General features: G+C 51.6%; 2 protein-coding genes and 1 long non-coding RNA gene across 12 annotated transcripts; 2 read left to right on the plus strand and 1 right to left on the minus strand.

Annotated features, from left to right (window-relative positions):
• The first annotated feature begins 302 nt into the window (after positions 1-302).
• Positions 303-3,002, plus strand: SELENOM (selenoprotein M). Its single transcript, XM_067700226.1, has 5 exons — positions 303-667; positions 1,860-1,895; positions 2,101-2,135; positions 2,497-2,575; positions 2,659-3,002. Exons 1-5 carry the CDS (start codon positions 548-550, stop codon positions 2,815-2,817), a joined length of 429 nt encoding a protein of 142 aa, XP_067556327.1. The 5' UTR covers positions 303-547; the 3' UTR covers positions 2,818-3,002.
• Positions 3,003-3,172: 170 nt separating this feature from the next.
• Positions 3,173-25,271, minus strand: SMTN (smoothelin). 10 transcript variants are annotated; one of them, XM_067700219.1, is made up of 21 exons: positions 25,125-25,271; positions 23,286-23,416; positions 18,502-18,650; positions 18,035-18,128; positions 17,870-17,948; positions 17,665-17,762; positions 16,434-16,754; positions 16,273-16,345; positions 15,590-15,661; positions 14,988-15,509; positions 14,630-14,802; positions 11,372-11,524; positions 11,210-11,285; positions 9,969-10,133; positions 9,807-9,869; positions 9,536-9,602; positions 8,461-8,634; positions 8,148-8,265; positions 7,318-7,469; positions 6,195-6,358; positions 3,338-3,477 (listed from the first exon to the last, which is right to left on the minus strand). In XM_067700219.1, the coding sequence occupies exons 2-20, from the start codon at positions 23,334-23,336 to the stop codon at positions 6,214-6,216; spliced, it is 2,745 nt and encodes a 914-aa protein (XP_067556320.1). In that variant the 5' UTR covers positions 23,337-23,416; positions 25,125-25,271; the 3' UTR covers positions 3,338-3,477; positions 6,195-6,213. The 10 variants fall into 10 exon arrangements, with proteins under 10 accessions (XP_067556319.1, XP_067556326.1, XP_067556320.1 ...); XM_067700218.1 differs by lacking the exon at positions 6,195-6,358 and having other exon boundaries at positions 3,173-3,477; XM_067700225.1 differs by lacking the exons at positions 6,195-6,358; positions 25,125-25,271 and adding an exon at positions 12,614-12,706 and having other exon boundaries at positions 3,173-3,477.
• Positions 25,272-25,400: 129 nt separating this feature from the next.
• LOC137203647 (uncharacterized) lies at positions 25,401-35,908 on the plus strand. The gene is made up of 3 exons (XR_010933220.1): positions 25,401-25,538; positions 26,840-27,017; positions 32,731-35,908. It is a non-coding gene; the product is annotated as an uncharacterized lncRNA (long non-coding RNA).
• The last annotated feature ends 33,982 nt before the right edge of the window (positions 35,909-69,890 follow it).

Consider the following 69,890-nt stretch of genomic DNA (forward strand, 5'->3'; position numbering starts at 1 on the left):
ACCGTGCCAGGTACTGTTCTAAAGAGCTTTCTAATGTGTATTAACCCTTTTATCCTCCCAGCACTGACGTAATATTCCCATCGCCACACGTGTGCTCAGGAAATTGAAATCCAGATCGGAATTTCATCCAGAGAAATAAAAAACACAAAAAAGGATTCCCCAGGCCTCAGTTTCCCCATCTTCAAATCGGGTGTCTGACCCAGAAACTCGCGTGTCCGTCCGCATCCCGCCCGCGCCCCCTGCCGGCATGAGGGGGCACTGCCTGGCCGCATCCTGTCGGAGCGTCCATGCTCTCTGTCAGCAGAGGGAGGGTGGACACTCTCGGGGCTGGGAAAGTAAAGGGCTGAGGGCCAGAGAGGAGCCCAAACCCCGCCGGGAGAGCGCGGGCGGCCCCCACGCAGGCCCTGGGCGGAGACCGAGAGCTGGGGGCGTGGTCCCTAGCGGGGTGGGACCTCAAGCAGGGACCTGGCCAGCTCGCGGGCCCAGACGTGGCGCAGTGGCCGGACGGTTCACCTCTAGCTTGCGGATCATCTTCGGCCGGGTTTCAATGCGCCTCCCGCTGCTTTCGCCGCCTCTGCTGCTGCTCCTCGCGGCAGTCGCGGCCGCCACCACCGCCTTCCGGCCCGACTGGAACCGTCTACACGGCCTGGCCCGAGGCCGGGTAGAGGTGAGTGCGGCGGCCCCCAGGCTAGGCACCACCGACCCCTAACCCCGTGGCCCCTTGGCTTTGGAATCACCGCCCGTTCTGACCCAGGACCCTCCCGACTCCCATGTCCCCCTCGGCACCAGGACTGTCCCTCCCACTCCCCAGCCCCAGAACGCCCCAGCACCCACCGTGGAAGCCCGAGACCACCGATCTTGAGGCCTGGAAATCTGAAACCCTCCCCAGTTCCCCATCCGGCCAGACATTGGGCCCCAGACACATTGGCCCTGTCCCCTAACTTCTTCCGGCCTATGACTTTCCCAAATCTGTCCTCTGGAGTCCAACCTCCCATCCCCCCATCACTTCTCTTTTTCCTGGAATTCCTCCCCACCCCAGTTCCGGTTGGTCTCACTCCCTTTGCCTGGGAGACAGGAGACTTTCTGGGAGCCTCCCTGCCACCTGGCTGGGAACTGCCTTACCACTCTTACTCCTCAGCAATCCCCCCACCCTCCCCTGCCATGAAATGCCCCACCAAAGTCCCTGTGTAACTTGGATCATCACAGACCCTCTCTGGGCCTTGGTTTTCTGCCTGAAAAAAGCTAGGGGGGTGGCGAGGGCGGGGAGGAGGGAGGACTAGAATGGTAATTCTGGGGTCTGGACTCCCCTTCAGGGAGTACAGGGAGGGGCCCTCCCAGCCTCCTTTGTTGGGGAAGCAACCAGATGGTCTGTAGGGCTAGGCTGCAGGTGGCAGGGAGAGCCAGCTCTGCACCGGATGAGGTAGGGACCAGATGGTAGGTGTCTCTAATAGGGCCTCTCAGGGAAGTTCTGAGCTGTTTCCTTCTGGTCTGCCTCCACCCTGAGGTTCTAGGGGCCAAAGACCAGGTCCAGGTCTCTATGGCCTGAGGGGGTAGGGTGATCATTTCTCTTGGGCATTGGGCATGGGTCAAGAGTCAGTAAGTTGTGCAGGCAAGAGCCCCAAGGCTGGTAAGTTTCCTTTGGGTTTCTGGTCTTGCTCCTCTTTTCCTCTGGTGTGGGTGGGCCTCGGCTTTCCCATCTGTACAGAGTTCCTCCTTCTACCCACAAGGGGCCTCCACTTCCACATCTTAGGAACTGCTGTTCCAGGGAGTAATTCACAGCTCAATCCAATGCCCAGCTGGGGAATGAGGGTGAGGGTAGATGTGTTACTCCTGACCTATGCCATTTTGTTCCCCTCCAGACATGTGGGGGATGACAGCTTAATCGCCTGAAGGAGGTGAGTTTGAAGGAAGGGATCCCCAGTTCTGTCCCCCCTGAGCCTCTTTGGGGGTGGGCAACATGGTCCCAATGACCGGGTGGGGAAGGTTCCCTGGGCTGGGAGTCAGGAGCCTACACCTTGCTTGCTGTGTGACCTCACTGGGCTTCAGTTTCCTGTTGGTACCTGGAGATGGTTGGGGTCTGATGTTCTGGTTCCTCCCCAGGTGAAGGCCTTCGTCACCCAGGACATCCCACTCTAGTATCCTCCTTCTGTTCTTGGGGAGGGAGAAAGGGGAGGGTATCTGCAAGAATCTCCTTCCACTTAACTTCACAGATAGGGATGACAAATGGTCTTCAACTAACAAGTGGGATTGATTGATAGTGGCTGCCCAGCGAATTCTGAGGTGGTCTTGGATTGGCAAGAGAAATTGACTAGTGATGACTGCCACAGACACCGGCACAGAGAGGAGACCCCCTTACTTCTTCGAACCCTAATTTCCTCACGTGTAAATGGGTATCCCTGCCCTGCTTGGGCAGACGAGGTAGTGTTCACATCGGCAAGTCCCCAGGAGACCCCACCTGCCTCCGCCCACCACTACCCACCTTAACACCATCTCCAGCCACAACCTGGTAATGAAACACCTCCCGGGGGCCGACCCGGAGCTCGTGCTGCTGGGCCAACGCTTTGAGGAACTGGAGGTGAGGCCTGGGTAGGTGGACAGTGGGGAGGAGGGGCGAGAGGCGGGGCCCGGCGCGCTGACCCCGCCCCTCTTCTGCTTCAGCGAATCCCACTCAGCGACATGACTCGCGAGGAGATCAACGCGCTGGTGCAGGAGCTCGGCTTCTACCGCAAGGCGTCGCCCGACGAGGCTGTGCCCCCAGAGTACCTGCGGTCGCCCGCTAGGCCCGCCGAAGGCGCTCCTGACCGCGCTGACCTGTAGGTCTGGGGACGCGGCACCACCCTGCCTGAGCCCTGGGGACAGAATGAAGCGCTCAGCGGCCCGGGAGCACCACCCTCGCTGAGGGCCGACGCCCAGTCCCCGAGCCAGCAGGGATGGAGTTGCGGGGGTCCCTCCTAACCCTCTTTCTTCCCTTCCCAGCTCCACTAAATCCCCTTCCGCCTTCAGCGAGACTCGACTCCTTCTTTGATGCGGGCGGGTGAGGAATAAGAGCTCCCCGAATACCCATAGGAGACCGCGCATCCCCAGCTGCCTGGCTGCCAGAGTGGGGACGTGGGCACACCTTACCCAGCTGCCCTCCATTCAGCCCCCCAAGGGAGGCAGAGAGGAATCAGGGTCGTTGAAAACCAATAATTTATCAAAACGCTGTGTGTGTATGCGTGGAAAGGTGTCGCGACAGACAGGGCAGCGGTGGGCAGGCGCACAGGGAGGGGACGGTGCCTGGATGGTGGGGGCAGCTTGCCGCTGCGGCCTTGCGGGCGGTGGGGAAGCTAGACATTCTTGCCGCGCAGGCGCAGCTCGTGGCGCCGCAGGTGGTTGTAGAGCGACTGCACGTAGGTGAAAACGCACTTGGGGTCGGGCTTCTTGCCCATGATCATCATGTCCTCCACCTCCACGAGGGGTACGCAGTCCACCAGCATCCTGCGGGGAGGGGGGCACGGGGGTGGTTGTCAGTGCCGGCCCCGACTCTTGCGGCGACCCTCTACCCAGAGGTCTTTACAACGCCGCAGCCCGCTGGTCTTCCATAAACTCGACTCCTGATCGACTGAATGGGGGAAAAGCCTTCTAGGAAGGCAGAAGCCCCAGGCCCCAGCCACCCAAGCCTGGAGGCACCTCTGTGGGGAGCAAGGCCAAGGCATGTGGAGATTAAGGAGGAGATCCTTGCCCCATCCCTGCGCCCAGGCGCAGCAGACCCAGCGCAGGGTTGGGGTCTCAACCCCTAGCCCGGGGGAGGTCCTCACTCCAGACCCCACCCACTTCTCTCTGGAGGGCCGCCTCCTTCTCACCCTCAATGGCACACTCCAGCTGGCACAAGCCTCTCAGTGGGGCCGTTGTACCCAAGAGGCCTCAAATCTTTCCCTGCACCCAGGACCCACTCCAGTGACCCTCTGGGCCCAGGATTATCTGCCAGCTCCCTGGCTTGGTACCTCCTGCAGAGCAGCCTGAGAACCCCCATCTGCCTCAAGGGACATCCCTGCTGTGTGAGATGGTGGCCAGGGAGGTGTGTGTGTATGTCTGAGAGACAGTTCTTTAACTCTTATTACCCACTTGGGTAGAGCAGGGGAAGCAGATGAGTGTCCCAATCAATACGAACTGGACCAACTACATCACATTCAGGGGCAGGACTTGCTCCCTCCCATGTGCCATGCCTGGCATATATATGACAGTTAGCACTGTCAATGTTGTTAAGTGAGTTTCCTTTGGCAAGGAAGGCATGAGGGCAGGAATTGCTCCTGTTCCCAAGACACCCAAGGGCCCAGGACTACCTTCCATCTTGTGCCTTCAAGGTCAGACCTTCAATGTCAAACAATGTAAGGGCTGGGGCCTACTCTCAGCTCACCAGGACTCCTTTGGGGAAGAAGCCTGGGAAACAGGAGACCTGTTTCTGTCAAGGCTCTACTCCTGGCCAGCTGTGGAAGCTAGAGAAAACCCTGCCCCGTGACTCAGTTTCCCCATTTTTCTGCAATAGTATAGTCATTCTTTGCTTCATTTGAGTCCTTGGAAGCACCTAGGATGAGTGAGAGGTTTCTGGCTCTCTTGTTGAGGTGCTATGTGCCCTTGAGGTTGTCTCTGCCCCAGCTTGTTTCAGTTGTACTATGGTGAAGAGGCGGCTTCTCTTTGCAGCTTCTTCCAGCTGTGGCTATCTCCCCAGGGATCCTGGCCTCTCCCAAAGTGGAGCTCCCTCCCATCTCTGGTGTCTTCCCTGGAGACCTTATAAAGCCATTGTTTACACCGGGGCTCACGGCTCAGGGCTCCTGCTGCCCCAGTGACAGGCCAAACACCAGGCAATTCGAGCAACAGCACGGCTGAGTCACACTTTCCAACTGGAACAGGGCCGGACTGAGCCCCATTCCCTCCAGGCTGGCCTGCTGGGCAGCAGCTCCTAAGTCCATATATGACCTGGAGACAGCACCAAGCCCATCTTTCCCTCACCTGCACAGCTTCTCTGAGTATATGTGTGCACGTGTGGGCTGCCCCCCACAATGGCTCCAGGCCCCAAGGGGCATCTGAGTGCACTGCTAGCTCTGTCCCTGATTCACATTACTTTAGGCAATCCCCTTTCTCCCTCTGGGCCTTCGTCTTTTCTTCTCCCTACAAAATGGGTGGGAAAAGTGATGGGGCAAGGAAAACAGCCACAAGGTGGGGAGTCTGGAGTTCCAGTTTTTGGCCCTAGCTCTGACCTAACAACCCCTGGCACGCTCTGAGCCCACCTCTCTCCTCTGAGCTCCTGGTCTGTAATGGGCAGTTAGTGCAGGATCTGAATCTCTACTGTGGCCCTGAGGTGAGATGACCAGACAGGAAATGCCACAGCTGGCTTGGGGATCCAGGACTCCCACCAGAAATAACTTCCTGTTAAACTGGCCTCACGCCTGAGCTCCTCAACTTGGAGCATGGCACCCCCAACTTCCCAGTGCACAAACTGGAGGCCTGGGAGGCTTCCCTGACCCTCATTCTCCCTCCCCAGTGGGTCCATCAAAAACCCCACCCCTCCGCTTAAGCTTCTCTAACTGTCTAGTCCATCCCCTCCCCTCCCCATCCCTCATCCAGGCCTCACTCAAGGATTGTTCTTCAATGCTACCAGACCACATATATCCCTTCTCTGTTTGAAAACCTTTTATAACTCTTGTTGTCCTCAGAAGGAAGTTCAGACTCCTGACTGTGACCCCTTCCTCCCCCTCACATCCAGACTAAATAAACTTCCTTCCCTTCCTGGGTGTGCCATGCCCTCCACCTCCCTCGACCCCACCCTTGTGCACTGGCTGATCCCTCTGCCTGGGACTCCCTCTCCTTAAGCCTGAACTTGTCATTCAGATGCCAGCTTAGTTTGCACTTTTTTGAGAGCTGTCCTGGACCTGCCAGCTGGGTCGGGTGTCTCCCCGGGGATCCCATGGCCTCCTGGGCTTCCTCCATCTCAGTCCTGCCCACCTGGCTCATCACTGCCCATTGAGGAGAATAGCCTTGCCTGTGAGGTCCTGAACAGAAGATAAGGCCGTGCCTGGCTCCTTCTGGCTCTTCTCAGGGTCCCCCTGCTTCCCCACCCCCACTCCTGCCATTTCCCTGGCTTTTCTTTGTGCCCCACTGAGCAGATTCCAGCGGGGCAGCGTAATGGGACAGGGGAGCAAGGCGGCATTCCTCACCGTGGGACCCCAGCAGGGGTTAGGACTTTTTGGTTTTTACCAGCCCCTTCTGGACCAGACAGCGGTAGAACTCCTGGATGTACGTGTACACGCACTTCCAGTCAGGCTCTCGAAGCCGCACCATGTCCTCTGTGTCCAGGAGCTGCGGGCAGTCCGCATGGGTCCTGGGGAGGGTAGGGGGCCGGGAAGGGGCAGGGGGGCGGGGCCCGAGCGGGGCAGCAGGGGAAGAGGCAGAAAAGAGAGAGGGGAGGAGAACAGAGAGACACACACATACACACACAGAGACATGAGTTCAGTTACGTTCTCAGTGCTGCAGTCTGCCAGCCCCCCGCATGCCCCCTCCCCTTTGTGGACGTGCCGCTCACTACCCATCACTAATGGTGTGCAATGCAGACAGGGGTGGGGGGCCAGATCAGTCACAGGTGCAGAGAACTCTCGGGGCAAGCGGGAGGGAACAAGGGGTGGGGGCGATGGCGTTGGCGCTGAGGTTGGAGAGGAGGGCCGTGCCCCAGGGAGGGGGGGTGAGGGAGGCGTGAGAGGAGGTGGAGGGAGGAGAAAGAGGAAGAAATCCGGGGGGAAATCAGAAAGAGAAAGATAGAGAAAGACAGATGGAGGAGGGTGATGAGGGTGAGGTGAGCAGATGGGGCAACGATTCCAAAGTGGAGGGCTTGCTGATGTCCTATATAAGCCTCTGGCAACACCTATATAGGCTGGGCGGGCACGGTGCCCGGGCCAGGATCCTCCTTTTGGAATCTCCAGCCGGGATCCCGTGGGAGCAGGAAGCTCTGGTGATAGTGGGAGGAGAGCAAGACAGAGAAAGGGAGAGATAGAGGGAGAAGGGGGCAGAGGGAGAATGGAGGGGATATGGACAGGGCCACCTGATGGGCCTTGGCCTGGGCTGGTAGGCGGGCCTCTGGCTCCTTCGTTCCGGTGGGCACCTGGCACATTCAGCAACAGGTGGGTGGGGTGGAAGAGGATGGGGGCTTTCTGGGGAAGGGGGTCTCAGCCACTGAATGACAGTGCAGCTGACCAGCTCCAGGGGGCCTCAGGGCAGCTGGGCCCGGCCCAGATGCCCAGCCCCAGACGCCCAGCTGACACCAGCAGGGCTGGGACCCACACTTACTCAGCGGATGAGAAGGCCACCTCGAAGTTCTGGCGCCGGTTCTGTGGGCTGAGCTGCCCATAATCGAAGGCTTCAGGGAAGAAGTTGTGCACCAGGGCACAGAAGGCCATCCCGTCACTCCAACTCGAGGAGAAGTTCTGGATGTCCACATGCTATGGGTAGTGGGAAGACTGGTCAGCTCTCTATGTCCTCCACCTTCCAGTATTTTGTTTGTTTTGTTTTTTAACCACACCATGAGGCATGCATGCAGAACTTCCCCAATCAGGGATCAAACCCATGCCCCCTGCAGTGGAAGTCTTAACCAGAGTCTTAACCACTGGACCACTGGGGAAGTCCTCATCCTCCAGTGTTTTGGTAATCCAGATCTAGGGAAACTGAGCTCAGAGAGGCCCTGTAGCTTGCTCAAGGTTGCACAGTAGGTAGCCTCCTCCAACTCAGTTTGTTAACTCCCGTGTCTGTTGCTTAGGGGGACAGAGTGACCAAGAGGCGCAGCACCACCCAGCTAAGGCCATGGTCATGCCCTCATCACTCCTTCCCTTATGTACAGAAATTTACCCAGTGCCTCTGACAGAACAATGAGGAGGGGACTCTAAGGGTGGGGTCTGGCCCTGAACTGTGCCCACCATCAAAGGGCCCTCATTAGGCCCTGCCCCTTAATCACTTATCCTGGAATGTAGGGCATGTTATGTGTCCTTTGAGCCTGTTTCATCCCAGAAGAGGAATTCCCATCTTCTCTGCCAGACATGGTGGCTGTGAAGGGTACAGCTGCAGTTGGGGCCTTGTGAGGGTGAGGAGGCCCTCGCCTGGCCACCTGGTCTCACAGAGCTCACCTCGTAGCCACGTGTCTTGGCTCGGCACCAGTCCAGCAACATCTGCTTGATGCTGTTGGCATTGGGGACACCGAAGCTGGTGGAGCGCTGCACAGCTGCGCGGGGTCCGCCAGAGCTGCTGTGGGGGTGGTGTCGGGAGCGGGGTTACAAGGGGCGCCTCTTCCATCGGCCCACCGAGTAGGCCCCAGCCCCGCCTTCTTTACCTTCAGGCCCCGCCCCCCACAGCTCCAGCCGCTCCCTTCTCGTCTCTGGCCCCGCCCACCACAGCCCAGACCCCGCCCCGTGCGGCCCCGCCCCGCCAACTGCTGCTCACCAAGCGGTGCCTTCCTTCTCCAGCTTCTCAATCATGGCCTTACGCGCCTGGGAGGCCGAGGTCTTGGGCAGGCTCTGCGCCTTCATCAGCTCTTTCTTCTTCTCTGCCTGGAGTTTCTCCAGCGCCGCTAGGCTGCCGGGCCGCGGGCTGGCTTCATCCTCTCGGTCGAAGATACTGAGGGGTGGGTATGCCACTGTTAGGGCCGGGGAGGGCCGCTCCTGAGCCTCGATCCCCACGGGTCAAGGGAGGGGCCTTGTCACACTCCAGATCCTACTCTCTTGCGGTATCTTCACCACTGGCAACGCCGGCCAGCAAGGGAGGTGCTCTCATCACATCCATTTTACAGAAGAGTAGACTGAGGCTCAAACGACAAGAAAATGGGAGCCAAGCTCTTTTCAACAGACTTGGACCCTGGGGAGTTTTCTGCGAAGGCTCATTGTATCGTCAGGTTACAGGTGAGCTTAGATTCTGAGCCCTATCAACTAATAATGACAACCAATGTGATAACAGTAATGGTAATAATAATAATAGCTAGTGTCTATTGAGCCTTTTCTATGTGTCATTTTAAACTTCACAAGAGTATGGAGGGGCTCTTACCACTTCCACTGAAGATGAGGAAACAGAGGCCTTTGGCCTTAGATTTCAGAGAGCATGGGGGGCAGCGCAAGGACTTGAATATAAGTCTCTGACTCAGAGTTCCTGGACCCCTCTGGTTCCCAGCCTGAATTCTGATCCTACCTGCCCCAAAATGCTCTATAACATCGGGTGTATCCCACCTTCATGGGGCTAAGATGTAAAGATGCTCTGTGACATGGGACATGGTCTGTAGACACTGGGAAGTGGCAGTGCCACCAGCAGCTCAGTGTGGTGGGGAGGCTTCTCTAAGACCCCGAGCAAATCTCTGGCCTCCCCCATGGTGCGGTTGAGAATTAGGTGAGATGGCAAGGCAAGCAGGAGTGGTTTGACTCCCACTCTGCCCCCCCCTGGTTGTGTCCCCTCTTGTAGAATGGGTGTGCAGTGAGGTCCCCTGAGACACTGACTCCTCCATGGTCTGGGAGTGGGTACCTGTGCTCACCTGCCCATCTTCTTGGATGATGAAGAGGAAAAGGTCTTAGTTTGCATCATGGTGCTGCCACCACCATCTGCAAGAAAGGGGAAGGGGAGCAGGGTGAGGTCCTGGGCTGGATGTGGGAGATGGGGCGGGAGGTTGGTAGAGGGATGGAGGTAGCCACAGGCAGAGAAGAGAAAGTGACGGCTGGACAGAGAGACACACAGATGGAAGTTCGGAGAGAGTTTGAGGAAGGTGGGCTGGCAGGCAGGCATGAGAAGACGCCAGGCGGCCTTACTCTCTGAGCGCCTCACAAAACTCGACTCCACCGTGGTGGTGCGGGCCGTCCGTCTGCCATCATCTGCAGGGGCAGGGATGAGAGGAAGGGTGTGAGGGGCACAGGGTCCAGCAAGGTAGACATGTTCCCACCCTGAGCCCTGATCTCTGCTCAGCCCCTTACTGGAGTGGACGAGCTGCTCGGTCTTGGTGACAGTGCTGACAGCTGAGCCATCGGCTGTCTGTTGGCTGTGTCGCGTGGTGGTCTTGGTGGCCGTGTTGCCACGGCCCTCCCCTGGGCGGGCCCGTGTCTCTTGCAGCCGCCGTTCCCGTTCCTTGTCCCGCTGGTCTGGGCGGGGAATGCCCCACGCATGCCCAGAAGGCCGCCATCGCCCACAAAGCACATATGCACAGGCACACGGGGCACACAGATGGGGTGGAGGGCAACTTGTTAGCAATACTGAAGACACAGGGGACAACGGTCCTCTCTAGGAGTAGCTGGGGGTGAGGGGGTAGCTATAACTTGGGAGGGAATGGCGGGGTGTGGTGCACTCAGAAACAAGGGGACATGGAATAGTTGAACTCAAAGGGAAAGTATTTGGGTCCAAGAAGGGAGTTTCTGTGGGAATGAGAAGCTGAGTCCGGAGGGAGTATCTCCATCTAGGGAGGAAGCAGCAGAGGCCAGGGAAGGAGAAGCTGAGTGAGGGCAGTAGCTGAGCAGGCCTTCAAATAGGTCTTAGCAGGGAGAAGAGCAGCTAGAGGAAGAAATATCTAAATCCACGGATGGAGTGATTGTAGGTATCTGAGAAGCAATTCGATCCAGGGAAAGGGTAGTTGGGAGAGAAGCTGACAAAGGGGGTAACTGGGCCTAAAGAAGAAGCAGGTGGGTGGGCATAGAGGCTGGGTGGCCATCCGTGGGCCCTGCAGGAAGCAGCTAGATCCAGAGAGGGAGTAATTGAGAGTATCTGGAGAAGCAAATGAATCTAGAATCTGGAAGAAGGAATAGCTGGGTCTGGGGAGGAAGTAGCTGTGTTCAGGGAAGGGGAAGCAGGGAGGAAGCAGAGGCTAAGGTGGTCATCGGTGGACCTTGAGGAGAGAGAAGCAGCTGGGAGAAGGAGTATCTGGATTCAGGGAAGGAGTACTTGACAGAACTTGGAGAAGCAAGGAGGAGTAGCTGGGGGAGAGAGTAACTGGGCCTAGGAAGGAGAAGAGAAGCTGGTTCTCGGTCTAGGAAGCGGGAGAGAAGCAGCTAGGGAACGGAGCAGCTGGATCTGGGGAAAGGAGGCAAGGGAAGAGCTGGGTCTAGAAAAGGAGAAGCTGAGTCTAGAGAAGAAGGTGGGGAGGGCGTTACTGAGCTGGAGTGTCCACAAATATACCCCAATGAGGGGAGCCGCTGGATCTAGGGGGAGGCATGGGGCTCTCTACCTCTCTTCCTTTGTCGGAGCTCACGTAGCGCAGCCCGGATGAGCTTCCGCTCCTCAAAGTCCGTAGTTTGATCCAGCTGCAGACAGAGTCCCTGTCATTGCCTATCTGGTGCCTGCTGGCCCTGGCCCCTGCCAACCCCCAGTCCACCAGATCTGGCCATACCATCTTGTCCAGGACACTCTCATCCTCAATGGTCATCAGCTCCTCGGTGCTCAGAGGGCTCCGCCTCTCTGGTGCTTTGTCCACGCGGGTCTGCTCGGCGCCATTGGCCACCTCCACTGCTGCAGAGGGGGGCTCTGCTGGTTCTGGCTCCATCTGTGTGGTGCGGAGAGGGCAGGGACTTTAAGCAGGGGTGTAAATGAAACCAACCATGCCCCAAAGTACAGGGGGCCAGGCCCTGGGGCTTCTGGCACAGCCTTTGAAATACCGCTAGCCAGCTGGACTGCCTGCCCAAGGATGACCATGTTGATGTCAGGCTCACAGAAGAGGTACTGAGAACCTTGTTGTAGGGCTTCCCATGTACCCAGAACTGTCTTAATAAATTAAGGGAGGCAATAATGGTGATTTCCATTCAGTGGTGAGCACTGTATAAACACTAGGTATTTTACTGTCCCTATTTAACAGAAGGGAAAACTGAGGCTCAGGGTAGCTGCATGACTTGCCCACAGTCCTTCTATAAGTGTGATGCAGACTGGGATCTGAGCTGAAGCTAGCCTAACTCCTGAATCTGAGTTCCTTCCGCGGCTTCATTCCCACCCCCCTCCCAGGCAGGCTGTGCTCTGTCCTGCCTGCTCCCAAAGCCTGGGTCCTCCTGGGCCAGTGCCCAGGCAGCAAGCACATGCCCGCCCTCAACACACCAAGGGAGCTGGACCAGGGCCCATAGGCTCCTGACCAGGTGTCTGACCGGGGCTGCCCAGAGCCAAGTCCTCTCTGAAGCTCGCCCCTGCTCCCCACACCCCCTAGCATGAATCACCCCCTAAGGGGCCTCCAACCCCAATCTAGCCCCCCACCCCTCCCAGGGCATCTTCCCAGCCCCTTGCAGACAAGCCCCCAGCCCAACTATCAGAGCCCCTCCCCTCCTGGCAGGGCCTCTCTGTTTGCTGTAAGAGTAAGGAGAGCCGAGGTGGCAGCTGCTTCAGGGAGGCTCGGCCTGGCAGGGGCAGGGAGTGGGGGTGGGGCTGGAGGCTGGGCCCCGGCCAGGGGCTGCCAGGGCAGCCGCCACGTGTGCCTCAGGGCCAGGAGCCTGGCACCATCTCGCCTCAGTCTTGGAGCGCTAGTGCCCCAGTCCCCTGTACAGATAGGTAAACTGAGGCTCAGAGAAGGTGGTAGGCCACCTAGGGTCACTGAGCAGAGGCAGAGCCTGGCTCAAAACCACCCGCCTCCCTGCAGCCCGTAAGGACTTACGAGACTGCCGCTGTGGGCAGGGCTTGCAGAGGAGCGGCGGCGGGTGCTGAAGGCAGGCGGGTGGGCCACAGGGGTCCCAGCATCCTCGGCCGCCTGGAAGAGGGCCTCAGGGTCCGCAGCGGCCAGGAGCAGCTCACTGGGCTCCAGCTCGGGCTCAAGGTCAGGCACAAGTGGGACCCCCAACCGCAGGCTCAGCACCTCCACCTGCCTGCCCAGCGCATCCAGCCGCCGGCTCAGCGCTGCTGTCTCCGCCCGCAGCTCTTCAGCTGCCCGGGCCACCGGCTCCACGGCCGAGGCAGCTGCCTCAGCTGCCTGGGTCACTGCCGCCCGGCCTGCCTCCGCCACTGCCCGCAGCTCCTCCAACGCCCGGCCCAATCTCTCCTCGAGGGCTGCGGCCAGCTCAGACCTGGGCCCCGGTACCCCCGGCATGGTGATGGTGGGGGCTCTATGGTGGGGTGACGAAGGGGGCAGTGGTAGGGACTGCTGCTTCTGTCTGGCAGAGTCAGTCTTTGCAGCTGGCCTGAGGGCGAAGGCAAGGGCAGTGGGCCTGCCCCGCCCCTGCTGGCCTCCCAGCCCGCCACCTGCCAGCTGGGGCTGTAGCCCAAATAGAAACCTATTCTGGGCTCCCTCTGGAGGGGCAGTGGGGGAGGGGTGGCCTGCCCAAGCAGGCGGACCGCCAGGCCTGGCCCTGGCCCTGCAGAGATCACAGACTGGCAGTACAGCAAGTCTGCACAGGTTCTGAAGGACTGCCGAGGCCGGGGCCCCATGCCCCATAGGTGGGGAAACTGAGGCAGGGAGTAAGGCATGGGCCTGTCTGGGCCACCACGTGCATTAGCCTTGAGGACCCAGTCTGCCAGACTCCAGAGCCTGCGTCCTCTGCCCTCATGCCATGCTGTTTTAGAAAGCTTTGAACTGATGGGGGCAATGGAGGCACAGAGAGGCGGGACTTCAAGCAATCTGTAGTAGCAAGTGCCTTATCCCTGAGATAAATGTCCTCTGCCTGCCTCTGGTGCTCAGATCCAACCACAGACTCTGAGCAAGTGCATTACAGGCACGCGATTTGCCTCCCCTTGGTTCTGGCTGGGGAAACTGAGGCAAGTAGGTGGTCATACCTGGCGCTCCCTGTGGCACCTCCCATCCACCCCAAGGGCCTCAGCCACCCTCTCCTCACTCCCTTGGCAGAGAGCAGTTAGGTCCTGCTCTGTGAGGTGAAGGGTGCTTTCCTGCCCCCACCCTCTCCCTATCACCCTTGAGAAAGCCCAAAGCTGGCTCTAGCCATTTCACCTCAAAGTCCCATTCAGCCCCTGGAACAGCACAGAGGCCATTACCTGGGCAGCTGGGCAGCCCACTGGGGAACCCTTCCCAGGCTGAGCTCCCAGCCAGCTGATCCCGGGCTCCAGAATGAATAATGGAAGGGTGCAGCAGATTCAGTTCCCGTGGCACCTGCTAGGCTGCTGCCTCACCTGACTGGCACCCCCTTGCCTGTCCCCCCTCAGTGCTTCTGCCCAGGCCCCCCCCCCCACCCCGAGTTGTTGACGCAGATGGTAATCACTAATATCCAATCTCCTAACGGGCCAGGCTGATCTTGGATGAGCAGATGAACGGCTCTGCACCTTGGGGCTGAGGTTCAGTATAGGCTGGGAGCAGGGCCACTGGGGCTGCTACAGGAAGAGGGGGGCAAGCCCTTATTACCCTTCTCTGAGCCTCAGTTGTCCCATCTGTTCACGAGGAATGAACCGACCAATTCTGGAGTAAGGACCAGAGATCATCATGTGGGAAGCTTAAGGCCAGTACAGAGTGAGCTTCTGACATGTCTAGTGGCTGATAGGTGGGGGTCTGGCCTTAGCTCTGCCACCAACTGTCTGTGGACTGTGGTCACCTTCTCTCTGTGGGCCTCAGTTTCCTGTGTGTGCTGTAGGGGAAGAGCAGAGCAGAGGAGCCCTGAGAGCCCTGCACCCTGAAGCAGTCTACATGAGCAGGCTGACGGTGAGGCTGGTGGGGTGAGGAAGGGCTCACCTTAATGCTGCAGCCTCCTCGGCTACCAGGGGAGGCATGGCTGAAGCTGGTGACGTGAGTGACACTGCCCAGCCGAGCCAGGTTCCCAGGGCTGCTGATATGCGTGATGGTGCTCTTGCCCCCACTGCTGGTGCTAAGGAGGGTGGGGGGCGCCCGCAGCCCCAGCATCAGTTCTGGATAGGGAGAAGGACTATGGTCAGGATCAGGTGGGGTGAGGGTAATTCCAGTCCAGGTTGATGGCGCCCAGTGCACCCTCTGGAGACACCCTGAGCCCTGACCACAGCATCTGTCCTATGTGCAGAGCTGGGTGGCTGCAGGCAGTCATCCCCAGCAGTGGGGAGGCAGCGGGGAGGCCTACCTGCCCTCTGGTTGCCTGTGGGCAGCAGCACCCGGCCCGTGGAGGCCTGGCCCCGGCCATCCTTGATCTCGATGGTGAATGTGGTCTTCATACTGGCCCCTGGCTCAGCAGTGCCCACGGCCACGGCTAGCGGGGCACTGGGCGCCTCTGAGCGGGCCATGGGCCCCCCTGCTCTGTTTTCAAGGGGCCTGACAGCCAAGCCCCGCCCCCTGGGGCCCTCCTCCCTGGGGCAGCTCTGAAGTTGGGCCAGGGGCCGGGCTGTTCCTCGCTGATCCTTGTTGAACTGGGAGGAGGTGTCACTGGGGCCCCGTGAGGAGGGGCCCCTGGAGGAGGAGACAGGGGTGGTGCTGATGTGGGAGGAGCCTGGGAGCCTTGCAGGGGTCGAGGGACCTAGGGCTGCCCGGAGTGGGCCTTCCTGGAGCCCAGCAGCCATAGGAGAATCGGATGTGAACTTGCGCACACGGTCCCGTACGGAGCCAGCCCGCTGGAACAGGGAAGGTCCGCTGGCAAGGGGGGTGGGCTCTAGAAGGGACAGGAGGGCTGTCAGTGGTGGGATGGGACAGGGACTGCCCAGAGCCCGGGGTTGTGGGAACTGGCAGTACCTCGGTTCTGGACTGGCTGGCGGGGGCTCAGCACAGACAGGGAGCGTTGGCAGGGGCGAGGGCCAGCCAGGTCTGGCAGCATGGGAAGGCGGTGGCAGCCATGTGGGCACAGAGAGAGGAGAGTGGATGGTGGGGTCCACCTCTCATAGTCCTCTCTTCCACACCTCCTCAGCCTCCCAACCCCTTCCTGCACCTCAACCTCCCCAGCCTCCCCAGACCATCCTGCACCTCCCACAGCTCCTAGCCTCCCCACTCAGCTGCGTCTCTCTTACAGGCCCCTCCTTCCCTGACCCCGGGATAACTTGGACACTCCTGGGGGCTGGGGCTAGGCTTGGGCTGGAGGAAGGGTGCCCAGATTCTCCCTGCTGATGGGGATGGTGGACACCCCCCTGGCCAGCACTGCCCACGGCTCCAGCTGGGAGATGGGCGCACTCCCTTATTGGGGAAAAGAATGTGCCTGAGGCCTGTTGCCTTTCAAGGCTGCAGGGAGGCCTCTGGCCATGGGTGCGTGAGTGGGGGGGTGGGGAGGGGTGGGGACACCTCAGGAGCAGTGGGAGGAGTGTCAGAGCCTGCCTGGACCTGAGGGGCACTGGAGCCATCTAGGCACAAGAACCCATTTTCCAGGCAGGGAAGGGGAGGCCCAGGGAGGCAGATGCCCCTAGCTATCTCTGCTGGAACCCTACCTGCTCTCTTTGTGTCGGAGGGACATTTGGTAGGGCCATCAGCAGCAGGGGGCTCTGTGGGGCCAGGCAGGAGCTGCAGGGGAGACACGGCATGGGCAGGGCCTGACTCCCAGACTGGGGAGCTCACCTGCCTAGCATCCCTGTCCCTCATCTAGACTCACCTTGTTGACCACCTGCCCCTCCGTGCTGGGGGTGGCTGGAGGCTCCTGGGGCTCAGGGCTGGCAGCCCTGGGCGGGCTGGGAGGTGGCTTGGGGCCACCCAGAGCCTCAGTGGCAGGGCGTGGGGCCTCGGCAGGCTCCAGTGGAGGCTCAGGAGAGGTAGTGGGGGGTGAACTGTCGGCTGAGGCAGGTGAGCTGGGTGTGCCCCCAGGTGGGGCCCGAAGCAGTAGTGTCACTGTCGTCACGTCATGGCTGGTGCCATTGGGGGTTGGAGTTGGCTCTGGGACCTCTGCCTGCTGCTCCTGTTCCTCTGGCTTTGGCACCTGCGGGAGACCCGTGGGAGACCCACAGGATGTGGCCAAGGCTCTCCAGGCTGGCAGGCACCCAGGGCAGGGCATGCAAAGCAGAGGGGCTGGACACGGTTTCCTGCAGGCACATCTGCCCAAGCACGGTCACTGGCACACCATGGGCCGTCTTTGATCCCCACTTCCCAACCTCTTGGCACTGCCTAGTCAAGGGCAGTTCAGAGATGACCAGATCCTAATGGCAGGGGTTGGGGACAGCAGGAGACCTGCTGGGGACTCCCAGACTTAATCAATTTCTGGCGTGGAGGCCCCTGACCCCTGGCCTCTGCCTGGTTAATTATGGGGTTAGTGGGTAGTCCTGCCAGGACCAGGGACCCAGCGGCCTCTGCTGGCCACTTAGGGAACCTGCACGACCCGACCTCTCACCCACACTCCCTGGAGAACAGAGCCGAAACTGGCCCCTGACAGCAGGACCTGATAAGCCAAGGTAAGGAACTGGGCTGTACGGAGGGGGAGGGGCAGCCTCAGATGGTTTAAGCTGGGCAAGTACCAGGATCTGATTTTCATTTTAGGGAGATCCCTCTGTCTGCTGAGTGGAGGCTGGATGGCCAGTGTGGGGATGGAAGGTAGGTGTGGAAGCGGGGAGGCCAGCAGGGAGGTCAACAGGGTGGTAATGAGTGACAGTCAGGAACCTGGGAGCAGTGTAGACAAGCTGGTTTTGCGGGGGAGGCCTGGGTAGAGACAAACTCTGGAGTGGAGACATGTGACTAGAAATTGCCTGGGAGAGTGGGCAGAGGCCTGACAGAGTCCCACTGTCCCCCAAACACAAGCTGGGGGCCCCCTCAGTTAAGTACCAATCTAGCAAAGACACATAGGCGCTCTGTGCTGCTGGCGTCCATGGGCACAGGACCTTGCCCACATCCCTTACCTCACACCGGTCCAGCCTGTGTGCTGCCCGCCCCTTGCTGTCCTCTCTTGAGCCACTGCTGGGACGCCCGCTGCACAACCTTCCAGCCAATGTGGCGGCTGGAGGGAAAGGGAGAAGTGTCAGGTGAGTGGCAGGGGGTCAGGGTGAGGCGTTGCTGGGGGCAGCATGCAGCAGGGCAGGGGTGGGGCCAGGGCAGGGCACGTACCCTCAATCTCCTGGGCCCGTACACGGCGGATGGCGGCTCGGATCAGCTTGCGTTCCTCGTACTCAGCAGCGCCTCGCAGCTGTAGGTGAGGGGTGGGCCACGGGTATGTGGAGTCCAGGTCTTCACCTGCCCTGCCCCCATCCCCTGCCCTGGCCCAGGCCTCACCAGTGTGGTCAGCTCCTCCACATCACTCATGGACTCCAGCCGTCCTGCCAGCCGTGCCAGAGCAGCCTGCTGCTCAGCCTTCCGCTGCTGAGAGCTGCAGGGACACCATGACTATAACCTCCATTGCCAGGGCCAGGTCATAGAGGATGTGGGCTGAGGGCAGAGGCCAGGACAGGGTACCTGGAACCTTGGCAGAGGGGCAGGTAGCTGTGCACACCCTCTGGCTACACGCTGGCACATGCACGCCCATGGACCTGAGCGCTAATATCACATGGGCGTGGCCAGGACACCATGACCGGCATGTGGTCCGTGCCCACCAACATCCCTGTGTACTCCAAATGCGTGCCTGCGCTGCCATTTGCACACCCAGATGGGCAGCAGACACATGGCTCATGCCTGCCTGCACAACACGAGCTGAGCCCTGGCACATTCAGCCCCACCTGCATGTCCAACCCCTCGCCACTCACTGCAGCCAGTTCTCCTTGTTGTCCTGCCGCTCGGCACGGAAGCGCTTGGATGCCAGGGCCTCCTCCTCACGTTCCAGCTCCTGCCGCTGCAGCTCCCGGATGGCTGAGCGGATGCGCCGCCGCTCTGCTAGATCTGCTGTGACCTCCAGCTGCAGGGCAAGGGGTGGTGAGGGGCAGGTCATTTTGGCTGCCAGGGACGGAGGGCGGGCACTGGCCGCCCACGGCTTGGCCTGGGGCACAATGAGTGGTCTGTCTCCATTCCCTCTGCCCCAAGCCCGTCATGTGCCTGCCTGCCCACCCAAACTTGGTCTCAGGGGGAGACTCAGATCATGCAGCGAGGGCTTCTGGACACCCCACCGTGGACTAAGATTCACAGAGTGGGCAGCCAGCAACCACCCACCTGTGCCAGATGCCAAGTCAGGCGCTCATTCCTGTGACTCGACTCCTGCCTCTTAGAGCCCTTCATCAAACCCCCAAGAACCAGGGAGTCGTGGCAGGAGAAGGGAGGCCATCCTATGGGCCCCTAACAGTGTCCCTGGGGAGGGAAGGGTGATTGGGCTGCTGGAATCTAGCTGTGAGCACGAGAGACTCCCAAAGTACCACAGCCCTGTTGATGGGTGGCAGCCTCGTCCACACTGGACAGATGGGGAAACTGAGGCAGGGGCAGGCCCTCAGGAGTCATAGCTCCCTGCCTGGCTGGGGGCTGTTGTTCTCTCTGCACTGGTCCTGCTCTAGCCACTACTGAAGGGGCAAAGGGGCCGGGGCTCAGAGTGGGAGGGCCAACACCCCTGGGTGCACTAGGGTCCACCCAGGGCCCTAGAGAGGGCATCCATGGGGGACAGGTGCTCCCACCAGCTTCTTAGCCTGTCACTCCCTGGGAAATTGGGGGTGGCTGGTCTAACCAGGTCCAGGAAAGGGCACCTTCTCTGGGCAGTCAGCCAATCCTGTTGCCCCCCTCACTCCTCTACCCCCTACAGAGCCTCTGTGGCTCAAGGGAGAGAGGACAGGCCCAGGGCCCCCAGGAAGATAATGGCAGAGATAAGCCTCCAGTGTGGGTGTGCGCCAGGTGGGAGCAAGTATAGGCAAAGTGATTTCCTCCGCCCCCACCCCCAAATCATTCAGGGGTAGGCCCAGGAACCCTCTACTCCCTTCCTTTTTAGTCTCTTCTCCCATCATTCCTTCCTGATCTACAGGGGAGCCTGGTGGGAGGGGGAAAGGTTTCAGCAGGGAGTGTGGGCTGGCCCAGCTTAGCCATGAGCTCACTTGTCCCAGTCTGAAGAGGGTAGAGACAAGTGACAGAGCCCTCCAGGGAGCCTTCAGTCTTCACATTCCTGAGGAGATATGGGAGGGCTCCCGGAAGGCTCAAGCCAGGACCCCCAGCTGGCTCCAGCCCCAATCCAGTCCTGGCTGGGTGGTCAGGATCATATCCTTAACATCCCTGGTCTTGGTTAACATCTCATTTGTCAGATGGGACAATGGCCTCCCTTTAGGGCAGTGGGTGAGGATGGGGGCAGTGACTTGGGGTCCTCCCCCACCTTGCGGAGCTATGTATGGTTGGTTCCAACCAGTCAGGATGGGAGAGAGAGAAGTGAGGGCAAGTGAGGACAAGATACCCAGAGGCATCTGTAACATTTACTGAGAAACCATGTGCTGGATCCTGTGCTGAGCCCCTTACTTGTCCTAACTTCACAGAAACCCTAGGCAATTTATTACTCCCATTTGACAAATGAGGAAACTGAGGCTCAGGGGGAAGTGATTTGCTTATGGTCAAGTGACCTGAGCCAGGATTTGAACCCAGGTTTCCATGACTCCAGGGCTTTCCCTGGGCTGAGGATATCTCTGTGGCTGGGGTCTGTCTGCTATGGTGGGTACCTTGAAGATCCTTGTACTATATTGGGGACCCTTCCAGCCTGGACTAGAGAGGCCCTGGGGCTTAAGGGGGCCTATCATGTGGGGGGGTGGAGAAGGCTCACCTTCCCACCCTCAGTCCTGGCCTTGACTCAGGCCCAGAGCCCTCTGTGGTACACTAGGAGATTCCGGGCTTGAGGGGACAGCTGGTCCAGACCCTCCTGTGCAGAGAGTAAAGAGGCTCAGAGATGCAATGACTAGCCCTTTGTCTCCTGTGTGTCCCTTCCCAACCCCCTGGGCTCCAGAGATGGGGTTCTCCTCCCTGAAAAAAGCCTGATGTGGGAACTTGGTCACTTCTGCAACCCCTGGGAGCCTCAGTGTCCCCCTCTGGAAAATGGGAGCCTCTGTCTGATCCCCCGAGTGGGTGGGGCAGGGCTGTGGAATGGACAACCTCATCCCACTGGTCACCCTCCCGCATGACCCTTCCCTTTGGGCCTGGAGACAAAGGTCCGCCCACAGTGTCCCTGATGTGTGTCCTGCGTTCCCCGTCCTCTCAGGCCCCACCATCCTGAGTGGAGGGGGCTGTTTTTGGGAGGGAAGGAAGTACAAAGCGCCATTGTCCACTGGGGTAAAGGGAAGGAGATGGGGGGGTTTCCGAAACTGCCCAGTGAAATTCTCCTGGGAGGAAAGAGGGTGCTTCCTCTTCCCGGGGGGCCGGGCCTCCGGGTACTTTGTACCCTCGCTGCTGGGGGCGTCTGACAGGCCCCGGCGTCTTCCTGGGCCTCAATCTCCCCACCAGCACTACGGAGGAGACTTTCCAGGCATTCGCTCAGTTCCAGCTCCTCCAGTTGACCGATGGGGGACCGGCCGGCAGTGAAGCGTGGCCTAGCCAGGGGGCGCTGAAGGCCCGCGGGCCCCGCGACCGCAGCCGCCTGCACCGCCCACGCCTCTCCCACGCAGCCCGGTGCAAGGCGCCCAGCCAGGAGCCAGCAGGACAGGAAGCCGCCCAGGTTCCGCCTGCTTTAACATCCCCGATTACAGAGAGGAAACCCAGGTTCACAGGTCACCCAGCTAGTGAGTGTCAGAGCTCGATCTCGAACCCGGGACCGAGGCGGAGGGCGTCCCTATATGTGGCGGAGGAGCACGTGGTGCTCGTGTCCCCAGGTGTCTCCATCCCGCACAGCCCCCCTCCCTGTTCGCAGGAATGTGCAGGAGCCGAGGTTGGGAGCGGGTCCCCGGGTCCCCAGATCGGCCGGACGCTGGGGCTCGGGTCAGCTTTCCCTTATAAGGCCCGGCCCCGCGGGGAGGAACCCGGCTCCGGACGCCTCAGTTCCTGCCAGGAGGCCGGCGCCCGGGGCGGGACCCTCGGCAGCGCTGGGGCGCAGTAATGGCGGGCGCCCGGCGGTGGAGGACCCCGGTCCCGAAATGGGAAAGACCTCCGGGGTCCCGAGACGAGGGGCGGGGTCTTGCTAGTCCTTTCCCAGGGAGGGGGCCGGGGTTGGGGGAGGGCGGACTACAGCCAATGCTCCGGCTTCTCTGAAACCCTTTTCCAGCACCCAAACCCGCATGGGGTGGGGGGTGGCGGCTGGAGAACCCTGAGCCTCAGAGTGGACCCCTAGAGAAGGGGATGAGCAAAGGCCTGGCTTTCTCTCCACTACCCACATTAGGATTCTGACTGCCTGATGGGAGGTCGAGCTGACGTGGTGGGACCCTTTGGAAACCCATCTCCCTCAGGCTGCACACAGCGCCTGTGGCGGTGGCAGACACCCAAAGTCTAAGGTGCTGTCCGAGGACACAGAGGCCGAGTGCCTTGGGTAGATGATGGCAGTGGCTGGGCACTGCCCAGTGACTGGGCTGAGCTAGCTGGCTCCAGCCCCTGCCTCCAGAGAAATGGTATGGGGGTGGGGTGGGTCATTTGCCTTCTCCCAGGGAAGGTAAATCTTTAATTTACCCGCTGGACAAGGGTCAGGGGCTGGGGGGCGGAGCTCTGGCCCCTCTTCCAGTTCCAGTGCACCCTGCCCTTGCTGGTGGGCACATGCCTGCCCTGCTATATTGCCCCACATCCTCTCTGTGCATGATATGTGTGTTGGGGGGGAGGGCGGGCTTCAAGAAGAAGCTGGGGAAAGGGGATAGAGTGGGCCCATCCTTCTTCCATGCCAAGATCTGGGCCCATGCCTCATTCCATCCCCATGCCAACTGTAGGACCTAGATATTATGTTCACACACATTCCCCCCACCTCCCATTTTACAGATAAAGAAACTGAGGCTCAGAGTGGGAAAAATGACAGATTAGATGTCACAGTGTTCATAAGGGTCCCCAAGGCCTGTCTCTCTCTATGGGCTCTTTTGGACTTGACTTATCCAGGTCTCTTGGTCCCCCATGACCCCTTTTGGGGTTTGTTTGGATCCTGGCACACCCTTTTCCGAGCTGGGTGCCGTTGGGCAGGTGACTTCACCTGTCTGAGCCTCAGTGTCCTCCTGGCTCTTGGAGCTACTGTAACCATTCTGTGAGATGGTGTGCTTAGCGCCCAGACTGCTCCCTGCTGTGCCCTGGCTTATTAATCATTGCTGCTACTGTTATCATTGGGCCAGCCTCCAGGGGTGGGTACTGCCCAGGCTGTTGCTTGAGAGAGGCAAATCCAGCCTCCCCACACCTGTGACTGCACATGGGTGAGTCCTTACCAGTTACTATTTAAACAGGTGGTGGCAGTGGGGGGCTGGGAGGAACAAGGCCTCAGCACCTGGCATGGACAAGCACATGCCACCAAGGCCTCTGCATCGGCCACGCGGAACAGGCCCCAGCCCTGTTCCCCGGAGCCCTTCTCCTGCGCCCTCCCCCATCACCTCCTCTTGTCAGCTGAGAGGTATCCTGGACAGGCCCTGCCTCTCTGGCCTGTCTTGTCTGTCCTCATAGTAGGGATAATGGAACCACTTACCAGCTTCCGCAAGGCTCCCTCATCCAGCCCAGCTAATGTTTCGTCCGCCATCTTGCTGGCCCCTAGCTCTGTCCGTCGCCTCCTGGTGAGTTCCCCAGTGCCTTTGGCAGCTGACACCAGCTCAGGGAATTCTGCAGGGGACAGACATGAATCAGGCCTTCTGGGGCCTCTAGAAACCACAGGCACTTGGGCTTTGTGCCTCAGTTTCCCCCTCTAAGCCATGATTATCCATTGGTGTTTGATCCTTATCTGTGATGTGACTCCTGGCTGGGAGGTGCCCTCTGCCCTAGGGTAGTGTGCTGGAAAACTCAACAAACCAAGAGTAGGAGTCCCTGGTGCCAGTCCAGCCAGCTGGACTGCTAGCTTGCTGAGTGGCCTAAGCTGGGCCCTTGCCATATCTAAGCATCAAACAGGGAGGGTAGGGACCTGGATTGTGAAGCCAGGGCCCAGTAAGGCCCACCCAAGCTGTGCTCACCACCAGGGGGTGCCCACCACACTCCACAGCTTCCTGCCCCACCCACCCATCCCCAGGGCCTGCCCAGCCCCCACTCACCCCAAAAGCTCAGCCTCTGGCTATGGGCTAAACCCATATCCAAGTCCTTGCTGCCTTTGCCACTCTCATTCCCCCAGGTAACTTAAGCCATTGGAGGTAACATTCTGTCTTCTAATTCTTGAGGACAGCCCTCTGTACACACCCCTCTCCACTCCTCCCCTTCCCGCCCTCCCCCTGATGCCAACTGCCCTGACCTCATGAAGCCAGGTGTCTAGGCACCCCGCTCCTCCTGCCAGTTCACACACTTAGAATTCAATTCAGCTGGAAGAGCCTTCAGAAACTGATCCGTCCAGCTTCTGGACTTAGGCAAACAGGATTGGAGAGGACCAGAGGATTGTCATGGGGGAAGGAGGATCCCAAAGACCCAGAGGGCAGGGAATGGATTTAATCTTGGCCACCTCTAGCTTCTGAAGTCCCCTTCCAAAGTGCCCTCAGGGGCTCAGGACACTCCTTCTTGCTCTATCACTGCCTATCAAAATGGCCCCCTAAATCCTGACCCAGCCTCCCAGTGTAGCTCTTTCCTTCCCCCTGCAGCCCTAATATCTTTCTGGAATTTGAGGGCCCACAGCGTGACACACCGTAGGTGCTTAGTTAATGTATGGTGACTGAAATGGCCCCTGGATTGCCCCCGCTCCTGTTGATTCATCACTCAGTCATCCCTTCCCCCTCCCCAGTCACTTGTCGAGTCATCCCATCCAGTGAATGGGTCTGGGGAAGGTCCTAGTCCACACAGTTGGGGTTCTTCGGACTCTGCCTGTTCAAGTCGCTGCTTGCTTTTCCCATCCTTGTAGGCTCGGACAGGTAGCAACCTCCCAGCCGCCCTCTGCTGGGGTCCTTCACTTAGCAATCACCAGACTTGGGTTCTGTGGACACTCTGAGTTCCCCCATGTCTTCTGAGGGGCAGGGGTCCCTAACGCAGAATCTAGGACTCCCAGGGAAGTCTCTTTCTCCTCAGGGATTCCTGCCGCTGCTCCACTCCAGTTCCATGGCTCCCTGTCACACAGTGTGAGGTCCCCGAAGATTGCGAGGGGTCTCAGAGGAACGTAGGAGCTTCCTCAGGGTTTCTGCCCCCACAGACTAGCACCCCTGAGGGTCGTAGAGCCTCCTGGAGGTCCGTGAGCGTCTTTTCCCCAGGCCTCAGAACTTTATCGCATGGGTTAGAGCCCCTGTGGATGGGTGGGGGCTCCCAGGTTCAGGAGTCCCATAACCCTGGGAGTCCACCTATCCGGGTTCCACCCTCGGACCCGTCGGGGATCCTGCTGCCGCCCGGAGGTCCGCACACCCACCTCTTAGTCCGGCCCGCCCGCCCGGCACGGGCTCAGCTTAGGTCGTTCGGGATCCAACAGATGGATTAGGAGCGGTCAGGCGGAAGGCGCCGCGACCGGGATGCCAAGCCCGCTCAGCAACCGTCCCCGGGATTCTGCAAGCGCCGCCCGTCCAGCCGCGCCAGCAGCCCCGCGGGTCCCGCCCCGCGCCATGGCGCCAACCAATCCTGGGGAGGATCCCGCCCACCCTCGTGCCCCATTGGGGAAATTCAATTTGACGGCCACGCCCCTAGAAGAGGCCCCGCCCCTCACGGGCCTAGGTTGTAGGGGTTTGCAGACTTGGGGCCACTGTTCAAGCGGCCTTCGCTGGTCGGGTGGGCGTCACCAGGAGGATGCAGCTTTGCGCCAAAGTCAGGGAGGGCGCCCAAAGCCGCGGTAAGTGGCCCGGGATCGTACTATTCGCGGAGCCTTCAGGACTGTCCCTCTCCGCCCTCCTCTTTGTTCGTGAGACCCTGTCCCCTCACTCGACTCCGCCCCCTCCTCGCTTCAGTGCCCTGGCTTGGCCGCTGCCCCCAGGCTGCTTTCGGCACACCTGGTCCAGGTCACCTCAGAGCAGGGACTAAGTGGCCGGCAGCACCTTGACCCTACGTTGAAGTACCTCAAGGACCACCTCAGATGGAGCAGGGTCAATCACACAGCTCCCCTTCCCCAGCCGACACACTTTTGCACAGATATTGACCTTATCTGTCATGCTTCTCGCTTCCAAGCCCCTCAGCGTCGGCCTCTTGCAGCGCTGTGGAGTTAAATAGGGAACACGAAGTCCAGAATTCAACAAATGGAGGAAACTGAGACCCAGAGAGAGCCAACATGCCCAAGACAACATGAGGAATCAACCAGGGGACCCAAGAGCTCAGACCCACTGGAGAAAACCACTCTGTCCCCTGTGATAGAGGTCAGGGTGCCTCCCACAGGTCTCCATGGACATCAAAGGGAGTTGGAGCCTGGGAGGTGGGGTCTGGAATCCTGTCTGTCAAATAATAACAATAATAATATAGACTCATTTTTTTGTACTTGCCATGTACCAGGCATATAGTCCCTATAACGACCATTTGAGCCCAGGATTACTGTCCCATTTTACAGGTGAGGACAACAGCTGATAGGTAGTGGAACTGTGGTTCCTACCAGCACCTTCTGAGTATAGAATCTGTGCTTTTAACCACTGTGATATGGGGTTGTGGGGAAGTGCTTTCAGCCTGTTGCTCCAGCAGAGCCCCTCAGCCCCACTGTCCAGATCCTCTGTGACCACCCACTACCACACCTTGCCCCCATCTAGAGCGAGGGCCAGTATCCACTCTGAGACTCTTTTAAAGGTATCATCTTACTGCATCCCCACATCCCTGAGAGGTGGTCCCGTTTTACACATGGGAAAACCACGGCTCTGAGAGGGAAGGGGCTTGTTAAGGTCACACGGGAAGAGGAGCAAACAGAGCCCAATTTGGGGCTTTAGTTCGAGGTCCCCTTCTCCTGAGAAGGCCCCATGTAGGCTCTCTCTGGTTAACCTAGATGTCATTTTTTTTTTAAATAAACTTTATTTTTTTATTTATTTTTGGCTACGTGGCTTGTGGGATCTTAGTTCCCCGACCAGGGATTAAACCTGGGCACTTGGCAGTGAGAGCTGAGTCCTAACCACTGGACCGCCAGGGAATTCCCAACTTAGATGTCATCTTATTCTCCAGAACAAGGTTCAGCGCCCTGCAAAGCCAACTCGGTCCTATTCAAACCTCGCGCGCCCATTGGAACAGCCTCCTGGGGCGGGACATACGTAAGCCACCTGAGTGGCGGCTCTTGGCTCCAGTGAATGGCCTGCTTCGTACTAGCTCTGCCCCCACCCCCCAGGAGGGAGGAACGGCACAGGTGAGTTTCTGAGAGCGGACTTTGTGTCACACACGCGCTCACTAGTTCCTGGTAGTACTGAAGATAAGCATGGGTCCTGCCCCTCCATCAAGCCCTCAGGGCTGGGGTCCTCCTCCAGACCTACTTGCTTTCCCTTCCTATCTGAAAGGGGTGGGACGAGATGGTGGTGAAACAAAGATCAAAGGGCAGCCCGGTGTGGTTCTGGAGAAGCTTGCAGCCACAGCACAGGAAGGAGTAAAGGTCCCATGAGGAGGGTCCTGGTGTTTACTGAGCACCAGTTGCATGCAAATTGACCACTGTGCAAGATAAGTATTACCCGGATTCTACAGAGGTGGAAGCTGAAGCTCAGGGAGGTGAAGGCACCTTGGCTGGTAATGGCATTCAAACTTGAGTGGAATTCTGCCCCATGCTAAAGCCCCTTTCCTCCACCTTACTGCTTCTAGGATGGAGGAAATCCTGGAAGACTTCTTAGAGGAGGAGCAAACTGATCCTTGAGGAAGGGTGCAAAGAAATCCATCCCACAGAGAAGAGGGGGAAAGACATGAAAGAGTATTAGTGGCAGGGGGACAGTGTGAATAAAGGCCAGGAGGTTTGTAAGTGGGAAAAGGAGGAGAGATGGGCTGTGGATGGAGCAGGAAATGGGGATGGAAGACCTTCCATCTGTGAAAGGCCCTGAGTGACAGGTGAGTAGGGTGAACATGTCTTATGGGCACTGGGGAGGCCTGGGCCTCAGTCTGCCAGTCCATTTATACAATGAGGAGCTTGGACTGGCTCACTTCAGGCCCTCCCAGAAAGGGTCCAGATTTCTCCAGGTCCAACCCTGGACTGGCAGAGTAGGGAGTAGCTGGAGCAGCTCAGGGGCCAAGGGTAATATTTTGCTCCAGTCTCTCAGTCTGAGAATAAATATTTTTACCAAGCTGGCAGTGCCAGATCCCTGAATCTCCCTGGCTTCTCCTCCCCCTCCCTGGTGTCCTGCAGAGAAACCCCTGCAGTCCTGGGGTCAGGAGGCAAGAGGAGTGTTGGGTCTTAGGCCTGGCTCCAGCCCAGGCAAAGTTTTGTTCCCCTTGGAGCCTCAGTTTCCTCATCTGCAAGATGGGGGAGTTGTGGCCTGAGCTTTCTAAGCCCTCTCCCCACCAAACTAGACAACATAAAATTCCAAGACTTTCAGGGAGACCCCCACCTTGGGATGTGCTCACAAGTGGCTGTGAGGCCAGCCAAGGCCAAGACCTTGGGCCTATGAGGGGTCTAGAGCCTGCTGGGCAGTGGGAGGGGTAGAGGGGTTAGAGCTGGATGGGAGTTGGGCCTGCTGTTGGGGTCTCACAGCCTGGTGAGGGTAGGGGGAGAGATGGTATCTGGACTCTAAAAGTTGTGGAGAAAAAGCCCTCACTTGCTGTTTGGCATGTGGAAGTGGGGGGGAAAGGCAACCTGGAGAGGGCACAGCATGAGAGCAAAGGAAATCAGGTAGGACTCTGAGGACTTTGCTGGGGAAAATTCAGGTAGGCGAGGCTGGAGCATGGGGACCCTGGAGGAGAAGAACTGGTTCTTGCTGGGGTTGGCTGGATCCAAGGGCTGTGACCCTCTCCCTCGTGGGCAGAACTGGAGGCCCCCAAGTTCAGCAGCCACAGGAGTGGGGCTGGGGATCTGTTTGGCAAACCAGTTTGGCAAGGCTGTCTCCTCCATGATGTCATCCAGCTGCTGTGTTCTCTGAGCGACAGTGTCAGATAAACTTCCGGCCTTGGAGGAGGAGGGGGCCCGGCCCTAGGTGCTGAAGGATGGGAAAGGAGTGACTCTTCAATGTAGGAAACTTGGAGGCAAGTGAGCCCTGGGAAGGAGAAGGGGATCTGAGATGCGCAATGTGTTGTGATGAACCCCAGGAGACCAGCCTCATGGAAAAAGGAGAGGGTTCTGGATGGGCCGGCCTGGACTTATCACTTCTGGGAGTTCCCTGATGCCTGGCGTAATCTAGGCTTATGGCAGCGGCCCTGTATAATTGCTGCCTAGTGGGTTGGAACCATAAAAACACATGAGTGGCAGTTTTGTTATTATCATGAACCTCACAGCTTGAATGTTGTGAGGTAGAACCATCATTATACAGAAGAGGAGACAGGCTCAACAAGGCCAAGCCACACCAGCACCTCACACAGGATTAGAACCCAGAACCCTTGATTTTTTTTTTTTTTTTCTTTTTTTGCTGCATGGCGTGGCTTGCGGGATCTTAGTTCCCCTACCAGGGATTGAACCTGGGCTCCAGCAGTGAAAGCGTGGAGTCCTAACCACTGAACTGCCAGGGAATTCCCCAGAACCCTTGCTCCTAACCATGGTACCCTGCCATTTGGGATCTCTGCCCACATGGGGCCTTGTCATATTTCTTAACTACTTGTGAGCCCAGCAGCTGAATTGTGGCATCATAGAGTCCTAGATGCCCACCTTGTGGTAATCTGAGTTCCAGAGAGGTCAAGGAACAGGCTTCAGGTCACACAGCAATTGGAGGTGGAGCCACTTGGTACCCCAGATCCCCAGCCTCCCCAAATCCTTGTTTCCCCCTCAGGGCCTGGCACACTCAAGCATGAAATAACAATAACTAGCACATACTGAGTCCTTACTATGTGCTATTCATTCATTTATACATCACCACAGCCATGTGAGGTAGGTGCTAAGATTATACCCATTTTATAGATAAAGAAACTGAGGCTCAGGGGGACGTCACTTGTCCATGTTGACACTGCATATCGGTGGTAGGCCTGGGATTTGAACCCAGTTGTGTGGACCCTTTCCCCTTGGTGGACCCAGTAGGCCTCACTGTAGGTATGAAGACCTCTAGACAGGAGGGTGGTTGACCCCTTTGCAGACTCCAGAGGCATGCAGTGTCCAATTCATAGTTTCTACGCAGGCCTGACCTCCCCGGGGTGGGCAGAAAAGTGCTGAGGCCGCGAAATGCTCTGAACCTTCCCAGAGGAGGCGGCCACGGTGGGAGGGAGTGTTTGGTGCAGACCTCAGAGCCAAGTGTAGACGTGGCGGCTGGACCCACTGCAGGCAAGGGAGGGCAGGCGGGGTGGGGCCCAAACCCAAACCGGCCTCCCAGCAGTGTTCCCAGCCATCCGCCAGCCAGGCCCAGCACTGCCCGCCCTTCTAGCTCCCCATCTGGATTTGAGATGAGGACGCTGGGCCTAATAATAGCTGAATGGTAGCAAAGGCAGTGCCTGGAGCCTCAGCCAGTGGGGGGCTGGGATCCCCATCATCTCATGCTGGCTTGGAACAGGTTTCTGAACTTTTAAAATAATAGCAAGTGCTTATGACGTGCATACATGTGCCAGGCATTGTGCTGAGGTTAGCCCACAGTAACTCATTTATTCCTCACAACAACCCAATGAGATAAGTCCGTCATTAGCTCTATTTGACAGATAGAGAAACCGAGACACAGAGAGTTAAGCAACTTACCCCTGACTGTTATAGCAGCCTCTCATTGCTGAGCACACAAGTCTGTCCTAGGGACTGTGCTAAGCACTTTCCATGTATTTTCCCATTTGAGGAAAATGCACAAGGCATCATAGGCAGATCATCCTTTATTTAGATGATGAAAAAAATGAGACCGAGAGAGAAAAGGGACTTGCCCAAGGTCACATGGCTGCAAGAGGCAACTCAAACCTAGGACTCTAGAGGGGGTAAGACCTTGGCTTCTGGAATCAGATAGACCTGAGTACATCACTGATGACATCACTGCTCTTTAGCTGTGTGGCCTTGGCAAGTCACATCACCTGCCTGAGCTTCTGTTTTCTCCTCTGTAAAATGGGGGTTTGGTTGACATGATGCTAACACCACCTGCCAGCTATTAAGTCCACCTTGGGGGTAGTAGGTCATTTACATCATGCATTTATGTTGTGCATTCTCTCATTCAGTTCGCACAACAGCCCCCAAGATGGGGACTCCTCTTCTCTCACACCTGTTTTATAGAAGAGAATGTGAGGCTCAGAGAGTGCAAGGGCCTTGCCCAGGAAATGACAGCAAGTGAGTCAGGATTTGAGCCCAGTGCTGTGAGTCCAGAGGCTGAGCACTTTTCTCTTTACACTTTGCATCCTTATACTGAGGCACCGAGAGGGTGTGGGCTCTGCCTGGGTCACAGAGTGAAGTAGGTCTCTAGGGCCATCTGATGTGTAAAGGCCAGGAGGGGAAGGCCTTTCCGCCAGCCCCAGGTCACTGCAGTCACAGCTTCTCCAGGCTTGAAGTTCAAGGTGTTTCCTAGACTCAAATATCTGAAAAGATGCCCTGTTCTTCCAAAGGCCAGAATGAGATCCAGATTTGGGGGCCCCTTCCCTGTGAGCCCAGGGTGCTGGATTCCTGGTTCAGCTAGCAGAAGTGGGGAGGTTCCTTCTGGCCAAAGAGGACCAGTTTTCGGAGTCATACGGGAAGCTTGGGGCATGAAGAGAGCTTCGGGTTTTGCTTAAATCCTGATTCTTCCATTCACTAGCCACTTCATCTTCCTGAACCTGGGAAGGAAGTTTCAAATGGGGGCACTAATACCTCCTGTAGTAGTTTGGTTGCAAAATAACTTCAGTGCTTTGCTTCCCTGTATGCAAGCCCCTTTGCAGTGTGACTTTGGAACTCCTCCCATCAGGAGATAGAGCCTATTTCCTCATTCCTTGAACCTGGGCTCAGCCATATGACCTATTTTGGCCAATAGAATACAGCAGAGGTGACACTGCCTGTTCTGAGTCTGGACTGTAAGAAGTCTTGTAGCTTCTGCCCATTCTCTTGGAATCCTCCCAGCTGTCATGTGAACAGGCCTGAGCTATCCTGCTCCGGGATGAGAGACCACTGGAACAGGAATGAGCTGTCCTGGCTGACGCTGTGCTAATCAGCCAATTGAGACTAGAAGAACCTTTAGCTGAGCCCAGACCAAATTGCCAATCCATGAAATCATGAGCAAACTAAATGGTTGCTGTTTTTTGTGGGGTTTTTTTGTTTTGTTTCTTTGGCTGCGCTGTGCAGCATGCGAGATCTTAGTTCCCCAACCAGGGATCGAACCTGTGCCCCCTGCAGTGGAAGCATGGAGTCCTAACCACTGGACCACTACAGAAGTCCCTGGTTGCTGTTTTAAGGCACTAAATTTTGGGGTGATTTGTTATGCAGCATTATTATGGAAATTAATAACTGATACAGTTTCATTCAGTGCAATTAATGGTAACTGCTGTAACAAAACAAAAATCTCAGTGGCTTAACCCAATGATAGTTTATTCCTCACTCATGCAAAGTCTGATATAGGTCAGGAGTCTCCTAACCCATCTGCCTTGGAAGGCAGCTCTCTTCCAGGCAGTGACTCCCCAAGGCCCTCCCTGGAATCCATTCCTGAATCCTCTGCATGTGGAATGGGAGACTAAAAATCAAAAGAGACTCACCCATTCTTAATTGCCTTGGCCCGGGGATGACATGTAATTTTCACTGGCGAGAGTGTAGTCACATGACTGCTAACTGTAGGGCCCAGGAAGAGGAAACAGGTTGAAGAACACAAATCATTGGCTCTGCCACATTCCCTCCCTCACCAGGCACCGTGAGGAGTCAGGCAGTACCTAGCACAGAGTGGCTTAAATAAGGGGCAATTTATAGGTGAAGAATCTGAGGCTTGGGACTTCCCTGGCGGTCCAGGGGTTAAGACTCCGTGCTTCGGGCTTCTTAACCACCGGTGGCACAGTGGTTAAGAATCTGCCTGCCAATGCAGGGGACACAGGTTCGAGCCCTGGTCCCGGAAGATCCCACATGCTGCAGAGCAACTAAGCTCATATGCCACAACTACTGAGCCTGCGCTCTAGAGTCTGCAAGCCACAACTACTGAGCCTGCGTGCTGCAACTACTGAAGCCCGTGCGCCCTAGAGCCTGTGCTCTGCAACAAGAGAAGCCACAGCAATGAGAAGTCCACGCACCGCAAAGAAGAGTAGCCCCCGCTCGCCACAACTAGAGAAAGCCTGTGTGCAGCAACGAAGACCCAACGCAGCCAAAAATAAGTAAATATAATAAATAAATTTATTTTTTAAAAAAAGACTGTGCTCTACTGCAGGGGGCATGGGTTCAAGAAAAAGAAAAAAACAGATTATGGGGCTCAGAGAGGTTGACAAATTTGCCAAAACCACACTGCAAGCCAAATGAGTAGCTGTTTTGTGGTAGTGAAGGGCTCAGAACAGATCTGGAGTTGGACAGATCTGGGTGCAAATCCCAACTCTGTCGTTTCCTTGCTGTGTGACATTAGGCTAGTTACCCAGTTTCTCTGCGTTTCAGTTTCCTCATCCACAAAATGGGGAGGGGAATAGTTCCAACTTCACAGGGTTAGGGTGAGCATTCAGGAGCTTATGTGTGTCAAGAGCTTAGCTCAGATCCTGGTACATGGCACCTACTTAATAAATGTGAGCTACCTGGGCAGGCATGATGCTCTTTCTCATCTTGCCAGGGTCAACAAATTTTTATGTTTTGTGCAAATTCTGTCCCTTCCTCCTACCTCTTGTGGTATGAATGGTTTTATTTACTTGGTTAAGAGAAGGAATATTTCCCCCAATTGGATATGTTACTCAAGCCTTTACAAGCACAAAGCCCCCAAACACCCATGGCTGTTCTGCTGTCAGAGGTCTGAAATTATTTCATTATTGCTTCCTTTAGACTAAAGCTTGGCTCTGTAAAACGCATCCTCTTCCCAACCCACCCCTAGGATTGTCCCATCACTGGGATCGGGGCAAGAGGGTCTGTAGCTAATGGGCTCCAGCTGGGGAAAGGCCAGGGCCAGGGCCAGAGCAGACCCTACTGGGTGTGTGGTCTGGGCATTATGAAAATTTCTGCCCAACCTGAAGGAAAGGTCCAAGATGGGTGAGATATGGCTTCCCCTCCTTTCACCCCATTTAACCCATCTCTGAGCCTCCCTTTGAAGCCAGACAGACAGGTTTGTGAGCATCGTGGCGCTCACAGTCTGGAGGTGGAGACAGACTCAGCGAACAGAGCGCCATATAAAGTTTTCATTACAGATTACGGTCATTTCTTTGAAGTGGGAACCACATGGCACTATGGGAGCTTGTACTGGGGGCCTACTTTAAATTATTTTTAAACTTTTGTTTTTGAAGAGATAATCCTGGGAGGTCAGAGAAGTTATCTCTCAGGAGGTAATTATGCTCAGATCTGGAGGATAAGAAGAAATTTGCTGAACAGAGAGTTGGTCTTGGGATGAGGGGTGGTGTTCCAGGTAAGGAACAGGTTGTGCAAATGCCCTGAGGCAGGAAGGAACAACCTCCAGGAACTGATGGAACACTAAAGCAACTGGAGTTTGAAGGGTTAGGGAGAAGCGGGGTGCAAATGAGAAGGGAGAGGGGAGCAGGGGCCAGTCCCTGTGGGCAGGACTGGCTACATAATTTGTGGGGCCTGATGCAAAGCAAAAACATGAGACCCCTTTAAGAATTTCAAGATGGTGACAGTAAATCATTAAACTAAGTATGGGGCCCTGTGCAATTGCACAGGTCATACACCCAGGACAATGGTCCTGCACTTGGACCATTGTAAGAAGGAAGGACTTTGCTGTGAGGGCTGCAGGGAGCCACCAAAGGCTTTTGAGCTAGGGGTGGTAAGATCTTATTTGCATAAACCCAGGTGCTGTCTCACTATACCACACCTGGATGGTATGTGACCCTCTTCTCTCTGCACAGGTGGCCTGATTCATTTTCCTAAAATATTTTACTTGGAATATCACTCTCCTGATCAAGAACCTGCAGTGGCTCCCACCCCCTTAACAGATCCGGCCCAAACTCCCTACCTAGACATTCAAGGCCTTTCATAATCTTCCCTCACCTGATTTAGTTAACCTGCTATCAACATAAGGCTATGTGCCGAATCCCAGAGCTGATGAACTAACCCAAGGACCCACGGTAATTACAGGAGGCCGAGGCAGGACCGGAACACAGGTCTTCTGCGGTAGGCAACCCCCTGCCCTGGAGGAGGGTGCAGCCTCACAATGTGCTTTGTACCCCCCAACCTAGCACAGAGACTTGCACCAATAGGTGCTCAGTATGTGTCTGTGGCAGCGAGTTCCTTCTCCAGGGCAGGGTATTTCAGAATCCAGGATGTAGTTAGTGTCCTTCCTGACTCCTTCTGTCCATCACCTCTACCACTAGGCATTCGCCAAGCCCCACTGCACCGCCCCGGGCGGCGGGGGGTGGGTGTGGGTGTGCAGGGGCCAGGTCCTGCCCATAGACACGTGTTTGGCCTGCACAGCTTTTAAAAAGCTTTTCCAACTTATCATTAACGTTTAAAAATCAAGAAATTTCACATGGCAATCTGCATTGTTGTTTCTCTGCAGAGCCCTGGGCCTGATTCCCCAGGGGAAGCCGCGTGCTCCCTAACTGGACCCTCCGAGGGGTTCCTCCCTAAGTCCGAAGTAAGACTGTGGAGTTTGGAACCTTGAAGAAAGAGCGCCCTAGTTACCACCAAAGGCCAATCAGGATCCTGAAATCTGACCAATCAGATGATTGGAGGTGGGGCCATGTGGAGTAAGCCTCACCCCCAGCCTCTGCAAAAGAGGAGAGAAAAGGTTTTGCTCCAATTCTTACAACCAGCTCCAACCTGCTGGTTGACTCCCGAATCCCTGGGGGCTGAAAGGATGCCGTGAGTGTTACTCAGACAGGCCAAGCTGGTCCCTCCCAACCAGCCTTTGATCTTCCCCGTGCTTTCTGCTTGGACAGCTCTTTCTCTTCATCATCACTCTGGCTGGCTCCTGAGTACCATTCAGGTCTCAACTCAAATGTCACCTCCTTAGAAAGGCCTTCCCAGCGCACCTATCTGAAGCTCCAGGCATTACTCTGTATTGTATTATCCTTTTGTATTTTTATTATTTGTTAAATCATAGCAGTTATTATCTGAAATTTATGTGTTGCTGTTTTTTTTTTTTTTTAATAAATTTATTTATTTATTTATTTTTGGATGCGTCGGGCCTTCATTGTTGGGTCTTCGTTGCTGCACTTGGGCTTTCTCTAGTTGCCGTAAGTGGGGGCTACTCTTTTTTTTAAAAAATTCTATTTATTTATTTTTGGCCGTGCTGGGTCTTTGTTGCTGTGCACGGGCTTTCTCTAGTTGCGGCGAGCGGGGGCTACTCTTCGTTGCGGTGCGTGGGCTTCTCATTGCGGTGGCTTCTCTTGTTGCAGAGCACGGCTCTAGGTGCCCAGGCTTCAGGAGTTGTGGCTCATGGGCTCTGGAGCGCAGGCTCAGTAGTTGTGGCACACGGGCTTAGTTGCTCTGCAGCATGTGGGATCTTCCTGGACCAGGGCTCGAACCTGTGTTCCCTGCATTGGTAGGAGGATTCTTAACCACTACGCCACCAGGGAAGCCCGAGTGGGGGCTACTCTTCGTTGCAGTGCACGGGCTTCTCATTGCAGTGGCTTCTCTTGTTTCGGAGCTCGGGCTCTAGGCACGCGGGCTTCAGTACTTGTGGCACATGGGCTCAGTAGTTGTGGCTCATGGGCTCTAGAACTCAGGCTAAATGGTTGTGGCACACGGGCTTAGTTGCTCCGCAGCATGTGGGATCTTCCTAGACCAGGGCTCGAACCCGTGTCCCCTGCATTGGCAGGCGGATTCTTAACCACTACGCCACCAGGGAAGTCCCTGTGTTGCTATTTGGCTCCCACTAGATGTGAGCTCTGAAGGCAAGGACCAAGTCTGTCTTGCTCACCACCGAGTCCCCAGGGCTGCAAATGTGACCTGGTACCACAGAAGAAGTTCAGCCCACATTTGTGGAAAAGTGAACCACTGGACTCACAAAAGACCTTTCCCTGGCAGATACCCATGACTACTTGATGCAGGTGTGGGTGGGAGCCGGTTGGCAATTAGGTAGCAATTAGTCACCAGCTAATTAATGCACAAGACAGCTTAGGGGCTGGGAGGCAATCAAGGGACTGAAGCCCACAAAGGAGCCTCAGGTCTCTGGGAAAATATTGAGAGAGGGCAATGAGGAATCCCCGGGGTAATGTTTGAAAACCTCTTCTGTGTTGTTGAAGGAGATTTAAATGATCAGAAGCCCCCCAAAAGGGGACTTGGTCCCTTTAAGAAGCAGGTGGGTCTAGCCAGGCTCTGGTCGTGGGTCTGGAAGAACTGGCCTGTAAAATAAGCGATGGGATGAAGAAGAGTCACCCTTTCCTACTTGGGGGATTTACCTTTGGATATTAGGAAAGGTTCTTTTGTTTGCAAATACCAGAAACCTCCTAGAGTAACCTGAGTTAAATGGGGACTTTATTGGGAGGCCATCAGAAGGGGTATCAAGATTATAAAAATTTCAAGGTAGAAAGAGGGGACCCAACAACTGATGTTGTTTCTGTTTACTCAACATTGTGTTCTGGTTTCCAGACCCTTCTGATCATCCTGTGGTCTGGAGCTTTGCATTCAAAGTGTGGTCTGTGGAGCAGCAGCTCTGGCATCTTCTAGGAGCTTGTTGGAAATGCAGAGTCTCAGACCTTGCCCCAGACCTACTGCATCAGGATCTGTATTTTAACAAGATTCTCAGGGGATTCATGTGTACATTATAGTTTGGGTGCATGGCCACAGGAATCAACTGGGTAATGGTGGGACGGTGTCTCTTAAACCTGAAGGTTCCTAGGAGAGCTGCTGCCTTGGTGGTCTCCAGGGGATGGTTGTTCCCCAGGGTCCACTGGGAAGAGGGCAGTAAAATCGGCAATCTTGAGCTGCTGTTAACGATTCTTGCTTGGGTGCTAGCTGGGCGGGAGTCCAGCCCACAGCAGCCTGCTCCTCAGGTGGGAGATGGTCCTGGGGAACCCAGGCCTGTGATTTGCCAAGGAGGAAACTACTCAGGACCCTGGAGGGAATGCCCTGTATGCTGCTGGATTCCTACTTAGGGGACTCTATTTTGAAGGGCTCATCTTCTTGGCTGAAGGAAGGCAGAGGATGGCCTGGGCTGATGTTGGAGCTGGGACTTTCAATCTGCCTGCTCTGATCCTGGCAAGCAGTTCCTAAAAAGCTGCCCTCAGGGCACAGAATGGGAACAGCCATATTGACTCTCCGCAGTAGGAGTTCCAAAGCACCTTCACCTCTTATCGTATTTGATCTTCCTAATGATCTTGTACAAAGGATGTAAACAAACAAAAAAACAAAACCACCAGTCAAGCATAAAAGTTTCCTGCCTTTAAAAAGGGTTAAGTGCAACCCAAGGAGTGTTGCTACTTAACTTGTACCTCCCTCTTGGTTTGTTAAAATCCTGTTCTCAAATTAAGGTGCTGTTGGGTTAGGAGGTTGGATCGTGGGTGAGCTCATCCTCTCACATTATGAAGTTTTTCATTTAAAGTGTGCCTATGCTGGGATTCCCTGGTGGTCCAGTGGTTAAGACTCGGTGCTCCCAATGCAGGGGGCCTGCATTTGATCCCTGGTCAGGGAATTAGATCCCGCATGTCGCAACTAAAGATCCCGTGTGCGGCAACTGAGACCCAGGGCAGCCAAATAAATAAATAAATAATGATAAAAAAAATAAAGTGTGCCTATGTAGATCTCTCAGCAAGACACAAGTATCCATGCAGGCTTATTCAGTACTCCCTGGAGCTCAAGAGTTTCCCTTTTAGGGCCAAAGCATTATTGGAAGAAGGCAATTCCTAATTCTCCCACTATTTCTCCCATTGGAGAAAGGATCTCCCGCCTGCCACCCACAGGTCCCAGGCATCACACGGCATCTCGAGGCAGCTCCCAAAATTGCGTTCAGATGCTCCAGAAGGAAACTGTCAGTCTCTACAAGGCTCACCTTGTGTCTCCAAAACTTATTAAGTGACATCATAAGTAAGGCTTGGTAAATAGGATGAGGGAGTCTGGCCAGTGAGGACAGACAGAAGCCTTTGGGTATGGATGCAGGCAGAACAGAAATGGAGACTGGTAATAGGTGGAGGTGAGGACAGAGCTGAGTGCCTTGGACAGAGAATGAACAATCCCAGTTAGCTTTACAGAACACTTTCATAAACATGGTCCTCCTCTATCCTCAGAAGCCCTGAGTGGTAAAATTTAATTATACCCAATTCATAGATGAGGATCCTAAGGTCCTGCAAGGTCATCAAGCTACACAAAACTGAGCCATGCATCTTAGACCATTGCTTGGTTCATAGTGGGTGAATAGTTGATGTTTGTTGAATAAAAGTAGAAAGTGTGCATTGCATAGCACCTTTAAAAAGAACTGTAAATGATGAGAAGTTTACATTTTTGCGTAGTCTTAAGTATCTCCCCACAAGATACTTACTAATTATAAAGGAACCCTTTACAAGAGAAACTTGGCAGGCACCTCCTTAAACCAGGTGATCAATGTTAACTTCATTAGTAATAAATCACGCTGACAAGATGAAGCCCTTGTATGCTGTACTAAGAAGGGCACAAAATTACTTCTGTGCTATTCTTGCCAAAAATGCATAATCTCGATCTGATCAAGCGAAAACCACGAGACATCCAAATTGAGGGATATACTGTAAAATGACTGACCAGTACTCTTCAGTGTCAAGGTTATAAGAGATAAGAGAGACTGAGGAACTGTCACAGATTGGAGGAGGCTAAGAAGACATAACAACTAAATACAAAGTGGGATGCTGGATTTGATTGCAAGGAAAACTGGCAAAATTCAAATAAGTCTGTAGGTTAGTTAATAGCGCTGTATTAGTGTTGACTTCCTGGCTTTGATAACTGTACCAAGATTGGGTAAGATGTTAATATTAGGGGAAGCTAGGTGAGGGATATAGGAGGTGAAGCGTTTAGGAGAGCTCTCTGAACTATTTTTTGCAACTTTTCTGTAAGTCAAATTATTTCAAAATAAAAAAAAAATAAACTATAAGGTAAATTTTATATATAAATTCTAAATTTACAAAACTATACATGCACCCCAATGTTCATAGCAGCATTATTATTTTTTTTTATAGCAGCATTATTTACAATTGCCAAAATATGGAAGCAACCTGTGTCCATCAACAGATGAATGGATAAAGATGTGGTATATATATATATATATATACATATATATATATATATATATATACACACATAATGGAATACTATTCATTCATAAAAAAGAACAAAATTTTGCCATTTGCAGCAATATGGATGGACTTGGAAGGCAATACACTAAGTGAAATAAGTCGGGCAGAGAAAGATAAATACTGTATGATATCACTTATATGTGGAATCTAAAAAATACAACAAACTAGTGAATATTACAAAAAAGAAGCAGACTCACTCACTGACATAGAGAACAAACTAGTGGTTACCAGTTGTGGGGGACATTATAAGGTTGGGGGAGTGGGAAGTACATACTATTGGGTGTAAGATAGGCTCAAGGATATACTGTACAACAGGGAGAATATAGCCAATGTTTTGTAATAACTGTAAATAACTTTAAAATTTTTTTTAAATTAGATAACCTCTAAAAATCTTGACAAAGTAAGGCATTAATGTATAGCTCCTTTGGATGACACCTCTACCAGTGCTCACTTTTCTCTTCTAATTTGAGATAACATTTTGAATCTCTGTATATTCCAGATTATTCTTAGCTCAAATGCCACCTCTTCCAAGAAGCTCTACTTGATCCCTACAGCTAGAAGTTGTGCCTTCCTCCCCTGAACTCCCACGACACCTTATTTGCACCTCTGTTAGGGCATTTATCACCTCCATGGTGGACATCTATGGTATCATCCACCCAGCCTATCCGCCCAGCTCTTTTTCCTCCTGCTCCTGACTCCAACCATGATGTTCTCACAGGAGCTGCCATGTTGTTACAGACCCCCCCCAAGCCATAGTTGATTGGTCCAGGGGTAGACATCTGACTCTGTTGGGCCAATCAGACACCTTCCAGGTTCCCCCCACTGAAACTGAGAAGTTAATTGGTCTGTCTCTGGTTGCTGGAGCCATGAGATATGAAGTTGGAGCCATGAGATATGAATGTGGAAGCTGTTAGCCATTGTGTTCTCTGACACATGGAGGAACCCTGTCTGCAACTAGAGAGAAGATAGCAAATGCAGCAAGAAGGAGAGAAAGAGAGAGAGAGCTGATTCCATCTGTTTTGTTCTTTTGTTTGTTTTTATTTTGGTTTTTTTTTTTTTTGGTGTAAACAACAGATTTATTTCTCACAATTTTGGAGACTGGGAAATTTGAGATCAGGGTGCCAGCCTTGTCAAGTTTTGGTGAGGGCCCACTTCCTGGGCTGTAGACAGCTACTTTCTCACTGTCCTCACTTGGTGAAGAGCAGAGAGAGGACTCTGATTCCATCTGTTCTTGAAGTTTTCTGTCCTTGCCAGGAATGGTTGGTTGGTTGGCCCTGCTGTCTACTACGTAACCCCCAGAATCCAATCTTCCAATAAAATCCCCTTCCAATAAATCTTTCTTTATTAAGGTAGCCAGAATAGTTTTCTGTGGCTTTCAACCAAAAGATACTCAATGAATATAGCTATTCTGAGTTATATGCATAAATGTTTTCTCTCTCCCATTCATCTGGAGATTGCCAAATGCCCATCTTAGATACAGTTCTCCCTGGCCTGCAATGAGTGACAAAACTAGGACCATTACTTATAAAGATAATTTTCAAAAATTGCTAAATTCTGAGATTAGTCCTTATTAAATTTTATGGTGACAGAAAGTAATGTTTTATTTTTCTTTTTCTTTAATGCTCTTTGACAAATAGCAAAATGTTGGCAACTGTGTGCCTCATTTGGGGAGAACACTTTACTGGAATGTGAAATCGCAGAGTCTGGGGAGCGCTGTCCAGGTATTGATTCCTCTGGCAGGGCCCTTGTCTGGCTCCCAGTACAGCTCCTGGCATGGGGTAAGGCAGGAGATGCCTCCAAAAATGAGTGAGATGAGGTAACGGGTTTAGAGAGCGGTTCTGGTCTCCTGCCTGTCATGAGGAGATGATCTGATTTAAAACTATTGCAGCTTGTTCATTCATTCTTTTATGATTTTTCAAAGGAAGCCTAATTTCTTTATATATTTGCATAATGCCCCACTAGTCCTGCCTGACTTTCCCTTTCAAGCGGACCTCAGATTAATTTTCCCTTTTATCCTAATTGTCTAGGAATGGCTTGGCTGGGAGGAAAGGAAGGGCACCTGTCTCAGAAAGTGGTCAGCTCACCGTGGTGGGGAGAGAGCACTGGAATGGGGGTCATACAGCACTGCAGTCCAACTCTGGCTTCCCCTTGGGCTGGTTGCAAGGTCTCAGGCAACTTGCTTCATTTCTCTGAGCCTTGGTGTACCCATCTGTGAAATGGGAATGATATCTAGCCTACCTTCTGCACAGGACTATTATGAGGGGCTGAATAAGGCTTTGGCAGCAGTTTGGAAATTGGACATGGAGGGAACAGGTGCCAGGTATTGTCTTACATGAGCTGTTGGGGGGCATTGGGTGGGGAAATGATTAAGAAATAGAAATGGGAATGTAAGAAAGTGCAGGGGAGTGGCGAGGTGCTTCTAGTTAGTCCTGGCTCTGTCTATTACTTGCATGTGACCTCACCGCTCTGTGCCTCAGTTTCTTTATCTGGAAACCCAGGTCCCACAGTCAGGAAGTAACTCTTCCTGATACCTCACACTGGGCATCAAAGTATACCTAGAGCTGGGAGAGAGAGAGAGAGACACTCCAGGTGGAGGGGTGTGCATGAGCAAAGGCTTGGAGTTAGGAACTACTGCAGCATGGATGAGAAACACTGGTCTCACGTGTTTTGTTTCATGGGGACAATAATAATATTTCTCTATCATGATGAGAATTAAACAAGAAATGCAGGTAGAGCACTTAGCACAGACTGGTACATAGCAAACTCAGTAATGGTGCTTGTCCTCACTGCTCTTGTTTTATTTTACAGATAAAGAAAACAGAGCCTCCAAGAGGTGATGCAGCCGGCCCAGTCACACAGCCATCAGTAGTTGAGCAGGATTTGAACCCACATCTTCTTGACTCTAGAGGCCGGGCTCTGAACCACTGTGTTACAGTCACCCCATTCTGGGGCCTCTGCTCTCGATCCCAGCTGCCATCCTGACTCAGCAACTGTGGGTGGCCTTGCTCCGGTGCATGGGCAGCAGAGCCAGTGAGAAGCCTCCCAGTTCCTTGAAAACCAAATATGGCCAGACCAGGCCCTCGCAGGCCCGACTCCAAGGCTGGTCTTCCTCTTGCCTGCTCCTCTGTACTGTGGGGCCCTACTCCCTGTGCAACCTCCTGGCTCTGCCCCAGGGGACTCTGGGAGAACCTCCATCCAGAGGGCCCTCCTCATAGGATCTTGTTGAGCAAGTTACTGAAGGAGAACACGTGAGACCAGTATCTCTTCCGTTCTGCAGTAATTCCCAACTCCAAGCCTTTGCTCGTGCAGTCTCCTCCACCTGGACTTCCTCTCCCTCTCTAACCCGCTCTTAGGCATTCTTTGGGGCCCAATGTGAGCTATCAGGAAGGGTTACCTCCTGACTGTATGACCTGGAGTAAATCTCTCATCCTATCCGTCTGTCTGTCGGTCCGTCCATCCATCCATCCATCCTTCCATCCAGTGGGCACCTACCCGTGCCAGGCATTTTACATATAGTCTCTCCTTTCAGACTAGAAGCTCCTTGAGGATTGCAGACCAAGTGTAGAAGATAATTGTTCAACTAATATCCATGGGCCAAGTCCTGTCCTTACTACAGTCCTGGCGAGGCTTTTATCATTATCACCCCCTTTTCACAGTTGGGAAGACTGTACTCAGACAGGGGAAGTCCAAGGGACTCAGCAGAGATGAGTGGAGCTGAGACTTGAACCCTGTCTGTTGGACTCTGGAGGCCAAGTTCCTAACCACTAGGCAGTACTGCCCAACTCCTAATGGAGGGAGTTGGTGGTGAGAGTCAGGTCCTGGGACACCACTTCTCCTTCAGTTCTTGGCTCCCTGAGTAGTCCCCTTAACACAGCCTGAGGCAGCTGTACCTCACCTACCTTCCTATTCCGTACCTCTGTGACCAGAGCTGGTCTGACACTTGCCAGGGTGGCTGGGAAAGCATTAATTTTTTCCCTTGCCTCCCCGCGACTGAGACTTTGAGAATGCCTGTCCCGTCTCAGAGCCTACAAAGTCCCTTTCAAGGTCACCAGCTTCCTCACCTCAGCCCTGCAGGGGAGGCAGGGCAGGGAGGCTTTTCCTCATAGTTCTGATGGAGGACCTACAGCCCCAGCACTGGTCATATGCCACATCAGGGTGCGGCCCAGCTGGGCCTGAAATCTCTTGTTTCAAGGAACAGAGCCATGGTATGAGGTACTTACGAGTCTGACAGATTCCAGCTCTGCTACCCACCAGCTGTGCAGCCTTGTGGGGGTCACTTCACCTCTCTGAACCTCAGTCTCCTCCTCTGAAATATGGGGACATGATAGTACCCATCTGAGTGATGTTGGGAGGATGAAATGAAATAATGCTTGTGAAGCACTTAGCCTGGAACATAGTGGGTGCTCAGACAATGAGGTTATTATTGTTCTAAGTGCCTAACACAGAACATCAGATCAGGAGGCTCATCCAGACCAAGGGTAATAGCCCCTAACATTCCTTTATCACTGCTGTGTACCAGGCTCGTTCATCAGAACAACGTCTCTGTAACTGTGCCATTTTACAGCTGGGGTAACTGAGGCTCAGAGAGGGAAAATGACTTGCCCTAACTCCCTGCCCAGCAAGGGGAAGAGCCCGGGCTTGGACTCAAGTCTATGTCCGTAATTCAGCTCTGATCCACTGTGCTGGATTCTCCATCTCCATCATGCTAAGGCCCAGAGAGGGAAAAGGAGTTACTCGGGGCCTCACAGCAGTTGGGGATGGGTCAGACCACACTGGGGAGGACTTTTGCATCCTGGCAGCTCCACACGGGTCTGGATAATTCTCCAGCCCTAGGATTAAGAGTGATACATTCACAGTCTTCAGAAGGGTCTGGGGATCTAGTCCACAGTCTCAGGCTGACCCCAGATCCTGTCTTCCCCAGACACCCCATGACCACCCCTTCCCCACCCCCAGCTTTCTGCATGGGCCCCCCCTTTTAAAAAAAAATCAGCTGAAACCTTTGGCCAAAGAAAACTCGTTGATGCCCACAACCAGCCAGCCAGGGAGAAGGCTGCCCTGGAATGTTGGAGGGGGTCACCAAGCTGTTTATGATCAGGCCAGCAGAGAAATAAGGGCAGCTACCTTTTTTGGGGAAAGACATAACTCCCTCTGTGGGAAAGGATCTAGGGCAGGCCAGCTCAGAGGCTTCGGCCTCAGTTTCCCCATAATCACCACCACGGCATTTATGCGGTATGAATAACTTCAGCTTCAATATTTGATTCAACAAATATTGGTTGGGTGCCTGCTGTGTGCCAGGCACTGCCTGCTTAGGGCATAGCAGGGACAGAGCTAAGCCCTGTCCTCCGGGGTTGACTTTCCAGCAGAAAGCAGTCTCTCAGTAAGTCTCCCAAAGAGCCAGAGGCCGGTTGCCCAGGCTCACAACCCTAGATCAATACTCTTGGGGCTGGATGGTTTTCAGAATTCAGAATTTTGGGAGATCTTAAAAAGTGATTGGGTGGAGTCTGAGCCCACCCGTCTCCAATCAAACATATAGATATTGCTCTAGTGAGAAGTGTGTGTTGACTCTAAGTGGGATGAATAAAAGTTCGGCAGAGCTTCAGTCCATTTGGGTCAGATTTTGCCTCCAAAAGAGTTTTCTTTGAGTATAGAGAAAAGCCCTTGGTTGTCTAGGTGTTCTGGACTATGGTGTTGAAGGTAGGTATTAGGGACCTGATTCCTCTCCCCGTTATACAGATGAGAAAACTGAGACTCCGGCTAGAGGAATCACGTACCCAAGTCCCTGGAGCAAAAAAATGGTGGGTGAGAATGAAGGTCTCAGTGACTCTAATTTAGGGCTTGCCACCACCAGGAACCCTGCCTGTGAGAGAAGCTGAGTAGAGAAGGCTCCTTGGTCAAGCCTCAGCGGCCCAGCAGCCAGTTCTGCCAGGAAGGAGTTAAGCACCACCTGGGCCTCCGCCAGGCCTCTGCACCGAGTCTCCTTGCAGGGCCTGTCTGTCTGGGGCCTGTTTACCAGGCTGCGCTTGCATCACCGGCTTTGACGTGCTGTGCAAACACACTCACATTCTTGGGTCATGAGAAATGCACAGTTGTGGTGACATCATGCCCAGAGAGGAGGTTTTTGCCAGCCTCCTCCTGCCCACAGTCAAAGCTGTTTAATTAGCACTCTTAACTGGAACTCTTGTCTTCTTATAAAAACCAACTGGAGAAACTCTCATGGGTGGAGGTGATGGGGGTTGGAGTGTGTGTGTGTGTGTGTGTGTTTTAAGGGATAAAAATAGCCCATCTGGGACTCCTTTTGGGGTATTTGTGAGTATTAATGCACCACTGTTTATATTAAATCTCTGTCACACTGGACATTTTCGTCTGAATTTGGCTTGAAGATGGGACCAGAGAAACAACCCATGTCTTTTTGTTCCCTCTAGATTTTCCTTTGGGAGGGAGACACGTAGGCCAAGTGAAAGGGCACTTGGAAACCATTTAGACTAACCGTTCATTATATAGCCAAGGAAAGGGAGGCCCAGAGAGGACAGGGCCTTCCCTGAGGTCACACAGCAAGGCTCCATGTTCCCACACCCCTTAACATGCATTTTACAGCACTGCCCTCAGCCCCCACTTTGGTTTTGTGAGTTAGTTTCTCAGGGTATTGAAAAGAGAGATGCTTCTGGCTAGAGCTTCCTGGCTGTGTTTGAGATCAGAGTGGAGGTGATGGTGGGGTGGTGATGGTGGTGATGGGAACAGAGAAGAGTGATTGAGCCCACAGGAGATCTCAACCTCACCCACCTACCTTCCCAACAAAACCTCCCCTAGGCTTTGAAACATCTATTCCTCCCCCAGACAACCCCAGCCTCCTTTTGCTGCCTCTTCTCAAGAAATACTACCCCCTCACTGGCCTCCTTCCATGACTATTGAAGACTTACTTCCCACCGAGGGGTGCTAGATTTTTAGCAAACGAAAATAGAAGGCACCCAGTTAAGTCTGAATTTCAGATAAAAAACAAATAGTGTCTTCATATAAATATGTCCTATGCAATTTTTTTTTTTTTTTTTTTTCCACACTGCATGGCTGGTGGGATCTTAGTTCCTGACCAGGGATTGAACCTATACCCTCAGCAGTGAAAGCGTGGAGTCCTAACCACTGGACCGCCACGGAATTCCCTGTCCCATGCAATATTGAGACATAGAGTTATCTGGCAGCCCTATTCCCCTTCATCTGTGTCATCATTACTGTGGCAGACACTCTCGTCTGTCTTCCCATCAGCCTTCCTTCTCCTTCCTCAAGAATTGAACTCTGATTTTGTCTGGGGTGGCATTGTATCCCAGGCAATGAATCATGATTAGTATAAGCCAGTCCTGACAACTCTGTTCTCCTTTGCTTTCCCAAACTCCCCTGCAGTCAGGGATGATCTGGTGGCTGCAAATTTTTTGACACCCCCTTTTTCAAAAAGTAGAAACTCACCTCCTCCCCTTGAATATAGGCTGGACTTACTGATTCATTTCAAAGAGTGACTTCCAAGGCTAGGTCATAAAAAACATTGTTGCTTCTGCCCTGCTCTCTTAGATTACTCATTCTGGGGGAAGTTAGCTGCCATGTTGTGAGAACATGCAACAGCCCTGTGGAGGAACTAACAGCCAACACCAACATGCCAGGCTTGTAGGTGAGCCCCCTTGGCTCCACTCCCAGTCAAGCCTATGGATGACTACAGTGTGGTCCAACATTTTGACTGTAGCATGAGCCAGGGACATACTCGTATTAATCTTTTTTTTTTTTTTTTTTGCGGTACGTGGGCCTCTCACTGCTGTGGCCTCTCCCGTTGTGGAGCACAGGCTCTGGACATGCAGGCTCAGCGGCCATGGCTCACGGGCCCAGCCACTCCGCGGCATGTGGGATCTTCCCGGACTAGGGCACGAACCCGTGTCCCCTGCATCGGCAGGCGGACTCTCAACCACCGCGCCACCAGGGAAGCCCCAAATCATATTTTTTATTTTCTATATTTTATGTTTCAACGTCTTTGGGAGCCTTGGTGTCTGGGAAGTCACTGCCCCTCCCAGGGCTAGCTAGTCCCTAGAGACAGTAAACAACTTGTCAGTGAGCCCGCCTTTCATGTACAAACCAACCAACCCTGTGTCTATACCCCCAACCACCTCCTTATCTAACTCTCACACATCAAGCCAATATTTCCTCTGCCATCAATCAACCCAGGGCCAGGCACTGGACAACTAGGGACAGGCTCTATGCCCCAAAGCTCACTGGAATTATTCAAACTAGCCAGCTATAAGCTGTTTACCCTGCCCTGCCTTGCCCCTTCTGCAGAAACCCCAATAAAGGCTGTGCTCTTGGACTTCTGTCTTTCCTTTCTGCCTCCTGACTGACACTGGTGCTTTCCCCTGTGGCCCTGCATGGCACAGTATGCCTCCTGTTTCTAGGGGAACTGTAAGTAACATTAAACTTTTCTTTCAATGGCATTGACTTCCCCATGTTGTCACACAGTCACCTTTATAAATTGAGTCAGGCACAGATCAATCCCGAGAGATCCTGATCTAGAACCACCTAACTAAGCCATTCCTGGGTACTTGACTCACAGAAAATTCTAGAGATAGTAGATGTTTATTGCAGCAGCTAGGTTTTGGGTAATTTGTTTTACAGCAATGGATAACTGATAGAGATGGTCATGTGACCTAGTTCTGGCTAATGAAGCTTTCCTGATAAAAGGATCAGAAAGGAGAGAAGAGCTCATGGGAATTGTTACAAGGATGATGTAAGTTACAGAAGTGAAAGCCATCATGGGACCATGAGGTGTTGAAATATAAGGATGAAGGAATGAAAAAATAGGAGGAACCTGGGTCTTTTATGACATCATTAAGCTGGTGGAACAACTCTGTGGTCTCCTGCATCCAGATTTGTAGACAAGCAAACAATAAATATCTTTGTGGTTTGAGCCACTGTGCCATGCAACTTGCAGCTTAATGCATCCCTAACTGATAGAATCAGCATACACAATAGCGTCTCACTTAACTGGAGTAACTCTATGCAATGACTTCACTTATCTAGAATCTGAAATGAAGCTAAAAGGACAACTGAGCTAAAAGGACAAAAGCAGCACCACAACATCCATACCAAGCACCTTACTCTTAGGTAAGCTTTCCTGGCCTTAACTCATAGCCTTTTTACTCTTACTTTACGTACAATTATAACAAGCTTCTCTTTTTTCTTTTTTTTTTTTTGGCCGCACCACGCGGCATGTGGGATGTTATCTTAGTTCCCTGACCAGGGATCAAATCTGCACCCCCTGCAGTGGAAAAACACAGAGTCTTAACCACTGGACCACCAGGGAATTCCTCCTAACAAGCTTTTCTGGGCATCTTCCCAGGCCATAGCTTGGAAATCAAATTCAATTCCATAATCAGTCATCTGCTACATGCAAAGCACCGTGGGAGGCCCTGCTAGGCACCAGGTATGCACAGATGTGTTTCAAGCGGAAGAGCAACATGATCCAACTGGCCAGGTAACTTGGGCTACAATGTAGGGATTGGAGCAAGCCTGGAAAAAGGAAAAGAGAAAATTGTCTAGTGGAGTGTCAATTTATTAAGAAAATATATATTTAAAATTATTTCTCATGGAAAATTCCATCTACAGGACAAGTCACTCTAACTCTTCTTCATTGTTGCTAATACTGGTTTCCAAAATACTTGTCTGCTTTGACCTCCTGAACCCCTTAAAAGTTTTCAGAAGTGAAATAATGTGCCAGGCCTGGATCTGAGTTCTGAGGAGACGCAGAATGCAGCAGCTCTAAGATATCCTGAAGCATGATTATTCTACCTCCAGACTTCATAGAATCTAAGGTCCAGGGGAGGGGAAGGAACAGCTCAGAGTGACCCAGCTAGTGGCAGAGTGAGGACTAGAACCCAGGACTCTGTACTTTCCCTTTCTCCAGGCAGTGAGGAAGGCAACGCCGATTCCATCAAACCACTCAAACATTTCCTCCCATGGGGAGCAGAGCCTTGACCCAGTGCCGCGAGCTCCCCCAGGGTCAGGAAGTTCTGCCCGCTCAGGATTTCCTGTGTGTGGGAAAGAAACAGGATGAGGAGATAAATCCTCTGAGGCTTATTTTCAAGTGCGTGAAGGCTACACTTTCGCGAGCCTGCAGCAGCCCTGGCCAAGAGGACCAACACATTGACATGTGTTTTGCATGTTTCTAAAAGTAATCAAAGAAAAAAAGGATGACCCTGCACCCGTGAAGCACAAGGCTGGACATGGTAGGGAGAAGAGCATGGGTCATTGTCCCTGCCCTTGGGAGCAACCTTGGTTTGAGTCCTCCCAGAAGCAGACTCTAAAACAAGTATTTAAGTGCAAATAATCTAATTTGGAGGTGATCCCAGGGCATTCCTGTAGGGGAGGGAAGGGAAGGCCTCCAGTAAAGGAAGCATTATCAAGGCAGTTACCGTGGTGGGAAACCAGAGCTCAACCCTGCTAAGGAACTCTCAGAGACAGGGTAGAGTAGGCCTCACTCATCCCAACCAAGGGGCAAGGGATCTGGGATAGTCATCCTTTGTTGGTTGAGGGCTGGGGTGGGGCAGGGGCTGGGGCAGGGGATGGTGTGGAGGTGGGGGCTGGGCGCCAACTCTTGGCACTTCCGGCTTGCCTGCGTGCAGACCCAAGAGTGCTCCTGAGGCCAGAACAATGTAAGCAGCCTTTGGGGAGTCGTGGCAGTTGTCAGGGGGATATGGGCAGTGTCTGCTCCAGGGGCTGACCACGAATTGGTTTTACATTTACAGGAAAAGGCAGTCACAGGCCCAGGAGACCTGCCTCCTCCTCCCGTGTGAGGATGTGGAGGGTTTATACAGTGCAATAGTGGGGGCTTTTGCCTCTCCAGGCCCCCATCACCACTATCTTCTCATGTTGGGGAACAATGTTGCCCACTGTGATACAGTCATATGGCCTGCACAAACATCCATGTCTTCCTCTTGGACACTCAGCTAGACCACATCTCCCAGCCTCCCTTGCAGTTAGAAGGGGTCATGTGACTGATTCCAGCCAATGAAATGTGAGTAGAAGGGACGTGCATCTCTTATAGGCTTAGGCCGCAGAAACCTAGGTTCTCTTTTCGCTTTCCTTTTCATGGTGACCTTGGAGACCGCGTGACAGAGGTGGTGGGCTGTCTTCAATGGTCTTGGAAGGAAGATGACATCTCACAAATTACTACACAAATCACTATTGTTAGTTAGCTCTAAGAAGGAAACGGTTAAGGTTCCTTGAGCACTTTGCCTGATCCAGGCAGAGGACACAGCATGGGCAAAGGCCCTGAGGCGGGAAGAAGGAACCCAAAGTGAGCTAGGGTGACTGGAGGTAATGAGCAAGGGAGAGTGGCATGAGAGGAAGGTGCATGATCCTGATACAAGATTCACGGGTTTGTGGGAGGAATTTTGTGGGTATGGCCTGGACACAGCATTGGCAGCCTCCCCACTCTCCCTGGGGGTAGAGCATCAGTTTAAAAAAACAGGTTGTCCAGGAGGGGCTGAATCTAGAACCTCAGAATCTGGGTGTATGTGTAGCTTGGATAGTCATGGGGTTCAGAGAGCCCCGTGTCTGGAGTTCCCTGTCCCAGAGTCAGGGCCCCCTGCTGGGTCTGCAGTGGTAGAAGGGCTTTTCTGTCACCTCAGAGAATCGTTTCTGGGTCACATGGCCTGCCTTTGGTGAATCTTTTTTTTTTTTTTTTTAATATTTATTTATTTGGCTGCATCAGGTCTTAGTTGTGGCATGCGGGATCTAGTTCCCTTACCAGGGATTGAACCCAGGTCCCCTGCATTAAGACCCCTGTGGAGTCTCAACCTCTGGACCACCAGGGAAGTCCCATGGTGAGTCTTGAAATCAGGTGGCCCAGGCCCTCACCTGAGCTGGATTCCTCATCATTCCAAGATGACTCCAATATCAATGCTTCAGGCTCTTATGGGCTAGCCTGGGAACCTCACCGCATTGTCTTGTTAAACCTTGAGTAACTGACTTAATAATGAACTGTGGGGCCAGAGCTGCTTGTTTGACCTCAGGGGCTGCCTTTTGCCTGCCCCACCCTCTACCCTAGAGCAGTGTCCTCTCGGGAAATGCAGCCGACCCAGCTGCATCCGTGGGAAGGCCTGGCCCCCGCACCTCGCCCTCCTGGCCCTGCTGAGGCCGCAGGAAATGACCCTCTTAGCAGCCACAAGCTGTGATCCAGAGGACAATGACAGAGGGACGGAAGCCCGCTTGTCCCAGCTAACTTGTCCCTTTGGGGACATGCCAGCTGCTGGAAACACAAAACTGAAGATTCAGTGGGAAAATATATTTTTAAGAAAACGAACAAACAATCCTATGGGCTTTAGCCAACTTCTGAGGCTCTGAGGGGTTTTGTTTTCTTTATTTCTGTATGTGAGTGTGCGTGTGTGTTTAAAACATAAACAAGACTCAGAATCAAAGAATCTAAGGCTTGGAAGGTCAGCCATCCCACCCAAGCAGCAGGCCCCCTGTGACATCTGTCTTCATGTGGCTGCGACCCACCTCTCCACACCGCTGTTAATCACGTCACGTGGCTCTGGCCACTGTCCCCCACCCCATCTCCACTCACCACCTAGAATCCAGAGAGCTCTTCTCAAACTCAAATCAGCTCAGCAATTCTGGCGCTCTGCAGGCTGGCCCTGTCTCATTCTTCAGGTGTCACCTCTAATGCCACCTCCTCTAAGGGCCTTCCTGGACACTGTGAAATAGCACCTCTCAACAGTAATCTCTCATAGCACTGAACCCCATCTGGAATGCTCTGGTTTCTTTACATGTGCCAGGCGCATAGTAGGCACTCAACAAATGTTTATTGACAGACTGAATGTTTTTCAGTGGTTGTTGCATTCAGATCAGAGTTGGCTGAGAGAATCCAGATTTTATTGTATTTCAACCAACATTATTGGCTACAAATTGTGTGCCAGGGCGGGAGGCAAATCAATCAGGAATTCCGCTCATTCATTCATTGGTTCATTTGGAGGGGACAGCCCTGAGTGAATAGTGATTCAGTCTGGGGTGTGCAGAGACCTAAGAAAGCTTCACAGAAGAGGGGATTTGAGGTGGGCTTTCCATCAAAAGGAAAGGCAGGTGGGGTGGGGAAGGTTGTTCAACTGAAAGGAAGTGCAGAAGTTTGGAAGTTGAAAGTGAATGTGTTTGGAAAAGGAAGAGAACCGTGAAGTGTGGAGTTTAATTTATTCCCACTTTGGATGTTCAGGGAAGGCAGGGACCTGATTTTTGTCTGGGGCAGCAGGGTGGGGGGACACTCCACCTTGTTTAAGCAATAAAGAGATGGATGTGCCTGGCTGACGTGAGAGACGAAGCTGTTCTGTGGCCCTGGAGGCCTTGAATGCCGTGTTGAGTGGTCTGGCTTTTCAGCCATAGGCAACAGAGTCTAATAAAAATAATCATTTTGAGAAGGCTGTTTCGAGAGCCTGGATGTCCTTGGCTCCTGAACTCTAGTTTTCTAGCAATGCAGACCCCCCCCTCCCCCACAGGATGCTTCTAGAAAATACAGTTGCCAGGGCTCCATCCTGGAAGTGTCTGATTCTCTGTAAGTCAGAGTTGGGGCCTGGTCATTCGCATTTTCCCAACCTTTTCACATGTTCTCATCATTCACGGGGTTTGGTGACTAGTGAGGCTCAGAGAGGTAAAGGCATTTGCCCAAGGTCACCCAGCCAGACAGTGGCAAAGGGGGCATTTTGAACCAGGTCCGTCTGGCCCTCCACATTTACTCACTTTATCTGCAGCCTCCTCTGGACAATCTCTTTTCTCCAGTTTTACTTTCCCCTGAATGCGAGAATCTGGGCCGTGGCTTGGTCTACCCGCCCTGTGCTCCCTTCCCCTCCCCGCTCCAAGCCTCAAAGGTCAGGTACCTCCCAGCCTCCCGCGGGCATGTCCATTTATGGCTCTGTTGTTCCAAAATGTGGCCAAATTTATAAACTCCCCCTTCCCGGAGACACGAAACAATTTGTGCAGAGTGCAGTGCGGGGGCAGAGCTGGGAGCTTCGTCCGAGGCCTGGACTTCAGCCCGGGCCCAGGCTCAATGAGCTCTGGCGTTGGATAGGTCCCAGACCCTCCCTGGGCCTCAGTTTCTCTACCTACAGAGCAAAGGAACTGGACTAGATCATTCCTTAAACCCTTACTAAGTCTAGACACATCCAACTTACTGCTTACAAGTGCCAATTCCCTAAACCCATGACCCCAATAATCGTAAAAGGAGGTGCTAGAGGATGGACTGCATGCAGCCTCTAGCCTCTCTCCTTTGCATTGCTTTTCTTTTTCTTTTTTTTTTTTTTGGCCATGCCATGTGTCATGCAGGATCTTAGTTTCCTGACCAGGGATTGAACCCATGCCCCCTGCAGTGAAAGTGCAGAGCCCTAACGACTGGACCACCAGAAAATTCCCTGCATTGCTTCTTTTCTTTCTTTTTTCTGTTTGACTTTTTTTAATTAAAAAAATTACCCAAGGAATATACTTTCATGGAAAAATAAAAGTAGCCCTCCCCAGCCCCCATTCCTACTCCCCTTCTCAGAAATAATGATTGCCAGAAGTGTGAAGTGGAGCTTTCAAGACATGATTCTCTGCATTTATTTATACATGCATTCATGTTCATATGGGAGGGGTTTTATTCAATTTATTTTTTACATAAATGGGAGTTGTATTTTTTGTTCAACATCTTTCTTTTTTCACTTAATGTCTTATCCCTTTTTCCATATCAGCCTCTTCCTTAAAAAAGTTTGAATGAGGTATGACTTACATACTATAAAATTCACCTGTTGTGAATGTAGAGCTCAAAGATTTTTAGTAAATTTATGGAGCTGTGCATCCATCATCACAATCCAGTTTTAGAGCATTTCCAGTCCCCCAACAAGTGCCCTTATGCTCATTTTGAGTCAACCCCTGCTCTCACCCCTGGCCACAGATGCCCACTGATCTTTCTGTAGGTTTGCCTTTTCCAGACATTTCATGTAAATGGAATCAAACAATACATTGTCTTTTGCCTCTGACTACTTTTATTAGCATAACTATTTAGAGGTTTACCCATGCTATAGAGTGTATCATCTTTTTTTTTTTTTTTTTTTGGCTACTCTTCCATTTTATAGATATACTACATTTTGCTAATTGCTTACCAGTTGATGGACACTTGGAATGTTTTCAGTCTGGAGCTATTAGGAATAATATTGCTATAAATGTTCGCACCTAAGTCTTTGTGTGGGTGTGTGTTCTCATTTCTCTTGGATGGACTCTCTTGGATGGACCTTTTATACTGCTGTGGCATCCTCCATTGGCTGGAAACACTCTGATGTCATAACCAGTCCCCCATCCGTGGACACTTAGGTTGTTTCCAAGGTTTCACTCTCACAAACCTCGTTGCTCTGAGCTGTTTCACACATCCATCTTTGGGCACATGTGCAGGGAGAGAGAGAGCTGGGTCACAGAGTATGTACAGTTTACATTTGTTGAACTGTTGTCTTCTCTTCAAATGAACAGGAAATGATGAAAGAGAGAGAGAATCCACAGTGAAGATATCACGCCCACCTGCACCCCACCCATTGAGCTTGAGGGACTAGACAAGGAGGAAAAAGGTGGCTTCTGGAGAAAAGTCCCCAGGACAGGGCAGTCACAGGATGGCCAAGTCCAGACAGGAGGAAGTAGAGGCTCATATAGGGACTAGAACCCTTCCTCCCAAGCTTCTCTTTTGCAGGGCGGTAGGTAAAGAGCTCTCAGTCGCTGGAGGTATGCAAATGGAGGCTGGCCAGCCATGTGGCAGGGGCTATAAAGGAGCTCTCAAAATCTGATGGGGGACTGGGCTGTATGGCTTCTGAGACAGCAGTGTGGCTGAGGGGTTAAGAATGTGGCTTTTGCTGGTAGGGACCCTTGGTTCAAACTCCAGCTCTGCCATTTCCTAGCTCCATGATGCTGAGAGAGTAAATTCAGTGCCCACAGCCTCAGTTCTCTCAGCTGTAAAGTGGGGATGTAACTCCGTGTCCCATAGTCAGTGGGGTGTCAGAGACATCAAGTGGGTGGGGCTCAAGTTTTGGGTTTATGATTATGACTCTCTTGATCCTGTGGTCATGGGTTGTTCTCCCTGGGACCCCAGGAACTGGGCATTGGAGGACTGTGATGTGTGCCCAGTAGCCTCCAGAGAAGGAACGCCCTCAACAACCCTCAAAGGTTGGCTGTCCCTCTTCCAGCCATGTGACCTTGGGCAAGGATGTGATCTGTAACTCAATGTCCTCCTCTGCACAACAGTAACAGTACTAACCTCATAGGGCTGTTGGGCAGGGAGAATAGGTTAAACTTCATGTGACAGAAAACCCCAAAATAAGAGTGGCTTACCCAAGAATCATTTCTCTCACGTCTAGAGGTTAGCAGGTGAGCAGTCTAGGACTGGTGTGACAGCTCCATGGAGTAGTTAGGGATCTAGTTCTCAGCTCTTCCAATCTTAGTATGTGGCTCTAATCCTCATAATACAACAGGACAGCCAGAGATCCAGCCATTACATCTGTATTCAGAAAGGAGCATGGAGGAAGAGGGGGCAAGAGGGCAAAGAGTATGAACCGGTCCTTAAAGGTTTCCCCAGCTGTCACCTGACAGTTCCACTTATGTCTCATTGGCCAGAACTTTATCAAGTAGCTACACTAGCTGCAAGGGAGAGGGGAACAGATATAGAGGAGACAGGGAATAGCTTTGTTTCCTCCAGCCCCCAGGGAACCATTATTCCAGCTCCTGTCACCATAGATTTATCTTGCCTGTTCTAGAACTTTATACACATGTCATCACACAGAACATTCTCTTGTATCTGGCTTATTTCATTCAACATTATGTTATGACCTCCTGAGTTTTGTTTTGTTTTTTATCTCCCTCCATCCAGAAGGAGACATTTATCAACATTTGGTATTTCATTAATTTCTTCCATCAATGAGTCACTCATTCAACAAATATTTTTTGACCCCCTACTATATAGGGAGGGCTGGCCAAACACAATCATTCATGGCAAAGACTGATGAACTCTGAGTCTCCCAGGATGTTCTCTCACTCAAGACTATTTTGGCGCCAAATTACAATGGCGACAACCCTACTCTGAACTCCTCCAGCATTGGGGAGAATCCCCGGTAGACAGAGGCCACATAGTCCAGTGGTGAGGAGCTCGGGCTCTGGCACCCACAGATGGGCACTTAATAGGTACTTAATAAACAGTAGCTGCAACTACTTCCTTGGTACTGGCATGAGAGCCTTGTAAGGAGCAGAGCCCTCCTCTTTTCTCATCCTTTACTGGCCTTGTAAGGTAGGTACCGTTATATTTTACCAACGAGGAAAGGATGCTCGGAGAGGTGACGCAACTCTCCCGAGGTTGCACAGCTGGTGAGTGTCTGAGCTGGGATTCAAACCCGGGCCTGTTGAGTATCAAGCCTGAACTTTCACTTCTCTGTTATGGGCAATCACCTAAATCTCCTCACCTTCCTTTTAGCCTTGACCCACTCAAGGGAGAGCCCAGGGTCGTCATGGACAAAGGCCGCACACTTTGCTTTGCCATTTCTTGTCTTTCTCCCGTTTGGGGGTCAATCCAGGATGTTTTCCTGGCTCCAAAGCCAGGTTTGTCTGTTTCAGCTTAAAATCATATTGAAGGGGTAGGAAGAGGCATAACTTGCCAGCATCTCCCTCTGCCTGTGTCCAACACCCTGGCCCTGGGTTCTAGATGGTCTCACTGCCATTTGCCCCCTCCTTCTTGCTTCCTGGAGACCGTCCACCTTGGGGCCCCCCTGAGCTCTCACTGTCAAGTGGCCCCAAATGGCAGCATTTTCCTAAGTGACATTTTTCTAAGTGATGGGCATGAGATTATACATTTGGGTCGATTGTTACCAGTGTCCTGATTCACCCAGCCCATTCCTGCGAGCGAATGTGCCTTTCATTTTAACTGCTGCCTTTTAAAGGACCCATGCATCTGTTTTTCCAACCACAGAAAATCTATTAGAAAGGGGAAAAAATGTCAAATAAATAGTTAACTTGTCTCCATGGGAGCAAATTTTCCAGGGAAGAAAATATGTCAATCTTATGATATAACAGAGCGGCTTTCAAAAAAGAATTTTTCAGCGTGAACTCTTTTGCAGAGGGTACTTAAACTGAAGTTCAATGTCCAAATGGTTAAAGTAGATCTGCTGGGATAGAAGGAGGGGTGGAGTTTGCACGGTGACATGGCTTCCCTCTTACTTCCTAGCCTCCCACTTCTCTCTGAAACTTGCCTCTGTGTGTGGAACCCAGTTTGAGAACCTCTGGGAGTGCCCTGACCCAGGAGTTAGAATCTTGGGCCCGAGCCCCAGGGTCATCCTTTACTAGCATGTGATTTCATGGGAGGGAGTGGGCTTCTCTGGATTCAGTTTTCCCATCTGGGAAATGGCACAGTTGTACTAAAGATTTCCTTTCAAACTTTCCAGTTCAAAGATTCTGTGTGACTGGGGAATATTTAGTCTGAAGTGGTGAACTGTTGGAATATAGACTTTTTGAAAAAATAAACAGAGTTCTTTTGTTTGAGGAGATCCAGTAACAAACCAACTGCTACAAAAGTGTTTTCCAAGTAGAGGTGCTGTGGGCCTCGTTTCATGAATTGATAGAAAATGAACAATAGCTTCATTTACTTCATTATTAGAAAGCAGATAAAGTCGAATCATTATGCTGTAAAATTATACAGTGCTGTATGTCAACATATCTCAATAAAATTTGGGGGAAAAGGGGAATAATATTAAAATGTAAAAAAAAATACTACTCAAGAAATATCACTCCCATAAATCAATGCCAAAAAAGCCACTAATGTACTACTGTATCCAGTGAGAGGAACACGCTAGAAAAAAAAAGTAGACTAAAGATGTCCCGTGCTATCCCATCTGTGTAATCAATTCATCAGTAACCCTTCCCTAATGCTCAGTATATGTAACATGCTAAGTAAAAAAGTACTTAGTAATGAAGTCAAACTGAACATTAATACAGTTACTGAACAGTACTGCAGATGGTTTTTTAAAAATCAAACATACACATACAATTGGGAGAACCAAGTGTTCTGCTTTGCTCAGACTGAGGGGTTTCTTTTTTAATTTCTTTTTTATTTTTTTGGCCGCGCCATGCAGCATGTGGGATCTTATTCCCCTGACCAGGGATCGAACCTGCCCCCGTTGCGGTGGAAGTGCGGAGTCTTAACCACTGGACCGCCAGGGAAGTCTCGAGAGGTTTCTTGAGACACAGGACTTTCGGTACTAAAACCAAGATTGTCCCAGGCAAACCGGGATGAGTTGGTCACCTACTCTACAGCATAGTAACAGCAGTTACTCTGTGCCAGACACTGTTCTAAACGTTTTTCACATTTTAACTCTTTTAATCTGCATCACAACCCTATAAAGTAGGTAATATTAATGTCTCCATTTTTACAGATCCTCAGGGGAAATGAAAGCTCAGAGAGGTTAAGTGGCTTTTCCAAGACTACACAGCTGACTGGAGGCTGAGGCAGGATGAAAACCCACCTGATACGGCTCTGGTGCTCCTAACTGTTACATAACATTGTCTTGCACCTAAATTGTGTCTTTCACAAATCACAGCACTGTGACCAGTTCTGTGACCAAGGCCAGCCGGGGAACTCAGGAGACTCAGACCTGGCTTTCTGTGGAATAATATTGAGGGGCCCCCAGCTTCTCTGGGTCCTGGCTTGCAGCTGGGTGAAATGAAGGGACTGGTTTGGAGCAGTGGTTTCCCCATTTTTTAAAAGTGGTAGAACTTGTCAGACAATTGGGACCCCAATATATAAAACAGACCAGGAAATTTACATCTTCAGGGTTGAGCTGAAAACTCTTCATTGCATACAGAATTCCCGAAACTCTGCCCCGTAGCCTGAGGCTTCCAGAAGCAGTGTGAAAACCTGTGGTTTAATGGCTCTCTAGGGAAATTTTAGGCTTTAAAATTAAATCCAACATTTAATTTAAACATTTTATTCGTTCACACTGCAAAAATGTTTGAGCTGCGTAAGATCTGCCAGGCACTGGTCCAGGCACTGGGACATCAGAGATGAGTTTGAGAGGGCTTCTCCTCCAAGGATCTACTGACATTAGGGGCTGCATCATTCTTTGTTTTTTCCTGTGCATTGTCGAATGTTTAGCAGCATTACTGGCACCTACTCACTAGATGCCAGGAGCACCTACCTGCCCAGCTGTGACAGCCCAAGATGTCTCCAGACGTTGGCACGTGGGATCTTAGTTCCCCGACCAGGAATTGAACCCAAGCCCCCTGCATTGGAAGCGTGGAGTCTTAACCACTGGACCGCTGGGGAAGTCCCCAAACGTATTTTTTTAAAAAAGAAATTATTGGGAATTCCCAGGCGGTCCAGTGGTTAGGACTTGGTGCTTTCACTGTCGTGGCCTTGGTTCAATCCCTGGTTAGGGAACTAAAATTCCACAAGCCGCGTGGTGCGGCCAAGAAAAAGAAAAGAAAAAAAAAACTATCATAGAATGATCAATGTATGATAAAACTAAAATGAGGTGATGAGACAGGTGTTACTGGGGCACTTCTTCAGGTTGGGTGAGCAGAGACAGTGTCTCTGAGAAGGTGATATTTGATCTGGAACCTGACATCCAGTGGGAAGGAGCCAGTCACGCAAAGATCTGAAGGAATAGTGGTTCGGTCAGAGGAACAGCAAGAGCAAAGGATGAGAGGATGGATGGAACTTGGCTTACGGAACAGAACGAAGGCCAGTGTGGCAGGAGCATCGAGGTTGAGGGGCAGAGGAGGGAGAGGTGAGCTGAGTGGGGTGCGGAAGGCAGGTAGAAATGGGGAAGATCAGAGTACTGAGAGCCTCTCAGGCCAGGGAGGGATGTTAGATTTTATTTTTAAATATGAGCATCTGCTATGTGCTCCTGGGCTGGTGCTGGGGACACAAATGTGAATAAGGTAGTTTACTTGTGAGCCCACAGAGGATGAGGCAATTAATTTTAACTGGGGTGAGTCTAGGAAGGCTTCGTGGTGGAGGTGACTTCGGAGCTCACTTGAAGGATTAATAAGAACCTATTATGTGTAGAAAAGGAATGGCGGAAATTGTTTTCTGCACCTTATGCAAGTGATTCTTTCTATGCAAGTTGTCAAATTGCTGACTCCTGGGTCCTATGCCCAGAGGTGCTGGGGCCCAGGAATCTGTATTCAACCAGCATTGTAATGATTCTGATGCAGGTGGGGGGAACCCCACTTTGAGAACGGTGCTCCGTGGCTTTTGTGCCACTTTTCTAGTGCTCAGTGGAGTATGAATGTCTTGAGAAGTCTTATTCCAGGTGGAAAGCATTCACTGGTCTATTGTGTACCAGGACCAAGGGAAGAGAAGAGAAAGGCAGAAGGATCCAGTTTCTGCTTTTCTAACGCCCCCAGTTACCCGCTTCTCTCGTATGAGGAAACAGAAACTTAGAGCGGATAAGTGACTCCCCCAAGGTCACACAGCTCAGAAGAGGCCCATCTGGACGCTGAATTCAGGCCTATCCAGCCCTCCTAGTCCAGTGCTCTATCCCTTCCACCAGCCACACTCAGGCTGTTCTTCCCTGGAGGAGATACCTTACATGCCATCTGTGAAGTTAGCGTCTACTGATTTGAAAATCAGCTCTGACTCACACCAGACGGAGCTGCATGAAGCCGAGCAGGCCAGGAGCCAAAAGGCTGAGGAGGAGATTATACACAAGGCACTACGTGTAAGGCTGGGAACGCACAAGTGCCCTGAATGCTGCTTGTTTTCCTTCCAACTTGACACACGCCAAAATGTTCAGGCCGCAGGAAATATGTTGGCAGCTGTTGGAGGTGTGGACAGGAGCTTTGCAAGAGCAGGCTGGTATGAGGCGGGCGCCAGGGACGAGAGCAGGCCTGACTGCTGCGAGCATGACTAAGAGCCTTCCTTCCCTGAAATCCAACTCCCTTTCCTTGTTAGCAGGGTGTCTTTGCAGCTGGGACCCCACCAGGTCTGGAGCTGGAGCTGTGTAAGTGGTTCATAAGCATGTAGTTGTGTCAGAGTGTGTAAATGGTAAGTGTGTAATTGTGTAAAGGGGTTAAGCGGGTAAAAGGGCGCGTAAGCAGATGAGCAAGTAAGCGTGTAACTGTGTTAGCACCTGAGAGTGTAAGCATGTAAAATATACGTGTGCAAGGAGGTACGCATGCAGCATGTAAGGAGGTAAACACGTAAGCAGGTAAGTGTATAAGTCTGTAACTGAGTAACTAGGTCAGGGAGTAAGCATGTAATTGTATGGGCAGAAAGTCTGTAAATAAGCAAGCATGCAAGCAGGCAATCATGCAGGCGTTCAGCACGTAAGCGGGTACACGTGTGAGCATAGCAGCATTTGCCTGCGCTCCACGTGAGGCGTGCAGCTTCCACACACTGCCCTGACATGTACCAAGGCTGTCTTCAGAATTTCAACCTGATCATGGTTTTGGCCTGTGATAGGGTGAGGTGACAACATCGAAGACCCATTCTAGGGTATTCTGAGCACAAAATAGCCTCAGGCTATTTGGGCGAGTAATTCTACTCACGCATTTAGGCAGGGCAAACAGAGGCTAAGTGTGTCAGTGTGCTGAAGGGATGATTCCCCAAAGTGGCCTTAGGTGTCCATGAAATGATTTCAGGTGGCACAAGGCTAAACATTTTTTTCCTGTCAATCATTACATGTGTCCTAGAGGAAAATTTAAAACTGGCCCTCGAAACTCATGATTTCATCATGGCCATTGGTTCTTAAGATGAGTTTATTATTATTATTATTTTTTTTTGGCCGCATCACGCGGCTTGCAGGATCTTAGCTCCTGACCAGGGATTGAACCCGAGCCCTTGGCAGTGAAAGTGCAGAGTCCTAACCACTGGACTGCCAGGGAGTTCCTAGGATGAATTTAAATTGATAGTAGATGTGTTTGAGTTTTGAAAAAGTGAGTTAAATCCACTCCACAACTGGGGTCTATGGGCAGCCTGATTTGCCAGCAGCAGTAGCAGCAGCAAAGCCCCAGGCTACCATAGCTTTCATTCCACAACCAGGGCACTAATGGGTGGTCCCATCCATCATAGTGACAGCAGCAGCAGCAACAGCAGCAGAATCTTGTGTTTCCCTGCTCTCTATCCCTGTGGCATAGGGATACCTAGGCCCAGCAGCTTCTGCCCACCCCCATCTCTGCCAGAAGGTCCTCAGTGACAGCAGGTGACCCAGAATAGCACTTCTTCCCCCACATATGGCACCAAAAGGAATTGAGCAGGAGGCTCAGCATCACAAGAAGAATGAAGCAGATAATAATAACATTGCAAGGGCTCAGAAAAATTAAGCTGTCATTGGAACACAGGACTACAGAAATAGTCCAGAACCTACAGTGAAAAAGGGTAATTTCTAAAATACAGGATTTGAATAGGCTCAAGAATCTCCTAACATAATAACCAAAATGTCTAGGATGTAATAAAAAAGTTATCAATTATACCAAGAACTAGGAAAATTACAATTTGAATAAGGAAAGAAAATCAACAGATGCTAATATCAAGATGGAGTAGATGCTGGAATTATTTGACAAGGACTTTGAAGCAGCCATCATAAAAATGCTTCAACAATAATAACAAATATTCTGGAGACAAATTTAAAAATAGAAAATCTTAACAGAGAAATAGAAATTATAAAAAGAACCAAATAGCATTTATAGAACTGAAAAATACAGTAATCAAAATAAAAACCTTGCTCGATGGACTCAGTGGAGTGGAGATAACAGAGAATAGAATTAGTGAATTAAAGATGTGTCTATAGAATTTCCTCAATCTGCACAACAGAGAGAAACAAGACTGAAAATATATGCAAAAGACATACCTGATAAATGACTCTTATCCAATACATACAAAGAACACTTAAAGCTCAAAAATAAGAAAACAATCTGATTGGGAATTCTCTGGTGGTCCAGTAGTTAGGACTCTGCTCTTCCACTGCAGGGGGCCCAGGTTCGATCCCTGGTCAGGGAACTAAGATGACACATGCTGCAGCCAAAAAAAAAAAAAACAACAACAACAACCACCAAAAAAAACCTGGTTAAAAAAATGGGCCAACGATTTTAACAGACACCTCACCAAAGAAGATATAAAGATGGCAAATAAGCATATGAAATGATGCTCTACAACATATGTCTACATATAATGCATATTAAAACAACAGTTAGATACCACTACACACCTATTAGAACGTCCAAAATCCAGAACATGGACAACACCAAATGCTGGATGTGAAGCAACAGGAACCCTCATTCATTGCTGGTGGGAATGCAAAATGGTGCAGCCCCTTTGGAAGACAGTTTGGCAGTTTCTTACAAAACTAAACATACTCTTACTATACAATCCAGCATTCACACTACTAGGTATTTACCTAAAGGAGATAAGTTATGTCCACACAAAAACCTATACAAAGATTTTTATAGCGATTTATACATAATTGCCAAAACTTGGAAATGACCAAGATGTCCTTTTATAGAGAATGGATAAATAAATATGGTACATCCAGACAATGGAATATTATGCACTGCTAAAAAGAAATGAGCTGTCAAGCCAGGAAAAGACATGGAGGGAACTTAAATGCATAACATTAAGTGAAAGAGGCCAATCTGAAAAAGCTATATACTGTATGATTCCAACTATATGACATTCTGGAAAAGGCAAAACTATGGAGACAGTAAAAATATCAGTGGTTATGAGGAGTTAGAGGATGGGAGGGGATGAATAGGCAGAGCACAAAGGATTTTTAGAGCAGTGAAAATACTCCGTATGTTACTATAGTTTGGATATATGTCATTATACACTTGTCCAAACCCATGGAATGTACAAAACAAAGAGTGACTATGTACTTTGGGTGATTGTGATGTGTCAAAGTAGATTCATTTGTTGTAACAAATGTACCATTCTGTGGGGAATGTTGATAATGGGGGAGGCTATGCACGTGTAGGGGCATGGAGTATATGGGAAATCTCTGTTCCTTCATCTCGGTTTGGCTTTGAAGCTAAAACTGCTCTTAAAAAAAAAAAGACTGAAAAAAAATGAATAGAACCTCATAGATCTGTGGGACAATAACAAAGGATCTCACCTTCGTATCACTGGAGTTCCAGAAGTAGAGGAGGAAGAGTGTGGGACTAAAAAAGTGTTCAAAGAAATAAAATTTGGAGATGTCCCAAATTTGGTGAAAGACATAAAAATATGGATACAAGAAGCCAAGTTAATCCCAAATAGGATAAATTTGAAGAGAGCCACAGCAAGATACATCATATTTAAATTTGTAAAAACCAAAGACAAAGAAAAAATATATTAAAGGCAGCAGAGGGATTTCACTGTTGGCACAGTGGTTAAGAATCTGCCTGCCAATGCAAGGGACATGGGTTCGAGCCCTGGTCCGGAAAGATCTCACATGCCACGGAGCAACTAAGCCCCTGCGCCACAACTACCAAGCCTGCGCTCTAGAGCCCACGCCCCACAACTACTGAGCCCATGCGCCCTAGAGCCCGTGCTCTGCAACAAGAGAAGCCACCGCAATGAGAAGCCCATGCACCAAAACGAAGAGTAGCCTCTGCTCGCCACAACTAGAGAAAGCCTGTGCGCAGCAACGAAGACCCAATGCAGCCAAAATTAAATTAATTCAAAAAAGAAAACTTGTAAAAAAAGTAAATAAAAGCAGCAGAGAGAAATGACACATACTTATAAAGGAATACTACCTTGGATCACAGCAGATGTCTCATCTGAAACCATGGAGGCAGGCAGGAAGTGGCGCAACATTTTTCTAGTGCTGCAAGAAAATGAATGGTACCCAGTGAAACTATCTTTCAGGAGTGAAGGGAAAAATAAAGACATTCTCAGATGAATGGAAACTAAGAGAATTTCTTGCTAGTAGACTTGCTACTAAAGAATGGCTAAAGAGGGCTTCCCTGGTGGCGCAGTGGTTGAGAGTCCGCCTGCCGATGCAGGGGACATGGGTTCGTGCCCCGGTCCGGGAAGATCCCACGTGCCGCGGAGCGGCTGGGCCCGTGAGCCATGGCCACTGGGCCTGCGCATCCAGAGCCTGTGCTCCGCAACGGGAGAGGCCACAACAGTGAGAGGCCCACGTACCGCAAAACAAAACAAAACAAAACAAAAAAGAATGGCTAAAGAATGTTCTCTCATCAGAAAGAAAATAATCACAGAAGAAGGCTGAAGCCTTTAGAAATGAAAGAAAAGTGGAATGGGTAAAAATAGAAGTAACCTATCCTTCACCTCATGATTTTAAATCATATTTTATGATTGAAAAAAATTTATAATACCATCTGATGTGGTGGTATTGGGAGGCAGAGATATTGAATAATATCCTCCAAACTGAGAAGGAACTTTGAGACCGAAAAATAGAGCGGACAACTGCATAAAGTGCAGTTATGAAGTTTATTGTGGGTAACTTGCATAGAGGCAGGAAGGATTGGGCAAATGGATGATCCAGAGTCATTTGAAGCTGTATTGCATGCCACTGAAGGGGTACAGGGGAATTTGAAGGGGCTAAAGCTAAAAATAGAATATGACTACTAGGGAGAAGCACCTCCACACCAATGGGAACCAAGGGGTTTTTCCTACCCTCGAGGGGCTCATGACCATTAACCATCTGTGTCAACGAAAGGCATTCTTCCAAGTTTCATGTCAGATGAAAGCAAGGGTAAAAGTTGATGGGGAACTCTTCTGGTTTGGGCACATTCCTTGGTGAGTTAGGCTAAATCTCAGTCACACGGAAAGGTGAGCTGACAAAATGTGGGTCTAAGGTGGAGCTGACAAAATGGAGTCAGTGTGGTTCTGCCACACAGGTGGACAATGTATGTAGAAGAAACACTTAAGACAATTAGATTGAAAAAGTGGGAGGGTAAAGGGCTCTAAATGGAAAGTGTGGTTTCTACATTTCACTCAATGTGGTAAATGTCGACATCAGTGGGCTGTGATGAATTACATGATTACACAGTAATACCTAGAAAAAGTACTAGAAAAAAAACCTATATATTTATACATACATGTGTATATAAATGTAAATACATATATTTACACGTACATTTACTATACAAAGCAATATACTCAAAAATATTACAAATAAATCAAATTGGAATTCTAAAAATATTACCTAAATGCTTAGGTAATCCACATGAAAGCAATAAAAAGCAACAGAGGATGAGAAATAGAAGGAAAAGATAGAAATACATAGTCAAATGGCAGACTTAAGTCTTAACATATCAACAGTTACTTTAAATGTAAATGGCGTAAATATACCAAATAAAAGACAGAAGATTGGCAGAATGGTTAAAAAATTATGATCCAACTGTATACTATTTAGGGAATTCCCTGGTGGTCCAGTGGTTAGGACTCTGAGCTTTCACTGCTGAGGGGCGTGTTCGATCCCTGGTCGGGGAACTAAGATCAAAAACAAGCCAAGGCTGTCCACTTTTGCCACTTGTATTCAACATTGTACTATAGGTTCTGGACAGACAACAAGATAAAAATGAAAATAAAGGTACCTATTTGGGAAGAAAAGAGGTAAAACTGTCTTTATTTACAGATAACATGATCATGTATGTAGAAAATCCTAAAGACCTCCCCTCCTACCATGAACAAAAACTGCTAGAACTAATAAATAAGTTCAGTAAAGTCACAGGATGCAAGGTCAATATAATGAAAAAAATCCATTGTACTTCTCCACACTAGCAACAAACAACAACAGCAAAAAGAAACCAGGAAACTAACTCCATTCACTGTAGCATTAAAAAAAAATACTCAGGAGTAAATCTATCAAAAGGAGTGCAAGACTTGTACACAGAAAACTATAAAACATTGATGAGAGGAATTTAAGAATATCTAAATATATGGAGAGAGATTCATGTTCATGGACTCAATATTAAGATGACAGCTGGGCTTCCCTGGTGGCACAGTGGTTGAGAGTCCGCCTGCCGATGCAGGGGACACGGGTTCGTGCCCCGGTCCGGGAGGATCCCACATGCCATGGAGCGGCTGGGCCCATGAGCCATGGCCGCTGAGCCTGTGTGTCCGGAGCCTGTGCTACACAACGGGAGAGGCACAACAGTGAGAGGCCTGCGTACCGGGAAAAAAAAAAAAAAAAAAGATGACAATTGTTCCCAAATTGGTCTCTAGATTCCATATAATCTCTACAAAATACTAACAGGATTTAGCATGCTAACAGGATCATTTAACATGATCCTAAAGTTCATTTGGAAATGCAAGGACATAAAATAGTCAAAAGAATTTGTAAAATGAAGAACAGTTGGAGGACTTGTACTTCCTAAGTTCAAACTTAACTGGCAAAAGGCTGAACATAGATCAATGGAACAGAATCAAGAGTCCAGAAATAGACCCTTACATTTATGGTCAATTGATTTTCAACAAAGTATCAAGGCAATTTGATAAGGAAAAGGTAGTTTTTTCAACAAATAGTTCTGGGACAATTGGATATCAATATACAAAAGGATGAATTTATGTCCTACCTCACACAATACAGAAAAATAAACTGAAAATGGATCACAGATATAAATTTAAGAACTACAACTATATGGGAATTCCCTGGCGGTCCAGTGGTTAAGACTCAGCGCTTTCACTGCCGTAGTCCTGGGTTCATTCCCTGGTCAGGGAACTAAGATCCTTCAAGTTGTGTGGCGTGGCAAAAAAAAAAAAAAAAGTCAAATAAAAACAAGTGTTGGTGAGGATGTGAGGAAATCAGAACCCTTATACACTGCTGATGGGAATGTAAAAGAATGTGCCCCTTTGGAAAACAGTAGACACTAAACACAGAATTACCACATACCCAGCAATTACACTCCTAGGTATCTACCCAACAGAAATGAAAACATATGTCCACATAAAAACTTGTACATGAATGTTCATAACAGCATTATACCTAATAGCCCCAAACTGTGAACAATCCAAATGTCCATCAATTGGTGAATGCATAAACAGACTATGGTAATAGTAGAATATTATTCAGCAATTTAAAAAGTAATGAAGGGGCTTCCCTGGTGGCGCAGTGGTTGGGAGTCCGCCTGCCGATGCAGGGGACACGGGTTCATGCCCCGGTCCGGGAGGATCCCACATGTGGCGGAGCGGCTGGGCCCGTGAGCCATGGCCGCTGAGCCTGCGCGTCCAGAGCCTGTGCTCTGCAACGGGAGAGGCCACAACAGTGAGAGGCCCGCGTACCGCAAAAAAAAAAAAAAAAAAAAGTAATGAAGTACTGATACAACATGGATAAACCTCAAAAACATCATGCAAGTGAAAGTAGTCAGACATAAATGGTCACATATTGTATGATTCCACTTATACAGAATGCCCTGAAAAGGTATATTTATAGAAACAGAAAGCAGGTCAATGTTTGCCCACAGCTGAGGTTGGGAGTTGAGATGACTGTGGATGATCACAGGTGAACTTGGTAGGGTAATGGCAATATTCTTTTTTTTTTTTTAAATAAATTTATTTATTTACTTTTGGCTGTGTTGGGTCTGAGTTGCTGCGTGTGGGCTTTCTCTAGTTGCGGCGAGTGGGGGCTACTCTTCGTTGTGGCGCGCGGGCTCAGTAGTTGTGGCACGTGGGCTTAGTTGCTCCGCGGTATGTGGGATCTTCCCTGACCAGGCATCAGACTTGAGTCCCCTGCATTGGCAGGCGGATTCTTAACTACTGTGCCTCCAGGGAAGTCCCAATGGCAATATTCTGAAATAATTGTGGTGGTGGTTGCATAACTCTATAAAGTTACTAAGAATCATTGAATCACTATATGTTTATCATTGATGAATTTTATGGTATAAATACCTC

The sequence above is a fragment of the Pseudorca crassidens genome, chromosome 12 (assembly GCF_039906515.1).
Source record: "Pseudorca crassidens isolate mPseCra1 chromosome 12, mPseCra1.hap1, whole genome shotgun sequence".
Lineage (NCBI taxonomy): Eukaryota > Metazoa > Chordata > Mammalia > Artiodactyla > Delphinidae > Pseudorca > Pseudorca crassidens.

Coding starts and splice junctions, on each gene's coding strand:
- SMTN (XM_067700215.1), bottom strand. CDS start 23,336: ATGGCGGACGAAACATTAGCTGGGCTGGATGAGGGAGCCTTGCGGAAG. Junction 16,346..16,433: donor AGGGGCAGGTGGTCAACAAG/GTGAGTCTAGAT, acceptor TCTCCCCTGCAG/CTCCTGCCTGGCCCCACAGA. Junction 15,662..16,272: donor CTCCGACACAAAGAGAGCAG/GTAGGGTTCCAG, acceptor CCATGCTGCCAG/ACCTGGCTGGCCCTCGCCCC.